Source organism: Bos javanicus, chromosome 5 (genome assembly GCF_032452875.1).
Source record: "Bos javanicus breed banteng chromosome 5, ARS-OSU_banteng_1.0, whole genome shotgun sequence".
NCBI lineage: Eukaryota > Metazoa > Chordata > Mammalia > Artiodactyla > Bovidae > Bos > Bos javanicus.
In genome coordinates, this window is record NC_083872.1 from 44,243,135 (window position 1) to 44,315,223 (window position 72,089).

The following is a 72,089-nucleotide window of genomic DNA, read 5'->3' on the forward strand; positions in this document are numbered from 1 at the left end:
CATGGGATTCTCCAGGCAAGAATACAGAGTGGATAGCCATTCCCTTATTCCAAGGGATCTTCCCGACCCAGGGATCGAGCCTGAGTCTTCCGCATTGCAGGCAGTCTTTACCATCTGGGCTACCAGGGAAGCCCTCACGGAAGGATAACACATGTAGTGAATCAGTGTGTTATCAGTTTCCATTACTGAATGCCATCATGTGTAATAATTGTCTATGCTATTCTAAAATATACAAACACATCACTCTCAAACATACATGCGTTTTGTTTTTAATAGAAGAGTGTCCTCAACATTCCTCAAATGAGTGAAAATCCTGTTTACGTTCTTGTCTGCCCCAGTTTATGGCTTCACGAGAATTTATTCTCCTTTTAAGCACACACAGACTGTACTAATTCCCGTTTTTGGTTGGTGGAGCCTCTTCAGAGCATGTTAGGGGCAAAGGACTTTCTTCCTTGATCCCAGGATAAGGTCAGAATGAAAATAACAGTCTTAAATGACCCCAGCTCCTTCACGCTACCTCCAACTCATTCAAAGGAGTGCTTTGGGTGGCAGGTGGAGTTATAATTAGAGATTAGAAAAAAAAAAAAAGCCACATCAGCAGCTGTTGCTCCTGTTTGTTCCTGGCTGTGGCTGTCACCAGTGGGCAAACTGGCATAAATAGGCCTTCGCAAGTGGAAAGTCATTTAACCCCTGTCCTTGTCACACTCCAAGTCCTCTCAGTGGCCAGAGAACAGAAAGAAAATCTGACTGTGCATGCGCGGAGGGTGAGCCGAGAGTACAGCCCCAACCCGAAGGCACCTCTGCAGGGGGAGCCTGGAGACTGTCTTCCCTGTCGGAGACGCCGGACACTCCAACCCAAACAAATAGGTTAGTGCGCAGAGTAAACCTATGCATTTTAGCTCTGACCTCTTGTCGATGTGATCTGGGTTTTTCTGACAGAGCTGTAATGGAAGGGTGACTGTTAATTGAGAGTTATTTGAGGACTCATTTAAAACTCCGGTGCCCATGATAACAAATTATGAAATTGGGCTTAATTTATTATGTTCCTCTCCCAACTTTGCTGTACTCATATTAAACAAATAGAAGAGATGAAGATGGAACAATGGAACTGCTTTTGTAACCTGAGTCCCACAAAAAAAGTAATGGCACTTAACTTTTGCCAAAAAGTCCTGTTTTCTTTGTTAAAAATCAGTCATGTTGAAGGCTTAGGTTGGTGATTACAAAAACTACAGCTTCAGAATATAGTTTAAAATTTTCACGTTTTTTTTTTGTTTGTTTGTTTTTAGGGAAATTAGGTAAATGGGAATTAGATTGTTTCTTTACATCTGAATAAAGACAGAAGATGTCCTTGTTGATGGTAAAATGTGTGCCATAAGGTACTATGTATATAAGAAATCTGCTATAGGATTTATCAGTTATGTCTAGTACAGTTCTACCTAAAAATGTCATAATTTCAGCCTAAATAGCTCTGTAGAATCCTCCACATAGATCCTTTCCAAAGCAAAAGGTTTCAAAGAAATTTCATTTTCTATGTGCTACATGTCAGAAAGCTGTAGAGCAGGATTTCCAAATAAAGACCAGCTTCAGGGCATCTTCTCAAAGCCTGAATATTTAGTGTCTTGGTGAAAAGCAATGGGATTCCAGAGAACTCACTGAAAGCTAGGATTTGGGGCCCAGTTCTCATCCTACCTACATCCATGGAACAGATCCAGGTGGAAAGAGTCCTAAATAATGGCCTTATTTTTTTCAGTTCCAAAGAGAAAGTGACCTAAGCATTTTACATGAGACTTTTCAGTGGGAAAATGCACCTTTCTTAGAATCACTGGGGCCTGATGTTTTTTCTACCTTTTGAAGTACACAGAGTGCACTCGGAGCTCCACTAAAGAGACAATTAAATTAAAACCACCAAAAGTAACCCATCAATTAAATTCCCAAAAGGGGCTTGCTTCTCCTGATTTCTGAGAGAGCTGTAACTTCCTTCAAGGAAATTCAAAGGCGAAATAAATGCCTATTTACATACTTTAGCAAATAAAGACCCAAACTGATTTGGGTTTGACTACTGATTTTGAAAATGTCAATGACAAACTGAGAGAGTAGTTTCGAAACATATGCATTACCATATGTAGAATTGGATAGCCAGTGGAAATTTACTGTATGGTGCAGGGAGTGCTCAAATCCAGTGCTTTGTGACAACCTAGAGGGGTGGGATGGGGTGGAGGTGGGAGGGAGGTTCAAGATGGAGGGGACATATGTATACCTGTGGCTGATTCATGCTGATACAACACAAATGTTGTAAAGCAACTACCCTCTAATTTAAAATAATTAAACTTTAAAAAACAGCAAAAAAAGAAAATATCAGTAAATGTAACATGTATCAATACCTTAAATCTTCCCATGGATGCAGAAAATATATGATAGATGATATTACAATGTATTTCATATATCTTATTTAGTCATTCAAATATTTATCGAGTGATAGTCATATAATCTCTAAATAATATTTAGACATGAAGGCAAGCTTAAGATGTCTAATATTACTTTTTCCAGAACTACTCTCCTCCCCTTTTCTACTAAAAGATTTAGCACTGAGGTCGTGGTTATCTCCAAATTCCAAATTGTTTCAAGCTAAGAAAGGCAAATTAGTAAAGAAGACTAACTCGTTGCTGACTAGGATTTCTTTGAGATATAGATTTATGCTCTGTCTTAAACATCGCTTTTTACTTGTGTTTTGTCTTCTTGCTCTTCTAGAAAAACAAACAAACAAACAAACTGTCCAAGATGACTGTCACTTACTCCAGTAAAGTAGCAAATGCAACTTTTTTTGGATTTCATAGGTTACTCCTCAAGTGGAGAGGCAGCATCTACAAACTATTGTACAGGGAATTTATTGTTTTTGCTGTACTTTACACGGCAATAAGCTTGATGTACAGGTACTTTCCTTTGCATGTGTTCTTAAATGGCCATCAAATAGCATATATGAATACAGTCTCAAAAATCCAAGTCCTTTGGTTGCCTCTGACTTTTGCATTATGTAATCTCCTCCTTTGCATGATTCTCTGTCACCCTCTTGTCCCTGGGACTAAGTATCTTAATCCACACCTAACCATTTTTGGGATGTTAAATGGACTCTAACCCATCATGTTTAGGTGGTTCCCATTCCAGCCCCACTTGAACTGGTCGTGATGAAGTATTATTTGTGCTTCAGGAATTTTGCTCCAGGCAAAAAATGAAAGATTTATACTTAGATCCTCACTAAGTGATGATTTTTACCATTCAAAATCATTATTTTTGCCTCTCTGAATGATATCGTTCGAAGTTTGAGTTTATGATTTGACTGCTTGCAGCGACTACTTACATAATTAACATTTTCATAAATAGTGTATACCAGGCAACTTTCCTTCCTTTTTCCTGGAATGACAAAATCTTATCTAAGATGGTGCCCCCAAACTTACCAATATCTCAATTAAAGAAAAAGGCTAAAAACGAATTTATTTTCATCATATCTTCAAAGTTGAAGGCACATTATATTCACAAAAGATGTTTATTCTTTATAACATCACAAACTTTGCCTGTCAGATTGACAGGTAATTTGAGCAACAATACTTCCATGAAATACTTTTATGACTAACAATTATAGTCTTAATAAAATTTTATCAGTATTATAAATGGGAAGCTCCATGAGTTCTTTTAATTAATATTGATTGCACAATTTCTTCTCAGGGAGAAGTTAAAACTTAAAATAGAAAAGTTAAAGGTTTTTGAGGCTGTATTTCCACCTTTTCTGTGCTTATCAGTTTGTTCTTTCCCTTCTGCATACCATGAACAAACTTGCATGTCATTGCTCCCACATGTATTCCTCCTTGCAGTGACAGGACCCCATGTGAAGAAGAGGGAAGTTAATTTGACTGGTTGATAATGACCAAAAGTGAACAGTTATTTTGCTATATATCAAAACTACTGTTCCCCAAAAATGTATATATTGGTATACATTTTGGCAAAATATCTTTAAAAGGGAAGTTTTATTAAAAACCTCTGATGATTTTTTGAATAAATCCTCTAAATACAGTATTATTTTGACAATTTATTTGTATGTCATTCAATCCTTCACAATATCAAATGGTGGAAGACACATGACGTTTCAGGATAATTGTCTCATTCGTTTATTTTTACTAGTGTGTATTTATTGCTGCTACTGCTGGTTAGAATAGAACAGCTCTTAGAGCAGTTGCATCGTAGCCAGAGATGCTCCACTGGGCCTTAATTTTGGCTCCAATGTCTTATTTATTTCCCACAAAACTGTATGCACATATTTTTTCTAAAGACCAAAAAGTGCTTGTGTTTTTAACGATCATCATTATTTCAAGCCATTTTTCATTCTTTAAATTTCGAACGTAAAATCTTATTAAAATAGATCCTTTTATCTTGATCACAGCTCTACCAAGAACTAGGCTGAATCTGTTGAGAAAGTCAGACATGCCCGTAGACAAATATAGACAAATAAAAAAAATGAGTTTCATTCTCATATCCACTAACAATGCTAAAGTTTTTTAATCCCATTATAAGCAAATAGTTATGCTTGTCAAAAAATCATAAGATAGAACCCGAATTCACTAGCTTGATTATCTCTCTTTGTATTTTGGGATACATTTGACAAAATACTTGCTGTAGTACCTTCTAGCTAGTAAAATTTCTATGTGTCTATTAGCTTAATATTTTTTCCTTTGGCCAATTATTAATAGTAACAACCACTTTATTATTGACTGACATTATATACTAAGTGGTTTTATATATCATGTATTCTTTAATCCTCCTAACATCCCTGATACACAGGTATTATTATTATTATCCTCATTTACAAATGAGAAAACTGAGACTCAGAGAGAGTTAAAAATATGCTCAAAATCCAAATCTGTAAGTGGCAGATCTGGGACTCAAACATGGCTCTGTAAGGCTCTATGGTCTGTGCTCTTCACATTTAATTCTCTCTGACCAATTCAATTTGAGTCCCAGAAACCAATCTGGCTGTAACTTGTCATCAGCCTCATCTTGAGAGGCCTATCCACCAGGTGACGCCTTGCCTGTCATCTTTTCTTGACTGTAGAATTTCTGACACCCCCTCCAAAGCTAAGGCTGCATTGGGCACTCCAAGCCCACCCTGAATCCCACACACATCCTTAGCGCCAGCTCCCAGGTCTTCACCAGCAGTCTGTGGCTCACTGTCACCTCATTATCCCTTTGCTTCCTTCCTCAAAGCTCTACTGACCCAAATAGGCCTCTGACATATGCCATAGTGGGTGTTTCCAAGGGAGTCCTGATTCTTTTCGAACAGCTGCATTCACTCATTTATTAAAATTCATCTGCCTTCTTTCCGGATTTCGATCATTATTATTAACCTGCCTTGAGATATCTCTTCTGATTCTGAATCTCCCCCTTGAAACATAAATATCAATAATAGCTCTATTAAATGGATTCATGTTTAACAATACCAGAAAGTGGGTTTCTGTCAGATCTATAATATAAATTTTGATATTTTTATACTATAGAAATAAAAACTCACCACATATAATAAAAATTTCACTTCTAACTGTTGAATCTGTGTTGTTGTTTTATATTTTAAATAACTCTAGGCTTTAAAATAAACAGTTATAACATCCCTTGAGGTATAACACACATAACTAAGAATGTACTGAGTAGAATATTCATGAGAAAGTAAGATCAAGATGTCAAATTCAGGGTTATTATTCAATAATTACTTAATAAGCATATTCCAATAATAAACATAATTAAGACATTCTTTTTTAAGTGCATATGTTTAATAATTGGATAATGTACTCCTTTATGAAGTATTTTGCTCTAAATCCCATGCATTAATCATATAAAAATTTAAAAATATAAAACATTCAAAATAAAATGGATTACTATGTCCCACTGTCTAATGACCAATAACATTTATGTTCTAAAAACATTAGTACTTAAAATGTTCATCAGTTAAAAAGCTTTTGAGATACATCAGCTTAGGTATAAAAGGAAGAGCTACTGCTCCTTTTAAAAAAACTGAGATTATTTTTGCTTGTTTGCAGTGAATGTCACTTGCAAAGCAGGTGCAGAAGTATAATATCATAAAGGGCTGTGCATTTTATTTTTGCTCCAGATTGTTACTTACAGGAGCCCAAAAACGTTTCTTTGAAAAATTATCAATTTACTGTGACAGATATGCTGAACAAATTCCAGTAACCTTTGTGCTTGGTAAGTATAGGTCACACGCAGCATGCAGCCACACAGCTGTCTCCGCGATGGTGATACCAGTGACTCTGCATGGGAGTGTTTCCAAGCTGAGAGGCATGCCTGAAAAGCCACTGCTTGCAATAGAACCAGAATCATCCATAAGGTTTACCTTCAAGACTGCTTTTGCTAAATTAACACCCAACAAGTTTGAGGTAATGATGTGCTCTTGGACAATTAAGCTTTCTCTTTACTAACTCTCCATTTTTTGCCATCAATATGTGAGTTCTAATATCCACTTAGTGTTATGCCATTGCCAGGCACAAATTACTTTTTTTTTTTCTGGAGGGAAAAATCATAAGATATGGATAACTAAATGTTTTTACACCCTGATCTCTAAAAAAGGCTAAAATTCTGCTAAAAGCATCAGTGTCAACAATGTGTCTTCAGTAAGAAATTACTTTACAGTTTCCTGTTATTCTGCAGGCTTTTATGTTACTCTAGTAGTGAATCGATGGTGGAACCAGTTTGTGAATCTGCCCTGGCCAGACAGGCTGATGTTTCTCATCTCCAGCAGTGTTCATGGAAGTGACGAGCATGGGCGCCTGCTCAGGAGGACACTGATGCGCTATGTCAATCTCACCTCCCTGCTCATTTTCCGCTCAGTGAGCACAGCTGTGTACAAAAGGTTTCCAACGATGGACCACGTGGTTGAAGCAGGTATTGTGAATTACTCTTCCTTCCATGGGGCTCCTCTCAACCTTCAAATTTCCTCTGAAAATATCTTTTATTCATCCATTCATTCATTCAAGAAACATTTACTAAATACCTATCCTGTGCCAGAAACAGTCCTAAGAGGCAAAAAATGAATAAGCCATCGTTCTTGCCCTCAAGAAGTTTACTTAGGGGGCAGAGCAAAGGAAACAGCAAACAGTCAACCTCATATTAAGTTGCCAACAGTCATAATATAGTAATATTATCTTACAATCTATAATATGATAATTATCCTATTACATTTTCATATTTCATCATATATCATTTTTAAAGAAATATAAACCATCTGTAATATTATCTTACGTTGTCTAGTACTCTACAGCTTATGCACTTTCACAAACATTATTTCATTTGGACCTCAATAAAACCATGAGAGGTTCAGAGAGGATATGACCTTCCCTGGATCACATTGCTCATTAATGGGAGAGTCAAATTTTCAATTAAGACTCAGAACTCCTAACTTAATACTTTTCCCCAAACATAGCAGACTCTGAAAGGAAATAGCAATGTGGGTTTTCATCTACACAGACTCTGATAAGTGGCAGTAAAAGGCTGCTTCAGTGGAGGTCTGTTGTCTCTTCTGTTCCTCAGAGCAGACGTAGTTTTGCACCTGGGCTCCTGGACACAGGATGCTGAGAACAAATCATATTGAAGGATGGTTCTCTTTGCGGTTAATATTTAGCAAAAGTGAAAGTGATAAGCTGTTAATCAGCCTTCAAGGGGATAAGGATTAAATGAGATCATTGTTGGCAAGTACAGAATAAAAATGGGTTGTTGTGCTGAGTTGTCTTTGATCGATCTGAGAGTATGTTGGAATGTATAAATGAATATATAGTAAACATAGGAACCATGAGATGATTTTGCCTTTATGTTGAGTACAGTCTCAAATTAGCTTTCATTATCCAGTCTCTTTTTCTGAAATGTCCTTGAAAATACATAGTGATATGTATATATATTTTAAGAGTAGCATTTTTGCTTGTTTTTGAAGGTTTGGGAAATTTTTGTTTGGTTTTGTCTTCTCAGATGACAATATAGATAGTGACCAAGAACACAGAGTGAGAGTTCAACTCCTCTACCCTTTACCAGCTTCGTGACCTTGTCTAAGTTACTTTACCTTTCTAATGCTTCAGTTTCCTCATCTATAAAATGAGGTTATAGTGATGTTGTACAACCCTCTGCTCTCATATACCTCCTAGCTTGTTGTGAGGATTAAATAAGATAATATTTGCAGTGTCTAGAAGCTTACTTGGCACATGGTATGACATGCATTCTTGCTTTTAATAATGAAATCATCTAGTGCAAAGTCATAACACAGGCCTTTGATCATTTTAGAAGGAAGAATCATTTGATGTGACATCCCAGGTCTTCCTTATCTATGACCAGGAGGCTGTGAAAGTCAAGATGGAAATAAGGAAGGAACGTAGAGGCTGTTGTGAGGGGTACAGAGCAAGTTGTGAGAAAGTAATGAGTCACAGGGAGAAGGCAATGGCACCCCACTCCAGTACTCTTGCCGGCAAATCCCATGGATGGAGGAGCCTGGTGGGCTGCAGTCCATGGGGTCGTGAAGAGTCGGACACGACTGAGCGACTTCACTTTCAATTTTCACTTTTCACTTTCATGCATTGGAGAAGGAAATGGCAACTCATTCCAGTGTTCTTGCCTGGAGAATCCCAGGGACAGGGGAGCCTGGTGGGCTGCCATTGATGGGGTTGCACAGAGTCGGACACGACTGAAGCAACTTAGCAGCAGCAGCAATGAGTCACAAGGAGTCAGTTACAGAGTCAGATGAAGGGTATAAATGGCCTGGCAAACATACAGGTATATTACAATATAAAACCAGTCAGAATTTAAAGAAAAATTAACTGCCACCCGTCCTCCAAATTTAAAAGTGGAACACTGCTTCAGAATGACCAGGTTGAAAATGCCACTTGATAGGTTAATTTTCTTACTCTAATATCTAAAGGATAGAATGAGATAAGAATTTCAACCTCTGGAAAAAGTTCTAAAACAAATGAGAAAGATTTGGCTCATTCCAAAAGGACGAGTGAGAGCTAAAGTTTACTCGGATGGATAAAGGTGTCTCTAGTTCTGACGCATCCTTGGAAAGAAGAGGGCACATTCTGCCAGGAATCGGGACTCCAGGCCCAATTCTCAGAGCAGATCTCCTCCTCTCAACGTCACCTTCATATTAACAGCAAGTGGGGAGGTGGCAGGGCAGCTGGCAAAGGAGCCCCTTTTGGGACCCCAAGTCAGACATGAGCTCAACGAGGCCTGAGTTGTTCTCAGGTCTGAGGGGCAAGTAGAAATTGTGAGATGAGTGGGAGAATGATGTTTAACGATGTGAATTCATTTCTTTTAGGTGCACTGTTCATAACACCAATGCTTACTCATTATCAGACTTACACAAATGCCTGTTTTGGTTACTTGCATCCACCCTCTCCCCCTTTCCAAGACATTCAGAATACTCCAATACTTCTTTCTCTCCAACCGCCAGGACCCCAACCATTCCAAGGGCGTATGAAATCATTTGCTCCTTGATGTGCATTTAAACAAGTATGTCTCAAGGTATGATCTGCAGACCCATGGGCCCTTTGCACCTTGAATAACTTGAGTTGTTTATTTAAAATGCAAACTCCTGGCCCCTGCCTCAGACCTAGTGAATCAGAACCATGGAAGGCCTGGGAAATCTGCATTTAAACATGCTCTGGTGCTGCTTTGTTTATACACTGGAGTTTGAGAAGTTCTGAGTCTTTTCTGAGATGCTTATGTTTTAATCCTTTTTCTCACCCCTGGGGTAAAAAGCTTTGGCATTCACCAACTAATTCATTACTAAAAACAAAGCTGTAACAGTTAATAAAAGGGTGAATTCAAGGTTTCGACCATGCTAGAGGCTTCAGGATTGTAGGGTGGCTTTGGGCAGCAGTTTGCTCAGAGGCCATCATCTAGGGCAGCAGTCCCCAACCTTTTTGGAACCAGGGACTGGTTTCATGGAAGATAATTTTTCTATGGACTGATGGGGTGGGGGGTGCTTCGAGGTGATTCAAGCTCATTACATTTATTGCTCACTTTATTTCTATGATTATTACATTGTGATATATAATGAAATAATTATACAGCTCACCATTTTGCAGAAACTGACAGGAGGCAGAGCTTAGGCATTAACACGAGTGATGGGGGCGCTATACAGATGAAGCTTCACTCACTCCCTTGCTGCTCAGCTCCTGCTGTGCAGTCCGGTTCCTAACAGGCCACAGGCCAGTACCAGTCCATCACTCGGAGGTTGGGGACCCCTGATCTAGGGGACCTGAAATTGACGTGCCTGGACACAGCAAGCATCATTCTCACTTTGGGTTTTTGGTTAGTTTGTGTGAAGAGTCTAAAGGAGGAGGAGAAGTGAGGGAGATAGGAGGGGGGCTAAAGCCTTTGCAATGCACTCTGGGGTCATAACTAATTCTCTCAGTGTAAAGGTCTCTACTACTCTTTTTCACTCACAAGTGTTTTCTCAAAAGGCAGGAAAAGGGGTGGTGGATCAGCATGTGCCCACAGGAACACCAGGTTTACATATTATGTGGTCGGGCAAAGGTTCGAGCCACTGCCTTCCAAGCTGGGGCAGATGCTTCGGAGATAGGGTCCCTCCTGGCTGCCCCACTGCCGCCCACGTGGGGGGCAGCCTCTCTGTCAGTTGGTGGAACAGACTTCCCAGACCTCCTGCTCCTTTCCCTAACAGAGAGGGCTGACTCAGTCTGCGCGTGGAGTTGGCTTCCAGGCTCTCCCAACCGGGCACATGTCTCCTCTTCTCTGTCTGTCCTTGGCCTGTGCCAACATTTCTGGGAAGAACAGGAAGTTCAAGCATGGCAGAAAATGTTTGGCAGACTCCCTGAGCACAGAGCCAGGACACCTGCTCCGCCTGAGGGCAGAGAGGGCTGGTAGTAGAAACAGGGCCCCCTAAGGAGAGGTGACAAAGCAGGGGGGCACAAAAGCCTCAGTGGACTTCCCCACATAAAGCCACCTGTCAGGGAAGTAAATGTTCTCAAACTTAAATCAGTATTGCCAAAACTGCAGATCCTAAGATAATACCCCCAGCAATTCAGTAGGTCTAGGGTGGGGTCTAGGAATGAGCATATTTAACAAGCTTCTGGAGACTTTGAGGCAAGAGGGGGTCTCTGGATCACACTCTGAGAAACAGTGGACTTCAGGGCAATGGCAGTTTCCTTCCATCCTCTTTGTATTGCTTCAGGGAGGGTCCCTGTCACAAAGATTCAGGACTAGCAGGAGAAAAAGAGGGAGAGGGTGGAGAGAATGAAGATCAGCATTTTCTTCTGAAGCATTTGGCTTCACTAGTGCTGATTGTTGAAGCAGTCTGAGCACAGGTTGGAAAAGAATTTCCAGACAGAGTATTTTAGAAGACAGAATTTACTGAGAACAAAGGACTGAGGTAGTAAGGAGCCCTGCAAAGACAGCAGGCTGCCTTCCTGACAGACCAGGAAGAGCTGACACAGGGAGAGCAGAGTGAGACATGCTGTTAGGACAGCGCACCAGCTTGAGGGAGAGCAGACCTCTTACATGGGCTTGTGGCAAGTTTTTATGGCCTCGGGACAAAGAAAATTCCTATGGAAAGGGGTGGTCATTGGTTGAGGGTCTTTTGGGTCTCCACCTTGCCTCATATGGAGCTGGGAGCTGGCCAGTTAGGGACAGAATGGCTCACGACAAACAGGATGGCATAACTCACAACAAACAGGATGGCTCATGCCAGTGGTTGCCGTGGAACTTGACCAATTCTGGAAATATTGCCCTAAGACCCCAGCCAGGGGCTCCACACCTGTGGACTAGGTCATTCACCTGCTGGTCCCTGAATATTCCTTGCCGTTAAGTTGGACACTCAAGTTACATTATTCCAGGAAATTAGAAGAATCATTATTCTGGGAAGTACATAAACTTTGATGTTACATTTCCCAAATCATAAATTAAAAGTTCTTTATGCTCCCATGAAAATAGAAACATAGCAATCGAATGCAAAAAAACTGTTTATTATGCCAAAAGTTCCCTGCACTGGTCCATTTTCAAACATTTATTTGCCAGAGGAGCTGCAACCCAGGAGCCTCTGTTATTTTCCCTCTTGGCTACAAACCTACCCTGGAAAATTCCAGTCATTTCAATCACCTGCCCTGGAAGATGTCATTCATTCCGAGTCAAGTCAGTGGCTCAATTCCAGATCTTTGCCAATTTAAGTGATGGCCTTAATTGGGTTTATGTTACGGTGAGACTGAATCAAAACATTTTATCTGGAGTTTCGCAGTGATCAGGAGAAGAAAACATTTCCCTTCATAATTACTTACCAGAAGTACAAAAATAGGTAAAGGGAAATGGTATACATTCCTCTAAAAGAAACAGTACTAAATCTGTTTGCTAAATCTGTCATGCGTTTGCTCATTTAACAAAGATTTATTGAGTGGATACAGTACACTGGGGCTTCCCAGGTGGCACTATTGGTAAAGAAGCCGCCTGCCAATGCAAGTAGGAGATGCAGATTCAATCCTGGGTCAGGAAGATCCCCTGGCGAAGGGCATGGAAACCCACTCCAGCATTCTTGCCTGGAGAATTCCATGGACTGAGCAGCCTGGCAGGCTACTGTCCAAAGGGTCACAAAGAGTCAGCCACAGCTGAAGCTTCTTAGCACGCACACAGATAGTGTGCCAGGCCTTGTGCTGAGCACTGGAGCACAGCTGAAAGCAAGTGTGGGTATGGCCCCTGTCCTCAACTGTCAGTAAAGATTACTACAAATCTTTTCTTCTATGAATCATTTTCGGAAAGAAGCACAAATACATTTACAGTTGAAATTCACATCACTGCATTGCATTTAGGTTTCTCTGAAAAAGTTTCCTTCTGTGCATGGTAGCCTGTAAGAGTGGTTAAAAGACAATAAAATTTAGGGAAAGGACACTTCTGTTTTCTCAAAGGCCTGGAATCTTAACATGAAGTTCCTTGAGCTTCTGCTCTGATGAGAGAGAGCCCGTGAACATCCCATCAAAATTTTTAGTGACATGTATGGTTAACAGGCATAAATACAATCGAGTAAGCTCTCAATTATCAAATGATTGTTGAGATAAAAATTCTAACTCTAGATGCACTGACTGGAAGCCTAGCCCCACACTTAGGTCATTTAATCTGTGATCTTCTCCCACTAAGTAAAATAGAATAGATTTTGTGTAGTATTGACTTTCTGCCCTGTGGTCTGCTGTTCGCATTTATCTGGATGCATTCTGTGGTGCTGGGGCTCCCTGGTCTCTCTGAAATTTCCCATTGTTCTGTGCTACAGGAGACATGATCAAGGGACAGTGGTATTCACGGCTGTGCCAGTTTTTACTCTGTTGGCTGAACTTTAACAGTCTGAGTCAGTTACGCCTATAGTCTCACATGATGAGCCCAGAACAGACTGAATGTCATCTTGTGAGTGAAACTTGACTCACCTATGCACACTGGATCTACATGAGACAGAAAGAGCACACGTCCTTGAATTAACACCATGGATGGGCAGTCTCGGCTCAGTGTTCGAAGGCTCTCACAGCTCTGTTTGGGCTTCCTTTGTGGCTCAGCTGGTAAAGAACTGGCCTGCAATGTGGGAGACCTGGGTGGGAAGATCCCCTGGAGAAGGGAAAGGCTACCCACTCCAGTTTTCTGGCCTGAAGAGTTCCGTGGACTGTATAGTCCATGGGGTTGCAAACAGTCAGACACGACTGAGCGACTTTCACTTTTCACAGCTCTGTTTTAGGAGTTAAATCAAGGCTCGTCAATCATGTACCTCTCAAAGGATGACCATAGATCACGACATTCAGTGAATTATCAAGGGTGCTTATTTAAATTACAGCTTCTGAGACAGCCTATGAATCTGACTCTCTGGAGTTTGGGAGCCAGAAATCCACTTCTAAACAGGCTCCCCAGAAGCACTGTGTTTGACCCAGACCAAGGAAGCCAAAATGTCCAGCTTGCTGTGTGATTCTGCACTAGATGGAGTTGTTCTCAAACTTTGTTATAAGATAGAATCACTAGGGATCTTTTAAAAATACTGATGCCTGGCTCACATCCCCAGATTTTAACATTCAATAGTTATATGGTGTAACCTGGGCATTGGGAGTTTTTAAAGCTCCCTAGAACATTCTACTGTGCAGCAAAGTCTTGCACCAGAGCACATCTATTAATTCCTCCAACTTTATCTGCAAATTGTCTCAGATCAATTTACCCAACGCAAATGGAATTCTGGGCCACATGGAGAGGCTAGGAGTTGAGAGCACTGATTTTGTGAATGGTATTTCCAGTGAGTCATGTGTAGAAGGCAGTGAGCTACCAAATAGGATACTAATTTAGAGACAGGAATATGGCAGACTAGAGATGTTTTGCTCACATTAGGAAAATAGAGGAGTTTCTGTCTGTGTTCAGCATTGCTACCCCAGAAACTGACTTTACTCAACCATATCCTATCTCAGGCTTTTCAAATTGTGGGTTGTAACTTATTCTTGGGTTCTTAAATCATTTTAATGGCTTGGAGCCAGCATTTTTATGTAATGGAATGGAACAGAGCAGAAAAATCAAGGGGCACCTCATCCAGAAAAGCCAAGAATTGTTTTGGGATATCTTTCTTTCTGTGGTTCATAGAGAAAAAAAATATGTCTGAATACTGCCTTCCACAATGCCTTCACACTGTGATTACATCTCTCTCTCAGTCGCATTTTGCCTTCTTTTGGTTTTCCCAGTTGACAGGGATTTCTGAACTTCTACCATTGAATTTAAAGAACAGCTGCAGCTGAATCTGGCGGCTTCATTCCATTCATTTGGAAAGCACAGAGAGGAAAATGAATCAGGCTCATTGCAATGCTTCCGAAGAAGTCACCTCTCTGAGAACAGCTGAGATGCTGAATGCACAAGTTACTCTTTCAGAAAGAATTGGCAATAAACCCTGCTAAAAGTTTTGAGAAGCAGAGCTCTTAGCTCTTCTCTTAATAGAGCCTGACGGGCATGCTCTGCTTTAAAGGCAAAAGACATCTGCCTCAGCTGCAACCAAATCTGCAACTGCTGGAATACTGTTGATTTATGGACTTAATTGGTCCTTTGGTTTGAAAGCAATAAAATTTTGCCTTAAAGTAGCAGATCCTCAGAAAAGGCAACGGCACCCCACTCCAGTACTCTTGCCTGGAAAATCCCATGGATGGAAGAGCCTGGTAGGCTGTAGTCCATGGGGTTGCGAATAGTCAGACACGACCAAGCGACTTCACTTTCACTTTCATGCATTGAAGGAAATGGCAATCCACTCCAGTGTTCTTGCCTGGAGAATCCCAGGGACGGGGGAGCCTGGTGAGCTGCCGTCTGTGGGGTCGCACAGAGTCGGACACGACTGAAGCAACTTAGCAGCAGCAGCAGCAGCAGATCCTTCTCCATTGAGCCACAATTCAAGTCACAAGAAAATACAAACGTGTGTGTGTGTGTGTGTGTGTGTGCATGCGTGCTAAGTCACTTCAGTTGTGTCCTATGGACTATAGCCCGCCAGGCTCCTCTTTTCAAGGGATTGTTCAAGCAAAAATACTGGAGTGGGTTGCCATGCCCTCCTCCAGGGGATCTTCCCCACCCAGAGATCAAACCCATGTCTCTTATGTCTACCTGCATTGGCAGGCGGGTTCTTTACCACTAGTGCCCCTGGGAAGCCACTGTATGTGTGCATAATTGTATATCTATCTATCTATCTATATATATTTTTTTACTCTGATTTGAAATATTAAAAAGTGTTCTTTGGGATAAGCAATACGAAAATTGCTGAGCAGAGCTGAACTAGCCAAAAAACCAGAAGGAAAAGAGATAGAAAGAGAAATTCAAGCCAGATGCAATAGCAAGATAAAATAGCAATGTTAGGAGTGTGGATAGGGTCTGAGGAGATGTGGCATGAAGATAGATATGTGAAGGAGACAGGGTAACGTGAGGATCACCCAACTGATGGTATTGCCAAACTGCAGCAAATCCGTACCTGTGGTGAACATAGCCTTAGAGACGAGGATAATGACCACATTCTGAAAATATCATTGATCTCTGGTTAAAATGGTCTGAAGCACTGATGAGGATAGCATTCCATTTAATAACAAATGCTCTCTGAATTGATTTCACTAACGATCTAGACTTTTCTTTCAAGGGACCAGTAACTCAATTTCCAAAGATAGGGTTACTTTGTATAAGATGTATAACCCTGCAGGAAATAATAAAAATTATTCTGCCTGTATACTCTTGGAGGACACATTAGTGTCTGGTTCGTTTTTCACAGCACCTAGCAAAGTGCTCAGTACATTTGGACTGAACATTTAAACCCCCTGCTTTCCTAACTCTACATGTCGCTTTTCAACCGATGGGTTTGCTACACGACAGGGATGGGGGGAGGGTGGTACCTAACTCTTGCTTTAGCGTTTGCATTAAATAATTCCTCACTCTGCATATTTTCTTCTGCTAAGAAGCCAGAAAGGACTTGCCAGCACAATTTGATCCGTATTCCTGAATAAAAAATAACCAGAGGTCAAATGACAGAGATTTCAGCCAAGTATACACATGCGGTCATTTTTGAAAACTGCAGTATAAATCCCAAGACTGTAACTGTTAGACAATTGATATGAAATGTCTGAGAATAGGCTTCCAGGGAAAGGGTGAAAGGTTGCGGTAGGTCTTTAAGCACAGAGCCAAGACAGGTCGTCTATTGACTTCTTATCATTAGATTTAATCATACTCTGTAAGTCTTTTAAAACAAAAACCCAAATGGATTATCTAGATCATGCAACAACTTTGAAATGCACTGAGAAACAAGACAAGAATTCTCAGGCTCATTCTTATTTTTGACCACCAGAAAGAGTTCAGTTCCCCTGGCCTGGGCAGACTTTTCAAAGCTAATGTAAATAACCTGAGTATTATCTAAAACTAGTCTTTTGTTGGTAAATACTCGTCTTGTAATTGTTACTCTGTTTATTTCAAACTGAGTTAACAGAATCTTCATTCAGTGAGAAAGTGATTTTTCAAGCATCGCTATCGTTCAGAATTTCCTGCAGAGATTTATAAACATGCAACTGCCTGGACCCAATTCATTAGATCACTCAGGAAGATTTAAAAGTATGCTTACCCCTGGACCTTACTCTAGACCAATTGAATCAACACCTCTGGGGATAAGGCAAAGGCACTGGTATTTTCTAAAAGGCATTTGGGCTAAGACACAGGCACATGAGACTGTAAGGTGCAACACTGGGTCAGGGATCTTGCCCTAAAGGTCTCAGGGACACAGGAAGGAAGGAGAGGGTGGGATGAATTGAGAGGGCAGCACTGACATTTGTATACTGCACATGTATAATAGCTAGGGAGTGGAAAGCTGCTCTGCAGCGCAGGGAGCTCAGCTCGGTGCTTTGTGACAACAACTTGAAACTCTGTTCAGAAGAAGACTAGTTGTGTAAGATATTGTACAATGCTAACTAGAATGCAGCCATTAAAAAGAATGATTCTGCACTCCAGATCTTAACAAAAAAAATCTCCAAGATATAACTTGAAAAAAAGAAGCAAATGGCAGACATGTATGGAGTATAAAGTCATTTGTGTTTTTAAAAATTTGGCCTGTATGAAATCTGTGACACTTCTCCAGAAATATACAAAATAACCTGGTTGTAGTGATTTCCTTCAGGGAGGGAAACTGGTTGGTTGGGAAAATGAGACTTACTTTCCCCATTAATATTTCTTTAGCCTGTTAGGATTTTTGTGCCCACTGAACTATGCAATCGAATTAAAAAAAAAAAAAAAGGTCAAGTGTAAACAGTAAGCTTTTGAAGCACATATTTATATGAACAAACCTTTTTACATAGTAGACATTCCATAAATGTTTGTTAATAAATAAACCTGCTACCTTATTATTCCTCTCTTATTATTCAAGTCTCTTCTTTCGGTGTGCAGGCAGTGGAGGATGAGTAAAGTTTCACATAATATGTTATGTGTTAGCACTTCCTGAGTGTTATTTATGTGCAAAGTGTTATGTTAACCTCTTGGCATATGTTCCCCATCTCAGGTACTTCTACAACATCCTTGTGAAGTAGACATTATTATCTCATTTACACATGAGAAAACAGGCTCAGAGAAGTCACTGAAAGCTGAAGCAAATTGTGTTATGCACACACACACGTACATACACACATACACACATGGAGACACACAAAATCAAAGAAAAGCTTTTAAAGTATATGCAAAATGCTGTAGGGACTGTGAAGATAATATGCCTTTTGCCCTCCCAAAGGGTCTTAGCAGGGGAAACATTTGTGTCTAACACGACCATAACATGAGGCAAGAGAGAGCCCCATGGTGATTTGAAGGGGAAAGGCAGAAGGAATCAAGGAAGGCTTCTCAGAAGAGAACCTGGTTAATTAGGTGTTTGAAAAGAAGCATCAGAAGGAAAAGTCATGCGACTCACCTGTTGGGCAAAACTATAAGTGCTTTGTATACATTATCAACTTTTATTCTTTAAATCTGAACAATTCTAAGTATTCCTGTTCTCAATTTTACCAAACCCTAAAGAAGAGACATTCCCTTGATGTCCTAGTCCACATTTAATGTCACCTTGCTTCCTATTGGCACTACGATCACACACACACACACACACACACACACACACAGAGTTATATATCAGTATATAAGGCAATGTTTGTAAGCAGTCCTTACAGAGGTAAATAGTCCTTTTCTCTAATACAAGTAAAAACTACTTGAGACAGGTACCGCATTATTTTTTATTTCTTGAATATCCCCCATTCTATGCTCACATAGTAGACGCTGAAATATTTAGGGTAAGATATTAATGCTAACGGAGAAGGCAATGGCGCCCCACTCCAGTACTCTTGCCTGGAAAATCCCATGGACGGAGGAGCCTGGTAGGCTGCAGTCCATGGGGTCGCTAAGAGTCGGACACGACTGAGCGACTTCACTTTCACTTTTCACTTTCATGCATTGGAGAAGGAAATAACAACCCACTCCAGTGTTCTTACCTGGAGAATCCCAGGGAAGGCGGAGCCTGGTGGGCTGCCGTCTATGGGGTTGCACAGAGTTGGACAGGACTGAAGCGATTTAGCAGCAGCAGCAGCAGCATTAACGCTATGGGGCTTCCCTGGTAGCTTAGATAGTAAAGAATCCACCTGCGATGCAGGAGACATAAGAGATGCCACTTCAATCCCTGGGTCAGGAGGATCCCCTGGAGAAGGAAACGGCAACCCACTCCAGTATTCTTGCCTGGAGAATCCCATGGACAGAGGAGCCTGGCAGGCTACAATCTATGGGGTCACAAAGAGTAGGACACGACTAAGCAACTAAGATAAACATTAATGTTAAATCAAGTCTGTATAACCTATCTCTTTTTACTTTGTGTAAAGGTTTTATGACAGCAGATGAAAGAAAATTATTCGACCACCTCAAATCTCCTCATCTGAAATACTGGGTTCCATTCATTTGGTTTGGAAATCTCGCAGCTAAAGCCCGGAAGGAAGGTAGAATCAGAGACAGTGTTGATCTTCAATCACTGATGACTGTAAGTATATTGCAAACATCAGTTAAAAGATACGACTCAGACACCAACAGGGACTTGGATGTAAAAGGCTGGACCTGGACGAGTCTGCTTTGTTCAATCCTGGTTCCAAAGGAACCAGAAAGACTGGGCTAGGATTAGAACCTCAAATGCAGGAGGAGAATATAACACAGTTTTAACTGAAGTTGATTGGAGGTGGTTGCTTAGAGGCTGTTTTAAGCAGAAGTAGGCTTTGTAATGAATGTTGAGTTTTAAGCCAACTTTTTCATCATTCATTATAAAGCCTACTTTGAACTATGGTTTTGGAGAAGACTCTTGAGAGTCCCTTGGACTGCAAGGAGATCCAATCAGTCCATCCTAAAGGAAATCAGTCCTGAATATACATTGGAAGGACTGATGCTTAAGCTGAAACTCCAGTACTTTGGGCACCTGATGCAAAGAACTGACTCATTTGAAAAGACCCTGATGCTGGGAAAGATTGAAGATGGGAAGAGAAGGGGACAACAGAGGATGAGATGGTTGGATGGCATCACTGAGTCAATGGACTTGAGTTTGAGTAAATTCTGGGAGTTGGTGATGGACAGGGAGGTCTGGCATGCTGCAGTCCATGGGGTCGCAAAAAGTTGGACTCGACTGAGCAACTGAACTGAACTGAATTGAAGGCTTTATAATAGGCTTTCCTGGTGGCTCAGACAGTAAAGAATCCACCTGCAATGCAGGAGATTCAGGTTCAATCCCTGGGTCAGGATGATCCCCTGGAGTAAGAAAGTGGAAACCACTCGAATATTCTTAGCTGAAGAATTCCATGGATGGAGGAGCCTAGTGGGCTTCAGTCCATGGGGTCAAAAAGAACTGGACAGAACTGAGCCACTAACACACACAGGCTTTGTAATAGGCTCTACAAGAAAATGTTCCTTGATTGATCAGCAATGTCTGCAAAGGGCTCGGAAGGTCCTGGCACCCAAGAGGCATATTTGCCATCCCTAACTCCAGGATTCTGGACCTAAATCCCCAGTCAGTTCCCCCAAATTGTAATATCCCAAAGTTAATCCCCTGGAGGAGGAAATGGCAACCGACTCCAATATTTTTGCCTGGAGAATCCCATGGACAGAGGAGCCTGGCGGGCTACAGTCTGCCAGTTCACTAAGAGTCGGACATGACTGAAGTGACTTAGCAAAGTTAATCAGCTTTCCAGATGACCCAGGAAACAAAGCTGTGTTTTCATTAAATGAAATAATACTGAATGCATTTGAGAAACAAATTTATAGATGGGCTAGATAGATTTGTGCCATGACAGTCTCCTGCCTTCATTAGGCTAAAAGGAGTGAATGATTTTAAAATAGCTCCCAAATTACATATACTCTTTCTCAGTCTTAAATAATAACTTGTGTTCAGTAGAGAAAAAAGAAATCAATGGATCTCAATCCTTTCTGCTTTAACAGAGATAGATTTTCTATCAATAGAAGTATTCTAAAGTGGTCCTTTGTTGGGGGAAAAGGCATAGATGTATTTAGGCTTTTTTCTAAGATCTTCAGTAAGCATGTTTTCAAAAAAGAGGAAACAAAAAATAACCTGCTCTCCACATAATTTAGAAATGATTTTTTTGAAATATTAACTACTGCATTTCCACCACCCCTTTGGGACTATAAATATATAGTGGGAAATTATGAATTCAATAGAGTAGGGGATATTTCTATACCATCCTGATTTATCTTTATATTTTTTTAAACTGTACTTATCCCTTTTGCACATCATTGAATGATGTCATTAGCTTGTCATTTTCAAAATTTTCCTTTTGGAGTGGCCTTCAAAACCAATTTCTAGTCTTTCGAAGTCATGATCATTATTTTATAGGTGTATTTCTAAAAGCCACAGCCATATTCTGAATCCTAGTAAATGTTATTTACCACACCTATCATCTTAGTAAATCGTGCTTTATCTATTTCTGGCTTAGGAAATGAACCGATTTCGCTCCTGGTGCAGCCTCTTATTTGGTTATGACTGGGTTGGGATTCCGCTGGTTTACACCCAGGTATCAAATCCTTGGCATGTGATTTTTTCTTTCCATTGCCCACTTTGGCATGCTGGCTCTCTCGGGGCAGCCAGGACTGTGCTCTCAGTAGGGTTTCTCTCTGTTTCAGGTGGTCACGCTGGCTGTCTACACCTTCTTCTTTGCTTGCCTGATTGGACGCCAGTTTTTGGATCCCACCAAAGGCTATGCGGGACATGACTTAGATCTTTACATTCCAGTCTTCACTCTCCTACAATTCTTCTTCTACGCAGGATGGCTCAAGGTAGCCAACAGTCTCCATGCCTGAGACCCTCCTACAGTCTAGGTCCTGTTCCAAACTCTGCACACTGATCCCTTACTGAATCACTCATTCATGAGTGACTCCAAGGTAGATTTAACATTTAATAGCTGAGATATTACTATTTTTCAACTGGGAGTTCAAGTGGCAGGGATGTGGTGAGTATTGTACTGCAGAGCTCATTTATGCAAAGACGTTACTCTTTTATGGCATTGATTGTGTTAAGTCTTTGTGTGCTCTCACTAGGATTATGACAATGTAATTAAAGTATTAAGTATACCTGCATTGATATTTTATACCACAACAAGTGACTAGGCAGAGTAAAAGAAAGTAAATAAGAAGTCTTGTATCTCAGACTTAAGCATGATTATTATATTTTTATCTTGGTTCTGGGCTTCCCAGGTGGCCCAGTGATAAAGAATCAACCTGCAATGCAGGAGATGTGGGTTCAATCTCTGGGTCAGGAAGATCCCCTGGAGAAGGGAATTGTCACCCCACTCCAGTATTCTTGCCTGGAAAATCCCATGGACAGAGGAGCCTGACGGGCTACAGTCCATGGCTTGAAAAGAATCAGACACAATTGAGCGACTAAACAATCTTGACTCTGCTCAACTCTAAATAGTTAGCTTCTATTCCCTGAAATCCCACTAGCTGCCCCACGACATTAAACGCATTCCATTTTCAAAACCAGAACTGAGACTCGTAGGAATTCATCGGAATCAAAACCAGAAACACCAAGATTAATGGCAACATGTGGTTTGCCAGGAAATTAAAAGCAGGTCAGAGCAATGAAAAGAACTAGTCCAATCATCAGCATTAAATTTTATTTGTTCCCACCACCATCTCTCTTCCACCCCAATGTATGTAACAACATCAGAAACCTGATTCTTCCTTCTCTTTAGTATGTGACAGAAAAAGGTCAAAGATTATGACTTCTTTAAGGTAACTGAAATCTAAGGACAGTTTGAAGATAACTTTAATAAAGTAGAATTTCAAATGTCTGACCTTCCAAACAGCCACATGTCGACATGCACATCCAGGCCTTCCATGCTGTCGCAGCCTTTTCCCTGCAGACGCCTTTACTTTCATTGGTTTGAATCTTAACCAGGAAAAAAATAAATATGTTGGCATTTCAAGTTACCCTCCAAAGAGTAAAGGCATTTCCTTTACAAATGGCAAAAACATTTTTAACCAGATGACAGTGAGTGGATTATTTTTACCCACTTAAGACAAAGAGCAAGAGAGACTAACAGCTCTCATTTCTCATTAGAGAAAAAGTACACTCTATCTTTATAAACAGATGCTAAGTCACTTCAGTCGTGTCCGACTCTGTGCGACCTCATAGACGGCAGCCCACCAGGCTCCCCCGTCCCTGGGATTCTCCAGGCAAGAACACTGGAGTGGGTTGCCATTTCCTTCTCCAGAAAATCGCCACTACTGGCCCAACACTTGATCCTCAATCATTCTGGTCTTCTATTGTCCTTTTGCCTGAGTTGTGCTGAGCTTTTTATTCTTCATTTTGTGCCCATGTGAAGTGTTCAGCCAGGCTGGAAGGAACAGTCAGCAGTTCCTGCCTTCTGAAGTGCTCTCTAATATATTAACCTTCTTGGGACTTCCCTGGTGGTTCAGTGGTTAAGACTCCTGCCTACACTGCAAGGGACATGGGTTTGATCCCTGGCCAGGGAACTAAGATCCTGCATGCTGTGCAGAGTGGCCCCCCAAAAATAAAATATTAACATTCTTTTCCTTTATAAAATATTTTTGAAGGCAAAATATGAAAAGAAAATCTTAGCTCTATTGACAGGCGACTCTAAGAGAAGGGAGTTTTCCCATCCAGTGGATTGTAAGTCAATTTCTAAGCTGTTTTGTCTTGACCATTCTAATAGTTATAAATACTGAAGTGTAGAAAACCCAGCTTAACCTTATGAACAGTCTATTACTCAGTTATTTGCTAGAAACGGAGCCTCAAAGTGAGTAAAGGCTATCGTTGTGACAGGCTATCAAAATCATGGATATCATTTTGGTAGTTAAATGTAGACTGTAATACTATATGTAGGACTGATATCAAAAAAGTGAAATTCTGGATGTAACAAAAGTATTTTCAGGATCCATCCAGTGGCCCATTTTATTTAAAGAAAACCCCAGGCAAAAATAGGCTTCCCAGGTTGGAATCCCTGGGTTGGGAAGATTCCCCTGGAGAAGGGAATGGCAATCTACTCCTGTATTCGTGCCTAGAGAATCCCATGGGCAGAGGAACCTGGAGGGCTAAAGTCCATAGGATCACAAAGTGTCAGACATAACTGAAGCGACTTAGCACGCATGCTCGCACCAGGCAAGAAAGGGTAGATAACCCCTTGGAACTTGCATTCACAGACTCTTTCATGGATATTGCTGTGCAGCTGACTGATCCAGGCACCAGCCCTGCCAGGCTGTCCCTTAGAACAGGGGGCTATCCTTCCCTATCCGTGGTTCTCAATAATGGCCACACAATCAAATCTCTTGGGAGCTCTGCTCACTACTGATGCCTGGCTCAGCTTCACATCCATTAAATCAGAATCTCTGAGGGAAGGACCTAGCCATCAATTTTCTTTAAAAGCTTTTCAGATAATTTTGATGTTCACTCAATGTCGAGAACAGCTGTAAGTGATTAGACCTAAATCCTAAAAAATATATAGATAGATCTTTTTTACCAAGAAGTCTCAGAATCTAGGAACTCAACTAATCAATGGTGCTTTTATTTTATACACTTGTAAGTTTTTCACATTTAAGCCCAATGTAAAACCACACATATGCACACACACACAGATCCAAATAATAAAAAAATCAAAGGGAATGAATCAAAAAGAAGAACAGGTGAGTCTCATTTGGCATAAAAGTCTCTCATCAAGAAGGCTATTCAGGGGCTTCCCTGGCAGTCCAGTAGTTAAGACTCTGCCTTTCCACTGCAGAGCATGGAATGGGATTGATCCCTGGTCGAGAACTAGGATCCCACAGCATGCAGTGTGGTCACAAAAAAAGTTGTTTTTAAAAGAAGGCTGTTCAATTCAGGAGCATGGTAAGAACATCTAATACTGACCGACTATTAGAAGATATATGATAAAAACCTATGTAACTTCTAAGTAACTTGCAGTAAATCCTTTAAGTTAAAACTAAGTAAGAAAAAGTCCAGCTTTATGACTTACTAGCTCTCTGACTCATTCACTTAGTAGTTATGTCCAGTGACTGTGAAATTTCCTTGTAATATTTTCTTTAATTGTGATTTAAGTCTTTCTTTGCTCTTTAACCTTGCGCACAGTTACATTTTCTCTCATTACCTGGGCTTTTGTAAATTCTTTCAGAGCACAGGCTCTGCACCCCTTGAAGTGCCTAGCATATTGTCAGAATTCCTTTGATATTTGCTGGCTGATTTGTACTTGAGAATAAGTCTTTTGGTTCCTAAACATCCCATGGCTTCTCCTGATGGGACCTGCATTGTCACCAGCTGAATAGACAGAGCCTTTGAAGAGCAGACCCATGCAGGTGCACGATTGATGGTCTGAGAGTTCAGTCTTGCTGACTGATAAATACCTGTGTATTTATCAACCCACTCCCACTCCACTCTAGGCTTCCTACTGTGAAAGGTGACAAAATCAGAGAGTGAAACAGGAATCCTCTCCAACCTCCACTCTTAGTCTTCACAAGCATCGTGGCGGACTCATTCTATCTTCTCAATTGCAGGTAGCTGAGCAGCTTATCAATCCTTTTGGAGAAGATGATGATGATTTTGAAACTAACTGGTGCATTGACAGAAATCTGCAGGTTAGAGAAGCTTTTCTTTCCTTTACAAACATTAATCATCTAAACAGACTCTGACCACAGGCCTCTGAAGTTAAGAGCTTTAGCCACAAACAAAAGAGGTTTGGCTGTTCAGTATGTTGCTTACAGGTTCTTTTGGAACTTTATAAACCTCACTGGATCTCAATTCCAGTGAAATTCCATCCTTTTTCAATAGAACTTTAAGCCAGTTTTCTTTGTAGGTTTCTTTATTAGCTTTACATAGCCTCTTCCATCTCAGTGGGCTTCCCTAGTGGTGCAGAGGGTAAAGCGTCTGCCTGTAATGCAGGAGACCCAGGTTCAATCCCTGGGTCAGGAAGATCCCCTGGAGAAGGAAATGGCAACCCACTCCAGTACTCTTGCCTAGAAAATCCCATGGACAGAGAAGCCTGGTAGACTACAGTCCATGGGATCACAGAGTCGGACACGATTGAGCGACTTCACTTTCACTTTCACTTTTCCATCTCAGTACAGACCAATATTTTAATACATTTTTAATCTGTTTCCAATTGCCACCTAAAAAGATTAACAGTGACATAACGTGGCAGCCATAATACAATGTGAGTTCCAAAATGCATATCATTAGATCCTACAGTCAGATGTCCAGCAGCTGGACACTGAAAATGTGGAGCCAGGCCAGCCTGTGTCTCAAAGTCTCCCTTACTGGCACCAGATGGACCCCAGGGCTTTTACGCTGAAGCATTATTCCAGAGAAGTTATTTATGAAGAGGTAGCATGAGAGAACTTTTATTTTAGGCAAGATTCTCCTCCAACCATTCTCTTTCCTGAAAACCTAACTAAGAAAAGGCCTTCAGCTTGTCCATTTGTTTCAAGTCCTTACTTGGTTCTTAAACAGTATCAAACATTTTACTGTTGGTTCACAAGCTAGCCCCCGTACACAGAGGGAAAGGGGAGACCAAAGGAAAAGGCAGACCAAGTTAGGTTGGTATATGACAGTTTTAACAGCTAGGGAACTTACTCAAGAGGCTTGTCTTGGGTAGATACAAGGTGAATAGACCTCCATATCTACCTGCCAGAATCCTAAAATTTGATATAGAAACCTTACTGGGGTTCAGTCATGTAGTCAGTGGCTTTAACACTGTGCAGTGCAGTTCAGTGCAGTCAGATGGCCTTAACAACACATTGATCTCTCAAGACTGTATCCTTGAAACATCTCCCACTACGGGGACAATGGGTGGAATGCATATTCCAAGGACACAGGAGAGAAGCCCATATCCCACTACCCTGGTTCAGCTCACAGATCATGACCTCTGTATGACCCCCAACAATCACATCGTCAGCCTGTTAAGGAGGAATTGTAATGCCTACACCACTCACCGTATATCTGGGATTACGTGGTTGCTGTCAGGATACCCACTAGACAATTAGATAATTTTGAGCAAAGAATAAAAAGGTGTCTCTCCTGCCTCCAGATAAGTGTGCTCCACTGGGGTACATGGCTTGATGAATCTGGTCTGGGTAGCTTTACGGCCCCACTTACCCCCACTGCCAAGTGCTCTCATGAACCACATGTACAACTTTCTGTAGCAGCTTTAGTTGTAGCAAATATAAACTGCGGACCTTTATATATTCACTCATTCACACTGTGTTCTATCCCATTCCAAACTTCATTCACCCACTGGAACTTATTCTTTCTTAATGCAATTCACATCAGAATTATTCTAACACTGTACTGATGATTTTAGGTCTCTCTTTTGGCTGTGGATGAAATGCACATGAGCTTACCCAAGATGAAGAAAGATATTTACTGGGATGATTCTGCTGCTCGTCCACCATACACACTGGCAGCTGCTGACTACTGCATACCCTCATTTCTGGGGTCAACTGTCCAAATGGGGTAAGTGCATTTCTAAAACTCACCAACATTTAGAAAATAAGTAAGTCACTGTTCTGATCTTTTTATACTGTGGTCCTGAAGTTACTTTCATAAGAACTCTCAATTATTAATATCCCATAATGGTAGCCTTTTCAAATTTTCAGACATAATTAATATGTCCAAGAGTGTGAGAAATTAAAATGACTGTAGTTTCTGGTTTAAATATGGAGTGTGTGTGTGTGTGTGTGTGTGTGTATTTGAGGGTAATTTGCATTTCATCTTGCTTTTATACCACAGCAAATTTTTCTAATAGTTGTGAAACTATCTTTTTTTTCTTTTCCTTCTAACTTGGAGTAGTTATTTAATTATATTGTTATTTATTATTTAATTATGACCATCATAATGAAATGCATTTAAAAAGTATTTATTGAGCATATACCATGTGCAGGCACTGTGCTAGACTATTTTGAGACAAATAAGCCTTAAGGTATATTTTATCAAAAAAGTTTCCTCCAAGATTATGCTTTGATCAAACTGACTTGTTTAGTGTACATGCCAGTCTCTGTTCAGTGGTTTGAACATAACAATCTGTCCATACGTACTGTGAGCTTTAAATAAATGGGCTGAGGCCTTCAGTAAATCATGCACAGTTCTTGAATAATTTTATTAAATCTGATCCTGTATTTGATTTTGCAGAGATGTGTGAATGTGGAGGAAGTTTAAGTATATTTGCTGAAGGCAGATGCCACGGTTTCCAAGTAACTTAAAAAGAGGAGTGTGGACAAATTTAGAAAAGTAAAAAGAACCCCTCCAAAAAATTATAGAAAAAGGAAAAACTTTTACAGAATTTTTCTTATAATTTTTGGCAAAACTGTAGTTCATTTTTCCCTGAGGCCCGCTCTAGGCAGATTTATGAAGTGAGATCATGTCTAAAGTTGCCACCTGTGACCCTCTTTCTCTCCCTCTCACACTGTTCAGCCCTTCTCTTTTGCTACTTTAACAGTAGCAAAATTCAACTGGATAAATTTTTTTGAAATTCCCTCCTTAAGCTTTTTTTAAATGTATTTATTTTTAATTGGAGGAAAGTAGCTTTACAATATTGTGTTGGTTTCTGCCGCACACCAACATGAATCAGCCGTAGGTATCATATGTCCGCTCCCTCTTGCATCTCCCTCTCCTCCCCACCCCATCCACCCCTCTGGGTTGCCACAGAGTACTACACTGAGCTCCCTGCGTTTTACAGCAATTTCCCATTAGTGATCTGTCTTACATATGATAATGCATATGTTTCCATGCTATTCTCTCAGTTCATCCCATCCTCTGTGTCCACAAGTCTGTTTTCTATGTTTGCATTCAACTGAGTAAATTTTAAACGTCTTATTGCTTCAGTCACCGATTCTTGAATTGGGCAGCATCCAATCTCGAGAACACAAAGGAGCTCCACAGAACTATACAAATGAAAGCCTTTCATAGGCAGAAAGGAGCAGGAATAAGGAAGTTACACATGGCAAAAAAACTGGGCTGTTTATTGCAAGGTCACTTTCCTATAGGAGATGGCAGGGGTCTAACAGGCAGAATATCTAACCAGTGCTGATCAGGCAATTTCTGATTGACTGGCTTAAGATTCCATTTCTGGGAAAACCGAAACTGTAATTAAGTCTTGGTTTCGTGACATGGTGCTTAGCAAGGTGACTCCATTTGGGGCCTGTTATCTTGTGTTTAATGCTAATATGAGAATATTTAGCTTCAATCCAGTCCATATAATGCTTTACTCTTAGCTGAATGTTTCCTGCCTGCTGCCTGCTGCTGCTGCTAATTCGCTTCAGTCATGTCCAACTCTTTGCAACCCCATGGACTGTAAGCTGCCAGGCTCCTCTGTCCATGGGATTCTCCAGGCAAGAATACTGTTGTTGGTTGCCATGCCCTCCTCCAGGGGATCTTCCTGACCCAGGGATCAAACCCATGTCTCCTGCATCTCCAGCATTGCAAGTGGATTCTTTATCACTGAGCCACCAGGGAAGCCCTGAATGTCTCCTAGGGCTCCTAGAACCTCTGAGGCTGAAATCCCTTGAAGACTCAAAGAAAAACATGACTGAAAGTATAATTTCAGGCGTTGTGGCAAATAACAAGACAATGAAGGAGTCAGGAAACTCGCCTTGCTGCTCTCCAAGCACAGCTTGGTAAAGGTGGCTACTCCAGGCTGGCCTTGTTTCTGCTTCTAGATGCCTGCTAAACCTGGGCCCTCCTGTCTAGGGCCTCCTCCTGACCAAGGTACTCATCCCTACTCCAGCAGATTGCTCAGTCTCTATAAATAGTAATTCCCTGCTGTCTGCACTTCTCAGTCTTTTGTAATATATTCTGCAGTGGTAGTTTCACAGATATCTGGCAACCTTCTCAGTTTTGAAAATTAATAGATGTTTTTCTGTCAGTTTGTTTTTAGATCACTCTATAAGCTTTAACCTTCCCCTCCTCTCCCGTCATTGATTAATGCAAAGTATTTGAAGATCTGACTTGTAAAAGAAAGGACAGCAGCACCACTGGTAGGGCTGGGGAGTCATGAGGACTCTGTCTGGACTGCAAGTGCCACTTGCGTCCATTCCCGGTGGCTCAGTGGTAAAGAATCTGCCTACCAGTGCAGGAGACACAGGTGATGTGGCTTCAATCCTGGGTCGATCCCTGGGTCAGGAAGATCCCTGGCGAAGGAAATGGCAACCCACTCCAATATTCTTGCCTGGAGAATCCCATGGACAGAGGAGCCTAGTGGGCTACATTCCATGGGGTCACAAAGGGTCAGACACAATTGAGTATGACTCCGTAAAATGAAGATTTTTTTTTTTGGTCTCAAGATTTAATCTTGATCTACATATTCATCCTAATCATCATAATTTCACATTCCTATGCAAGTGTCTGTATTCTTTAGAAAGTATTAAGCTATGTATTTGGGAACTCCCTGGTGATCCAGTGGTCAGGACTCCACGATGTCACTGTCATGGGCCCAGGTTCACTCCATGGCCAGGGAACTAAGATCCCACAAGCTGTGTGGCGCAGCCAAAAAAAATTAATAATAAAACAAAAATATGTGTTCCTCGTATTTCTAAATATAGAAACATAGTATTAGGAATTTATAAGGCCTTGGAGAAAATACATAATCCAAATGATTATTGGGACAATTAAACAAAATGGTAAGCATAAAAACACTCTATAAATAATTGAAGAGCATTATAATTGTCAACTAGTACAGATCTCTTTTGTGGATGTCAAACTTTGGCACAGAAAGATTGAACAAGTCTAAACTATTTTTCATGTTTAACTAAGCCTGGATATCTGTCACAGAAAGTAAAATGCTTGAAAGCAAACCAGGAGGTAAAAATGAAGCAAACAGTTACCAGTTGTCAGAGAGATCCTGTGGTTAAGTTGGCATATTCACTACTAGATAAGATGACCTACTTACCTCAGATATGCAGATGACACCACCCTTATGGCAGAAAGTGAAGAGGAACTAAAAAGCCTCTTGATGAAAGTGAAAGAGGAAAGTGAAAAGTTGGCTTAAAGCTCAACATTCAGAAAACGAAGATCATGGCATTTGGTCCCATCACTTCATGAGAAATAGATGGGGAAACAGTGGAAACAGTGTCAGACTTTATCTTTTTGGACTCCAAAATCACTGCAGATGGTGACTGCAGCCATGAAATTAAAAGACGCTTACTCCTTGGAAGGAAAGTTATGACCAACCTAGATAGCATATTAAAAGCAGAGACATTACTTTGCCAACAAAGGTTCGTCTAGTCAAGGCTATGGTTTTTCCTGTGGTCGTGTATGGATGTGAGAATTGGACTGTGAAGAAGGCTGAGCGCCGAAGAATTGATGCTTTTGAACTGTGGTGTTGGAGAAGACTCTTGAGAGTCCCTTGGACTGCATGAGATCCAACCAGTCCATTCTGAAGGAGATCAGCCCTGGGATTTCTTTGGAAGGAATGATGTTAAAGCTGAAACTCCAGTACTTTGGCCACCTCATGCGAAGAGTTGACTCATTGGAAAAGACTCTGATGCTGGGAGGGATTGGGGGCAGGAGGAGAAGGGGACGACAGAGGATGAGATGACTGGATGGCATCACTGACTCGATGGACGTGAGTCTGAGTGAACTCTGGGAGTTGGTGATGGACAGGGAGGCCTGGCGTGCTGCGATTCATGGGGTCGCAGTCAGACACGACTGAGTGACTGAACTGAACTGAACTGAACTACTAGTTATGATGGCCTATTTCAGTTCACTTCAGTTCAGTCGCTCAGTCGTGTCTGACTCTTTGCAACCCCATGAACTTTAGCGCGCCAGATCTCCCTGTCCATAACCAACTCCTGGAGACCACCCAAACTCATGTCCATTGAGTCGGTGATGCCATCCAACCATCTTATCCTCTGTCGTCCCCTTTTCCTCCTGCCCTCAATCTTTCCCACCATCAGGATCGTTTCAGATGAGTCAGCTCTTCGCATCAGGTGGCCAAAGTTTTGGAGTTTCAGCTTCAACATCAGTCCTTCCAATGAACACCCAGGACTAATCTCCTTTAGGATGACTAATTGGATCTCCTTGTAGTCCAAGGGACTCTCAAGAGCCTTCTCCAACACCACAGTTCAAAAGCATCAATTCTTCAGCACTCAGCTTTCTTTATAGTCCAGCTCTCACATCCATACATTACCACTGGAAAACTATAGCCTTGACTAGATGGACCTTTGTTGGCAAAGTAATGTCTCTGCTTTTGAATATGCTATCTAAGTTGGTCATAACTTTCCTTCCAAGGAGTAAGCGTCTTTTAATTTCATGGCTGCAGTCACCATCTGCAGTGATTTTGGAGCCCCCCAAAGATAAAGTCAGCCACTGTTTCCACTGTTTCCCCATCTACTTGCCATAAAGTCATGGGACCCAGTGCCACGATCTTCATTTTCTGAATGTTGAGCTTTAAGCCAACTTTTTCATTCTACGCTTTCACTTTTATCAAGAGGCTCTTTAATTCTTCCTCACTTTCTGCCATAAGGTTGGTGTCATCTGCATATCTGAGGTTATTGATATTTCTCCTGGCAATCTTGATTCCAGCTTGTGCTTCCTCCAGCCCCACGTTTCTCATGGTGTACTCTGCATATAAGTTAAATAAGCAGGGTGACCATATATAGCCTTGACGTACTCCTTTTCCTATTTGGAACCAGTCTGTTGTTCCATGTCCAGTTCTAACTGTTGCTTCCTGACCTGCATACAGGTTTCTCAAGAGGCAGGTCAGGTGGTCTGGTATTCCCATCTTTGTCAGAATTTTCCACAGTTCACTGTGATCCACACAGTCAAAGGCTTTGGCATAGTCAATAAAGCAGAAATAGATGTTTTTCTGGAACTCTCTTGCTTTTTCGATGATCCAGCGGATGTTGGCAATTTGATCTCTGGTTCTTCTGCCTTTTCTAAAACCAGCTTGAACATCTGGAAGTTCACGGTTCACGTATTGTTGAAGCCTGGCTTGGAGAATTTTGAGCATTACTTTACTAGCGTGTGAGATGAGTGTAATTGTGCGGTAGTTTGAGCATTCTTTGGCATTGCCTTTCTTTGGGATTGGAATGAAAACTGACCTTTTCCAGTCCTGTGGCCACTGCTGAGTTTTCCAAATTTGCTGGCATATTGAGTGCAGCACTTTCACAGCATCATATTTCAGGATTTGAAATAGCTCAACTGGGATTCCATCACCTCCACTAGCTTTGTTCGTAGTGATCCTTCTAAGGCCCACTTGACTTCACATTCCAGGATGTCTGGCTCTAGGTGAGTGATCACACCATCATGATTATCTGGGTCTTAAAAGATCTTTTTTGTACAGTTCTTCTGTGTATTCTTGCCACCTCTTCTTAATATCTTCTGCTTCTGTTAGGTCCATACCGTTTCTGTCCTTTATTGTGCCCATCTTTGCATGAAATGTTCCCTTGGTATCTCTAATTTTCTTGATGAGATCTCTAGTCTTTCCCATCCTATTGTTTTCCTTTATTTGCATTGATCGCTGAGGAAGGCTTTCTTATCTCTCCTTGCTATTCTTTGGAACTCTGAATTCAAATGGGTATATCTTTCCTTTTCTCTTTTGCTTTTTGCATCTCTTCTTTTCACAGCTATTTGTAAGGCCTCCTCAGACAGCCATTTTGCTTTTTTGCATTTCCTTTTCTTGGGGATGGTCTTGATCCCTGTCTCCTATACAATGCCACAAACCTCTGTCCATAGTTCATCAGGCACTCTGTCTATCAGATCTAATCTGTTTACTGTTAGTTATAATGGCCTATTTACTAGTAATTAAGATGGCATATTTACTACTAGTTCTATTGCCTATTTACTCGCAGGCACAGGCAAAAGCTAGAGTCTTTTAGGGGAGGTTTTTGTGAGTTTAACTGGACTCCACTAGAACTAACTGTTCAAGAAACAACTAGGCAAAAGTTACTTGGTCTTGACTTTCTGCACGAATGAGAACTCTAAAGTCAGCCTCACAATCCAGGAAAGGTCACTGCAGGAATTCAGGGTTTTGGAAGTCAGCAAGAATGTTTTCTTCAATCCATTAGCGTTGCTTTTTCCCATGAGTATGTTATTAGACAAGATGTTTCTGGTTGCCAGTGACAGAGAACCAACTCAAGATAGCGTAAGCAAAAAGGGATTTCTTGGTTCACATCCAGGAAGTGGCCTAGCTTTGGATGTGGCTGGGTGCAGAGGCTCACGTGTGTCACCAAGACCTGCACTGCCCTCTCTGTCTCTCAGTTCTGCTTTTCTCTCCGTTGGCTCAGCTTCCGGCCAAGCTCTCCCTTCCTGATGGCAGACAGACAAGATGGTAGCCAGCAGCTCCAGGTGTACAACCTGTCTTCTCAATAAATGCTGTGGGAAAACTACATCTCTTTTCCAACTCCGAAAACTAGAGTACCGGATTCATTACGATTGGCTAGGTTTGGCAAACGTGTCTGTTTCTGAACCAATAACTATCAACAAGAAAACATGATATTTTGATTAGCTAATGCTGTTTCATGCATCCATCTTTGGACCAAAGGGTATGGTCAGCTCCAACCAACGATATGGAGCAAGTGATGCTGGCAAGAAAGATGAAGGTGCTATTACAGGAGAAGGGTGAATGGTCTGCTGGGCTGGCGAAGACAATAGGTGTCCTCTAAAATCTTAAAAGATAATTTGCTAAGCATTGAATTATTCACTCACCAAATACAACATCAATACCAAGTAAATCATCTGAGTGAGGTTCAGGGAAAAGGCAGTAAAGGTAAGGATCATTGTAGCACAGGCGGTTGATGATGACTGAGCCAATACGTTTTTCTCTCATTTGGATGAAGACTAGGTGCCGGCATGGTATTGATGCAAACATCTCAATGGGCATTTAAAATCCCTTCCTGAATATTTTTTTAAATTTTCTTATTCTTTTTAAGATATATGTTCCCAGCATATTTAATTCAGAAATCAGATTTCCCTCATCTTTTCCTATCAATGTTTCAGGTTTGTAATCACAATTCCCACAATTCAGAAATTCCAAAATGGAGGCAATGTCTTTCAGTAACTGAATAACAATATGACTATCCAAGGGCAACCTGAGAAATTACTCTGCCTCATACATTTTTTCTCATTTAGCACACTACGCATTTCCACAAAAAAAGGAAACTCCTTGGAGACAATTTCTTTGTTCTCTATATTCAGGAACATGTTCAAAATATTGCTCTATTTTCTACACATTTTTCAAAATATACATTACTGAAATAAAGTAATTCCTCTTCTCATTTTTATCTCAAGTGCAAATTTAAATTATCATTTTCCTTGTACACATGTTCATTTATTCAAGCAAAATTTTCTTTTAGGGTCTAGTATATGGTAGGTTCTATGCCAGATGTTAGGAATAGGCAAAAACAAAGACAAATTAAAAAAAAAAAAACAAACACGTCTTTTAAGCCCTCAAACATAATGAGACTAGTTATAAAACTATGTGGTAAATGCAGTGATAGAGAAATGTTGAGAGTTTTATGGGAACACTGAAGGTACTCTTCATGGGGTCTGATAAAGCAAGCCCCTTTCAGTTGGGGAATATAGTATGCATCTCATTTTTAAAATTTTTATTCTTTAGACTGCAAGATGTGGCATGTGGGATCTTAATTCTCCATCCAGGAATCACACCTGCATCCCCTATATTGGAACACAGAGCTAATCACTGAATACCAGAGAAGTCCCTAATATGCATCTTTAAGAATGAATTTGGACACTACTATATGGGCTTCCTTGGTAGCTCAGATGGTAGAGAATCTGTCTGCAAAGCAGGAGACCCGACTTCAGTCCCTGGGTGAGGAAGATCCCCTGGAGAAGGGAAATGGTTACCCACTCCAGTATTCTTGCCTGGAGTGTTCCATGGACAGAGAAGCCTGGCAGGCTATATGTAGTCCATGGGGCCGCAAAGAGTCAGACATGACTGAGTGACTAACGCTTTCACTATATATAAAATAGAAAACTATTAAGGACCTAGTGCATCGCACAGGGAACTCTACTCAGTGCTCTGTAGTGGCCTATATGGGAAAAGAATCTTAAAAAAAGAGTGGAGATGTATAGATAGGTAGATATAGCTGATTCACTTTGCTGTAGACCTGAAACTAACACAACATTGCAAATCAACTATAGTCTAATTTTAAAAATTAAAATAAGATTTAAAAAAAAATGAATTTGGAAGGATTTCCACGGTGGTCCAGTGGTTAGGACTTGGTGCTTTCACTGTCAGGGCCCAGGTTTGATCCTGGTTGGGAAACTAAGATCTTGCAAGCCACAAAGCACAGTCAAAAAAAAAAAGAAAAGAAAATCAGCCAAAAAAAGGAATGAATTTGCATATAGCATATAGACAGAAGGAGGGGATGCAGCAGAGAGTACATTCTAGGTATAGGCAAAGACAGAAAGGAATGATAGTGTATTCAAAGCAAAATTTTTTAACATTTCAGCTTTATTGCAATGGAGTTGACATATAAAATTATAAGATAAAGTGTACATTGTGGTGATTTGATATATGTATACATTGTGAAAGGATTCCCCCATCTCATTAATTAACAAATCCTTCACCTCACATATTTATCGCTCTTTTTTTTGTTTGTAAGAATATTTTAAGTTCTACTGTCTTCAGTTCAGTTCAGTCGCTCAGTCGTGTCCGACTCTTTGCGACCCCATGAGTGGCAGCACACCAGGCCTCCCTGTCTATCACCAACTCCCAGAGTTCACTCAGACTCACGTCCATCGAGTCAGTGATGCCATCCAGTCATCTCATCTTCTGTCGTCCCCTTCTCCTCCTGCCCCCAATCCCTCCCAGCATCAGAGTCTTTTCCAATGAGTCAACTCTTCGCATGAGGTGGCCAAAGAACTGGAGTTTCAGCTTTAGCATCATTCCATCCGAAGAAATCCCAGGGCTGATCTCCTTCAGAATGGACTGGTTGGATCTCATGCAGTCCAAGGGACTCTCAAGAGTCTTCTCCAACACCACAGTTCAAAAGCATCAATTCTTCAGCACTCAGCCTTCTTCACAGTCCAACTCTCACATCCATACATGACCACAGGAAAAACCATAGCCTTGACTAGACGAACCTTTGTTGGCAAAGTAATGTCTCTGCTTTTGAATATGCTATCTAGGTTGGTCATAACTTTCCTTCCAAGGAGTAAGCGTCTTTTAATTTCATGGCTGCAGTCACCATCTGCAGTGATTTTGGAGCCCCGAAAAATAAAGTCTGACACTGTTTCCACTGTTTCCCCATCTATTTCCCATGAAGTGGTGGGACTGGATGCCATGATCTTTGTTTTCTGAATGTTGAGCTTTAAGCCAAATTTTTCACTCTCCTCTTTCACTTTCATCAAGAGGCTTTTGAGTTCCTCTTCAGTTTCTGCCATAAGGGTGGTGTCATCTGTGTATCTGAGGTTGATATTTCTCCCGGCAATCTTGATTCCAGCTTGTGCTTCTTCCAGTCCAGCGTTTCTCATGATGTATGCTGCATAGAAGTTAAATAAGCAGGGTGACAATATACAGCCTTGATGTACTCCTTTTCCTATTTGGAACCAGTCTGTTGTTCCACATCCAGTTCTAACTGTTGCTTCCTGACCTGCATACAGATTTCTCAAGAGGCAAGTCAGGTGGTCTGGTATTCCCATCTCTTTCAGAATTTTCCACAGTTTATTGTGATCCACACAGTCAAAGGCTTTGGCATAGTCAATAAAGCAGAAACAGATGTTTTTCTGGAACTCTCTTTCTTTGTCCATGATCCAGCAGATGTTGGCAATTTGATCTCTGGTTCTTCTGCCTTTTCTAAAACCAGCTTGAACATCTGGAAGCTCATGGTTCACATATTGCTGAAGCCTGGTTTGGAGAATTTTGAGTATTACTTTACTAGCGTGTGAGATGAGTGTAATTGTGCACTAGTTTGAGCATTCCTTGGCATTGCCTTTCTTTGGGATTGGAATGAAAATTGACCTTTTCCAGTCCTGTGGCCACTGCTGAGTTTTCCAAATTTGCTGGCATATTGAGTGCAGCACTTTCACAGCATCATTTTTCAGGATTTGAAATAGCTCAACTGGAATTCCATCACCTCCACTAGCTTTGTTCGTAGTGATGCTTTCTAAGGCCCACTTGACTTCACATTCCCGGATGTCTGGCTTTAGGTCAGTGATCACACCATCATGATTATCTGGGTCGTGAAGATCTTTTTTGTACAGTTCTTCTGTGTATTCTTGCCATCTCTTCTTAATATCTTCTGCTTCTGTTAGGTCCATACCATTTCTGTCCTTTATGGAGCCCATCTTTGCATGAAATGTTCCCTTGGTATCTCTAATTTTCTTGAAGAGATCTCTAGTCTTTCCCATTCTGTTGTTTTCCTCTATTTCTTTGCATTGATTGCTGAAGAAGGCTTTCTTATCTCTTCTTGCTATTCTTTGGAACTCTGCATTCAGATGCTTATATCTTTCCTTTTCTCCTTTGCTTTTCGCTTCTCTTCTTTTCACATCTATTTGTAAGGCCTCCCCAGATAGCGATTTTGCTTTTTTGCATTTCTTTTCCATGGGGATGGTCTTGATCCCTGTCTCTTGTACAATGTCATGAACCTCATTCCATAGTTCATCAGGCACCCCATCTATCAGATCTAGGCCCTTTAATCTATTTCTCACTTCCACTGTATAATCATAAGGGATTTGATTTAGGTCATACCTGAATGGTCTAGTGGTTTTCCCTACTTTCTTCAATTTAAGTCTGAATTTGGCAATAAGGAGTTCATGGTCTCAGCCACAGTCAGCTCCTGGTCTTGCTTTTGCTGACTGTATAGAGCTTCTCTATCTTTGGCTGCAAAGAATATAATCAATCTGATTTCGGTGTTGACCATCTGGTGATGTCCATGTGTAGAGTCTTCTCTTGTGTTGTTGGAAGAGGGTGTTTGCTATGACCAGTGCATTTTCTTGGCAAAACTCTATTAGTCTTTGCCCTGCTTCATTCTGTATTCCAAGGCCAAATTTGCCTGTTACTCCAGGTGTTTCTTGACTTCCTACTTTTGCATTCCAGTCCCCTATAATGAAAAGAACATCTTGTTTGGGTGTTAGTTCTAAAAGGTCTTGGAGGTCTTCATAGAACCGTTCAACTTCAGCTTCTTCAGCGTTACTGGTTGGGGCATAGACTTGGATTACAGTGATATTGAATGGTTTGCCTTGGCAAATTGCAATAACATGATACAGTGTTATCAACTATATTCACCATGTTTTAATTAGATTCTCAGACCTTATTCATCTTACAGCTGAAACTTTGTACCTTTTTACCTATTTTATCCCTATTTCCCCCAAACTCCTAGCCCCTGGCAGTGATTTTTCTACTCTGTGTCTCTATTGTTGTTGTTGTTTAGTCTTAAGTTGTGTCTGACTCTTTGTGACCCCATGGACTGTAGCCCACCAGGCTTCTTTGTCCATGGGATTTTCCAGGCAAGAATATTGGAGTGGGTTCTCATTTCCTTCTCCAGAGTATCTTCCCAACCCAGGTATCAAATCTGAGTCTTCTGCATTGGCAGAGATTCTTTACTTCAGAGCCACAAGTGAAACATGTTTCTATTAGAATAACAATTTGATATGCAAAGCAGAAGAGCCAAGAAATGAATCTGGAGGGAGAGGTAAGGAAGGATCACAGAGGGTTTTAGAGTCTGAGTAAAGAGTTTCAGCCTTTTTCCAAAGCTATTAAATGACATGGTCACATTCGTGTTTTAAACAAGTTGTCCTTGCAACTGGCTGAAAGATGGATGCCTAGGGATAAGACTAGAGCCAGAGAGACCAGTGAGCAAGCCATTGGTATAGTTTAGACAGAAAAGCATAAGGGCCAAAGTAGCGCAGTGCTTCACGGTATGTTGACAGTGGAGATGGCAAAAGGGACAGATTTGAGAGAGGAGGAGTTTAAAATGATGGAGTGATTGGTAATGAACTAAGGATGACAGAGAGTAGTGAGAAAGAGCTGCTGAAAGGGAAAAATATGAGCCAGCTTCCTTTCGCGTGGGTTGCATTTAAGGCATCTGTGGGCAATTCACATGGAGATGTCCAACAGGCTGGGAGCACAGAGACAAAACTAAGCAGAGGGATGCTTTTAACTGTTATCACTACGTGGGTGTGTTAGAACCGAAAGAGTGGGGGAGAGCACCCAGGAACCGTGTCAAGTGAGTAGGACAGAATACAAAGGGTAGAACACTGTCACTTAAAGGGTGATCAGAATAAAGGGGTCCTTGAAAGAGAGTAGGAATCCTCACTACAGATGCAGGAGAAGATCCCCGAGAATGCCCTGTCCTAGAGACCAAGGGTGGAAGTTTCAACATGAAGCCTGAAAAGCACCATAGGAGTTTGCATTTTAAAGCAACTGGAGACTTAAGTGAGAGTGTGAGGCAGAAGCTAAATTACAGCAGGTTGAGGGGTGATTGGGAGGCAAGGAGATCAAGATTGCCAATGTAACCCATTTTTCCAATAATTTTATAATAGGAAAACTCAAACATATACAGAAGTAGAAAACAAACTATAATAAATCTCAGGTAGCCATCACCCACCTTCAGTTATCAAGTCATGGCCAACCTGGTTTCATACATCTTCCCACTCATCTTTACCCACTGTGAAGCAAATATAACCACAATACCACTTTCATGCCTTAAAAACAAAATACCCAAAACTCAAAATAATTCCTTAACTCATTAACTATACATGAACTCTTTTTTTGAGAAGTCTGGATTGTGGAGAGGAGATACAGTAGATAGTATCCAATGAGACATAAGGTCAAGGACAATGTCATATTTTTAAACTATTTTATAACATTTTAGGATGGGAACACCTTAAGCATGTTTACAGGAAAAGGGGAATCTGCCCTCCCTATGCTACCACCCATCCTTGGAATTACTTTAACCATGCCTGTGGAATTGCACTTCGCTGTTACGCCCTGGTCCTGTCTGGACAGATCCACCAAGACTGCCTATGGTATTCACTGGAGTACTGTCCACTGTATGTCCACTGTATGATTTAGCATCCCTTTCATCAAAGGACCCATGGAGAAAATTTATCTCAGCCATCCATGGGGAGAAAAAAAAAGCTTTGCCTCTTATGGGTAACTCTTACACTATTTCTCTTACAGACTATGGATCTTATCATTGATGATGGTCTTTTCATTTTGGCTACTGAAAACCAAATCCACAGTCCACCTTTAGTCCGTCTGTAACACTTTTTGGCATGGATCTCTAGGCACCCTGTTGGTCTCATCTTGTTAGTGTTCCTTATTCTTTGTTGTGGTTCAGTCACTAAGTCGTATTTGACTCTTCTGTGATTCCATGGACTGCAGACCTCCAGGCTCCTCTGTCCATGGGATTTGCCTGGCAAGAATACTGGAGTGGGTTGCCATTTCCTTTCCCAGAGGATCTTTCCAACCAAGGGATTAAACCGCATCTTCTGCATTGGCAGGCAGACTTTTTACTACTGAGTAACCTGGGAAGACTTTTCCTTATTCTAACCCTGTCTTTAGACATTATTGCATTGTTATTATCTTTATAAGCCACCTTAAAGCCTTTATAAGATGAAGTAAGATATAATAAAGAAACAAATCAATGTCTCTTCTAGCTCTGAAAAAGGACAGGTAGAGTGAAGGGAGAGGGGAGAGAAGACATGGGAGCCAGGGGAATTGACAGAGAAGGGCCTAGAGAAAACCTGGGGGGCAGCAGGGGCTGGGGCTGCTCACAAGGAGAGAGGCCTCAGAGCCTGAGTTGGAGGGAAGGGCTGAGGATGGATGTTGCAAAGGGCAAGGGGAAGTGGTACCTGTGCAGCCAGTGAAGCAGAAATGCGTTCCCACCACATCCAACCATCATCATGTCTTTTTTTAATGTTTATTTTTATTTATTTGGTTGCCCCAGTCTTGGTTGTGGCATGGGAACTCTTAGCTGTAGCATTTGGAATCTAGTTACCTAACCAGGGATCAAACTAGGCCCCCTGCATTGGGATGGCAGAGTCTTAGCCTTGGGACCACCAGGGAAGTCCCTTATCATATCTTAATTCAAAGAAAGATGTAACTGACAAAGCTCTTCCTTCTTTGCTGAATCTGATTTGAACATTTTTAAAGATTTGTTAAAGGCTTCTGTTTTAAAACAGCATTTTTAAATTTCTAACACCAAAGCAATGCTGAAGCTCCATCTCCCAATCCTTGTACATAGCACCTAGAATAGAAATGCTTTCATAGATATATTTGTCTTGAGCTTTTAATAAACCACATTATTCATTGCACACCTTCTAATCTCCACTTAGTAAACCATTCTATGAAATAACTGAACAATGAAAAAGAATCTTTCCTATTTGAACTCCATTCCCATTACCATACCTAAGATGATTTCAACTGAAGCTCTTTGTTCTTTGTCATAATATAGAATGCTTTCTGATCTGCTATTTCGATTGAGGCATCGTTTCATTAGCTTAACCATGGAAACACTAGTAACCAAGATTAATAAAGCACCCACAAGCAGCCAAAAGAAGAGTTGTCCATAAGATGCACATCAAGAAAACATACCCAATATCTACCTAAAGAAACTAAAGACCTATATATAGAAAACTATAAAACACTGGTGAAAGAAATCAAAGAGGACACTAATAGATGGAGAAATATACCATGTTCATGGATTGGAAGAATCAATATAGTGAAAATGAGTATACTACCCAAAGCAATTTATAGATTCAATGCAATCCCTATCAAGCTACCAACGGTATTCTTCACAGAGCTAGAACAAATAATTTCACAATTTGTATGGAAATACAAAAAACCTCGAATAGCCAAAGCTAACTTGAGAAAGAAGAATGGAACTGGAGGAATCAACCTACCTGACTTCAGGCTCTATTACAAAGCCACAGTTATCAAGATAGTATGGTACTGGCACAAAGACAGAAATATTGATCAATGGAACAAAATAGAAAGCCCAGAGATAAATCCACGCACATATGGACACCTTACCTTTGACAAAGGAGGCAAGAATATACAATGGATTAAAGACAATCTCTTTAACAAGCGGTGCTGGGAAAACTGGTCAACCATTTGTAAAAGAATGAAACTAGAACACTTTCTAACACCATACACAAAAATAAACTCAAAATGGATTAAAGATCTAAATGTAAGACCAGAAACTATAAAACTCCTAGAGGAGAACATAGGCAAAACACTCTCTGACATACATCACAGCAGGATCCTCTATGACCCACCTCCCAGAATATTGGAAATAAAAGCAAAAATAAACAAATGGGACCTAATTAAACTTAAAAGCTTCTGCACAACAAAGGAAACTATTAGCAAGGTGAAAAGGCAGCCTTCAGAATGGGAGAAAATAATAGCAAATGAAGCAACTGACAAACAACTAATCTCAAAAATATGCAAGCAACTCCTACAGCTCAACTCCAGAAAAATAAATGACCCAATCAAAAAATGGGCCAAAGAACTAAATAGACATTTCTCCAAAGAAGACATACAGATGGCTAACAAACACATGAAAAGATGCTCAACATCACTCATTATCAGAGAAATGCAAATCAAAACCACTATAAGGTACCATTTCACGCCAGTCAGAATGGCTGCCATCCAAAAGTCTACAAGCAATAAATGCTGGAGAGGGTGTGGAGAAAAGGGAACTCTCTTACACTGTTGGTGGGAATGCAAACTAGTACAGCCACTATGGAGAACAGTGTGGAGATTCCTTAAAAAACTGGAAATAGAACTGCCTTATGATCCTGCAATCCCACTGCTGGGCATACACACTGAGGAAACCAGAAGGGAAAGAGACACGTGTACCCCAATGTTCATCGCAGCACTGTTTATAATAGCCAGGTCATGGAAGCAACCTAGATGTCCCTCAGCAGATGAATGGATAAGAAAGCTTTGGTACATATACACAATGGAGTATTACTCAGCCATTAAAAAGAATACATTTGAATCAGTTCTAATGAGATGGATGAAACTGGAACCTATTATACAGAGTGAAGTAAGCCAGAAAGAAAAACACTAATACAGTATACTAACGCATATATATGGAATTTAGAAAGATGGTAACAATAACCCTGTGTACGAGACAGCAAAAGAGACACTGATGTATAGATCAGTCTTATGGACTCTGTGGGAGAGGGAGAGGGTGGGGAGATTTGGGAGAATGGCATTGAAACATGTATAATATCATGTATGAAACGAGTTGCCAGTCCAGGTTCGATGCACGATACTGGATGCTTGGGGCTGGTGCACTGGGACGACCCAGAGGGATGGTATGGGGAGGGAGGAGGGAGGAGGGTTCAGGATGGGGAACAAAGGTATACCTGTGGCAGATTCATTTCGATATTTGGCAAAACTAATACAATATTGTAAAGTTTAAAAATAAAATAAAATTAAAAAAAAAAAGAAAACATACCCAAACCCTTAAATGAAAACATTATTAGATCTTCTTCAGGCAGTAGCAGACACTTAATGCTTGATAAACCTCACCTAACCAAATCAAAAAACCTCCATCTAGTCAAGGCTATGGTTTTTCCAGTAGTTATGTTTGGATGTGAGAGTTGGACTATAAAGAAAGCTGAGCACCAAAGAATTGACGCTTTTGAACTGTGGTTGGAGAAGACTCTTGAGAGTCCCTTGGACTGCCAGGAGATCCAACCAGTCCATCCTAAAGGAGATCAGTCCTGGGTGTTCATTGGAAGGACTGATATAGAAGGTGAAACTCCAAAACTTCGGCCACCTGATGGGAAGAGCTCACTCATTTGAAAAGACCCTGATTCTGGGAAAGATTGAGGGTGGGAGGAGAAGGGGACAACAGAGGATGAGATGATTGGATGGCATCACTGAGTCAATGGACATGAGTTCAGGTAAACTCCAGGAGTTGGTGATGGACAGGGAGGCCTGGTATGCTGCGGTTCATGGGGTCACAAAGAGTTGGACATAGTTGAGTGACTGAACTGACCAAATGAAACCTAGAATATTCAAACTCAAGTCAAATTTGCTGAAAATAAATTTCTCTTTTAAGCAAATGAAAAATAAGATTCAGGCCCAGGCCACCGAAGCTAGCTTTAGGGAGAATGCTTTCTGCACATTTTACCATCACGAGTTCATTCCAAAATTCTTATTATTTTTTAGATACTTGGATTTATCTGTTAGCACATACTTTTAAGGCTCTGAGGAATGGAATACATAGAAATTAAAGACCTGAAGTCTCATAACTCCCTTTAATCCTGTGTTGGAAATCAAAGCAGCCAAGAGTAAAGCAGCAAAGACCCCTTTAAGGCATTGGAAAAAACCCTAACAAAATATTCATCCATAACAGCTAAAGGACCTGAAATTCTGGAGAAGAGAGGTTGTGCTGCTTAAGAAGTGAATCACTCAAGTGTGTTGTGAGGGGCGTCCACGTGGGGCTGTGCTCACAGTGTGCGGCTCATCTAAGAGCAGCTCTCAGTCTGGCAACCTTAAACCTGCTGACTGAAGTCCTTTTCAAAAATCACTGCTGTATTGGGCTTTCTGCCATGATTCAAATATGTCAAAACTTCCTCACATTGGTAGTGTTCTCAAGGAATAGGTCTGTGAAGTCAATTAAGGATCCTTAACAAAGAGGTTGTTGTTCAGTCTCTAAGTCATGTCCAACTCTTTGTGACCCCATGGATTGCAGCATGCCAGGCTTCCCTGTCCTTCACTATCTCCTGGAGCTTGTTCAGCCTCATGTCCATTGAGTCAGTGATGCCATCCAACCATCTCATTCTCTGTCATCCCCTCAATCATCCTGCCCTCAGTCTTTCCCAGCATCAGGGTCTTTTCCAATGAGTCGTCTCTTCGCATCAGGTGGCCAAAGTATTGGAACTTCAGCTTCAGCATCAGTCCTTCTAATGAGTAGTCAGAGGTGATTTCCTCTAGGATTGACTGGTTTGATATCCTTGGTGTCCAAGGGTCTCTCAAGAGTCTTCTCCAGCACCACAGTTTGAAAGCATCAGTTCTTTGGCACTCAGCCTTCTTTATGGTCCAAATCTCACATCCAGTAGACAACTACTGGAAAAACCACAGCCTTGACTATATGGACCTTTTTAGCAAAGTGATGTCTCTGCTTTTTAATACGTTGTCTAACTCCAGTCTGTTATGTCCCCTGCATTGGCAAGTGGGTTCTTTACCCCTAGCATCACCTGGGAAGCCCTAAGGAAGAGGGCTTCTTTCCACCTGGGAAGAGGAGAGGTATTCAAATTTCCATTAGAGTTCCTTCCGGGTAGGAACTGAGGACTTTAAGATTTATTCAGCTCTGTCAAATTACAACCATTTACCCAGAAATCATTCCAAAAGTTCTAAAAATGTTAGAAATAATACAATTACTTTTTTGCAATTATACATATATGTATCTAATGTGCACAAAGCATTTAGGATAGTACAGTACATTTGGAAGTATTCTTAGTAATATTAGTTCAAATTTTCAAAATATGTATTCAGGCAAGCAGACTGTGTCAAAATGTGGTTAAATATACTTCTAGATGGATGTTTTATTCAGTAATCCCTTCTTAGCCAACTATATTCAAATATTTTAACTTAATAAGAAAATACATAGTCTGATATATATATATATATATATAATATATATATACATATATACTATTACATGCGTGTGCCATAAACAACCAAAAGTATCTCAAAATCTGAATCACTAACTTCAACAAAAATATATTCTTGGAACATTGATTTTCACTTACTGTACAAAAAAAGGAGAGATGGAAATTCCCAAGGACGTGAATGTGCATTAAGTTTGTAATTGTAGAACTTGCTCAGGGATTTTTTCATATACTGACACAGGGTTACCGCTGATGCTTAGTTTTCACTGTCTAAGTGGTATGAGAGGTACAGACAGCTTCATGTCCTTTTCTAACAAAATTCACATCAGATACAACAGTATTGAAAGGTGGGGACTGTAACTTTGGGCCACAATTTCTTTTTGCGACAGCCAGTGTAGACTGGGTCAGCAGAACCAAAGTGATAACATGAGGCTGGATATGCCTGTTATTTAACCAGAATTGCCATAATCCTTGGTCCAAACTAGTAGAGAGGCAACAGAAAGGCCTCCGGAGGATGGCTAGCTCTCTGGGCTCAGCAACCTCCCATGATGCTTCACTGCTTAAATCTCTCTCTCATCAGGGAAGGAGCAGGCAGGCAGGTTGCTGGGTGACTACAACCTCCGTCAGCCTGCCTCTGTCAACTTAGCATGAGGGTTTTTACTCATTTGATAAATCCCTAGTTAGCTTTGACAGTGATTCTGCAGTGCAGAAGGTTAAAAATAACAGTGTGCACCTCTAATGGGTCTGAAGAGTACATTTGCTTTGCCCATGAATAAACACTCCTGCACACGTGTCTCTACCCTGATAGATTCTCAGGCAAATTCCTGGCTCCCTCCAAGGCAGCTGCTTGACTTTGAGGACACTCACAATTTGAAACAATAAATCTGACATGAGACGTAGAGCCCATTGTATTAAATATAATTTTCCTAAATTTCTCATTTCAGCTCTGTTCAAATGACCTCTTATTATTTTGATTTAAATGTCAAAATACCACTTCAAAAGTGGCCACAAAGAAAAAAGAGAAACATCATCTTGTTTTATTGTTTGAAGTTCTATATTTACCTGATCACACTAAAGAGAAGGGGTTTGTTTTGCAAAAGGCTTGCTTTGAAAAACTACATTAAATCTTTCAAGTCGTGGGGGCCGTTTTGGTCTTTCCATGTTAGACACACCCCAAGAAGTCTGGATGTTAGCTGCCATCTTCTGCAATCCTGTGCCCAGCCTCTTATTTTTTGTAGCAACAGGAAGTGACAAGTATTCTCCTGTACCCCTGAGCAACCCAAGCACCTTTTCAAGAGGTCTTAATTATATCAGAGCCCTCAGATATTAGTTATTGGCCAGGGAGACTGTGGAGTTGGTGGTTTTGTAGGTATCCAAAAGATACTCTTTAAACCTTTATCACTTTATTTTTAATTTATTTATTATTATTTTTTTTTTGGCTGCACGAGGTCTTCGTTGCCTTGCAGGCTTTCTCTAGTTGCAGCAAGTGGAGGCTACTCTTCATTGCATTCTCATTGCAGTGGCTTCTCTTGTGGAGCACAGGCTCTAGAGCGTGGGCTTCAGTAGTTGTGGAGCACGGGCTTTAGTTTTCTGCAGCATGTGGATCTTCCTGGAGCAGGGATTGAACCCATCTCCCCTGCTTTGGCAGGCAGATTCTTAACCATTGGACCACCAGGGAAGTCCTCAATAGGTATTTTAAAAACTGTTTCTTTTTAGCCCTTGAGATTAAATTAAGAATACATCTCAATTCTGACATGTAGATGTGACTTGTAGAAATAATGCGTGCTCTCCCTCCTTTCAGAACCAACTAGCCTGCTGAGCTTAATACAAACTCTTCTCTCTCCCCCACGTATACTCCTCCTCCCTTTCAAAAATAGCCTAATACTTGCCACAACCTTTCTCATTCTCTCTTTTTCTACACTGATAATTTATATTGTGCCATAAATGGTTTGTTTTTTGTTTTTTGTGGGATTTGACAATGTCTGCAAATGGCACCCAAAACAATATTGGGAGGCAAGTGAGGGCAGTCCTACCATCTGATTGGTTTTATCAACTTTCTCTCAAAAAACCCAGTTCCCCCTATCCTTTCATTTGCCCTCCATCTACTCAACATCCTCATCTCATCATTAAATGACTATAGTAGTCATCCCTTCCAACATGTTAATTGTTAGGTGGCAGCTTGGAGGTGTAGTAACATTTTAAAGGACACTCTTAAAGGAGAGAAGGGAGTAACCTTCAGACAGACTCTATTATTTCTTCCAACCATATTAGTCAGTGGTGCTTTAGAAATCATCTCTAAAAGTTTGCCAGTCATTGACAGAGTCCTTTTTATATTGTCTACTCTTCAAAGCTTTTCCACATATATTATTCCTTTTGAACTTCCAAACACCCTTGTAAAACAAGTTGAGTATTGTTGTCACGCTTAGTTTCTCATACATCATACTTAGTTTCTCAAGTATGATGCTAAGCCACAGGGAGGTTAACTGACTCTCCAAAGTTCACACAGCTAATTAGCATTAGCCTGGGCAGCAGTCATCCTGGTTCTGCAAGCTCCTGAAATAAATTATCCGCCTTACCACAGAGGTAATTCTCAAATTCCATCCTCTGGACACTAATGGCTGCATGGCACTTTTCATGAATGTCCTCCGGTCTCTAATTACCTGCCTATCTCAGTCCGAGTGAATTCCAGAACATAAGACTTAGATTTTCAGCTGACCTTCTCTAACATATAGCAATATAATGAGGGTGCTTACATTCTATGACATAATGTTTCTGCTATAATTGTTTTGGGGCATTTTAAGTGGTTTTATATCTGGGCCTCAGGACTGTACTTATCCTGTACTAAAGGTACATTTTAAAAATCAAATGAGGAGAATAAAGTCTAAAAGGACTTAAAAGGTGCTTGGGAATAAAGAATCTTTAATATATTAAATTCTGCATTTGTTTTTACGTGATTGGCTGCCCTGGGTTTTAGTTACAGCATGCAGACTCTCAGTTGTGGGATCTAGTTTCCTGACCAGGGATTGAAGCCAGGCCCCCTGCACTGGAAGCACAGAGTCTTTGCCACAGGCAAGTCCCTCTTCTGCACATTTTAATCATTAAACCATTTTGTTCTCAAACCACAGTTTCCGTTGTCATACTGGGAACCATGACTGTCAGAGAAAGGAGATGGGCCTTGGGGGTTGGTAATGAAATCTTCCATCACAAAAACATTTGGAAGAAAGGTCATTAAGCCCATTATGCAGGGGAGTTTCACTTTGGCTCTTTGATAACATGGAAAGCAGGAGGGCTTCCTTCGTCACTCCAGCATGAGGTTCGTAAAACTGCCCCCGGATCACAGACCACCAAGTGTTCTTCCAAAGACCCACTAAAGAGGTCTTTCTGACTAATGGTATGGGAAATTCCCACCTCAGGTTTCTTATCCAAAGCATTTTTGGGTGAGAACACTCAACAGTGCTGCTCTCCATGTAGCTTTTCCCACTGGGACATGACCACCAAATGACACGACTCTAGATAGGCCCTCCACTCGCAGAGACAACCCTCAGCGGCCCACTGCCCCTGGGGTAAAGTCCTAATCCTTCTACTTGGTATATATGACTCTTTATAATACAGTCCAGGGCTACCAGTTTTATGCCTGACACTATTCTGTGTTTGACACAAATCCAAGTATTTCCTATTCACAAACACCTAAAGTTCCCTGCTGTCTCATTTGCTCAAGTCACATTTTCCACCTGGAATATTCTTTCCCTTCTCTGTTTATCTGATTCCAGTGCAGTGTCAAAGACCAACTCAACTTACTCTAGGAACTTCCTTGGCAGTACAGTGGTTTAAAATCTGCCTTGCAATGCAGCAGATGCAGATTCGATCCCTGGTCAGGGAACTAAAATCCCACATGCATTGGGGAAACTAAGCCTGTGCGCCACTACTGAGCCTGTGTGCGGCAGCAAAGAAGCCAAGTGATGCAACTAAGACCCAACACAACCAAATAAATATTTTTTTAATGTGATTTGTCCCCAATTTAGCTATTTATAAGCATGTCTTCTTCCTCCTTTTAGATTATGTGATATAGAGTTTAAGGCAACAAATGTGTTTGTGGTAGATGCTCAATGCATTCAGTTAGGGATGTGGATAAATCTCATGTGTCCATACCACAGTCTCAGAGGCAGGAAGGTGCAATAGGACCTCATGGGTAATCCTGCCCAATGTCAGTGGGATAATCAGTAGAACAGCAGCAAGAACACAGACCTTTCTGGCATTTACTCTTTGCAACTGATTTGGTTTTCTCCAGTGTATGACCCAAGGCCTTAATCCTTTACCTCAGTTGAGTATATACATCCACTACATCAGTGCATAATTAGAAAGGTTTTTCTATAGGGTTCATGAAGTTTTGAAGTAATAATATTAACATTTTTTCCTAGAAAATTTTGTCATTCTTACAAGGTTGTGTGGCTTGGAAATAGTTAAGGGGAAAAAAAGAAGTAGTTAAAGAAGATAGGCTTCCCTGGTGGCTCAGATGGTAAAGAATCTGCCAGCAATGCAGGAGGCCTGAGTTCAATCCTTTGCTCAGGAAGATCCCCTGGAGAAGGGAATGGAAACCCACTCCAGAATTCTTGCCTGGGAAATCCCACGGACAGTGGAGCCTGGGGGGCTACAGTCCATGGGGTGGCAAACAGTCAGATATGACTGCGTGACTAACATTTTCACTTTAAGGAAAACAAATCCCAAATAAAAAGTCAAGCTCCCACATGGAGGACAGAGGCCTGTCTTATAAAGAGACGTTGTCAGGCACACCTCGGTTCCCAGAGCACGTCCAGCATGGCAATCTTAGGGATCCACTGCTCCCATGTCCTCTGTAACTAAATGGGTTCCTGGAGTATGACTGGAGATCTGACCTAATGAAATGCACCAAGTAGTGTCACCAAGGCTGCTGAAGCATGAACCTGGCGTTTCTCAAGTCAGTGTAACAGAATCTGAGCTGTGCAGGCTGGAGGCTGGGCCAGAAGGCTATCTGGTAGCCAAGCGCACTGCCACGGCTTTAGAATAACAGTACAAGGTGGTAATCGGATGCCATCCCACCACATTTAGCCAGTTAATCATCTCAATCGTCCATCTTTTATTCATTAACACGGAGGAATGACGTCTTTGTCCACTCACTTTGCCCTTTCAGGTTACCAATATTATGCTGTTCCAATTTTTTCCTCCATGTCTCATAAAATGCACCCAGTTTTAGCATCTTGTCACTCAGCAGACGTCAGTGCAACACTGGAATGGGATGGCCAGGTCACTGTTGCTCCCAGCGTCAGCAGGAGCATCTGTATAAGGGCAAGTCTTTAAGCCGTTCTTCTTGGAGCTTTCTTAAAACTGCATGTTCACAGTGATGTGAGACAAATAACCGCATGATCCAAGACAGGAGCCTACCTTACTAAAGAGTATCCCTTACTGTTATCTCAATCATCCATTTATTTCAGCCTTGAAGGAGAAGGTTAAAAATGGTAGGATTATTTGTGCATACATGTGTGCGTGATCAGTCGTTTACGCACTCAGTCATGTCTGACTCTTTGTGAGCCCATGGACTGTAGCCCTCCAGCCTCCTCTATCCATGGAATTCTTCAGGCCAGAATACTGGAGTGGGATGCCATTTTTTCTTCCAGGGGATCTTACAGACCCAGGGATTTGAACCTGCATCTCTTGTGCCTCCTGCATTCTGCATTGGCAGGCTGATTCTTGATCACTAGCGCCTCCAGGGAAGCCCAGGATTATTTATTTTATGTCTCAAGGTTAAAAATTCAACAGAGTATTCTTCAAAATACCAAATCAATCAGACTTAATCACCAGTGGAGCCCAACCACGTTGCAAGTCCATACCACCTCCAGGGATGCACTCCTTCCACAAACACAGAAACACAAAGAATGGGCAGCAGTCATATCAAAGACCTCTGTGCAAGGAATATATTGTACATATTATTTTATCCCTGGGCTCTACCTCAACATTTGACACCTACGTAGCAGACTTCATATAAAAGGGATTAAGAACAAAGGCTTTGGCGCTTACAGTATTTACAACTTTTTTAAGGGGACACATGTTTGAGAGAGAGGACCATTTTAACAATTATTTGTTGCTGTCATGTTGCAAATGTCTTTTTCCTTAACTTTATTTCAAATTCCATAGTTGAAGTTTTTGATGGAAAACAAGACGCAAGGGGTTCTGTTTGTGGAAATAGAAAGGAGTGCACTTGAGGGGCAGAGTGTGTTTTCTTTGGCAGTTCCTGTGCTACCATTTTGTCTTTGTTTTTAGTGCTGGAGGGCAGCACATTGGCAAGTAAGGCTCTAGTTAGCTTCATACTGTATTTACAGCCGGTTCAGTTCAGTTCAGTTCAGTCACTCAGTCGTGTCCGACTCTCTGCGACCCCATGAATCGCAGCACGCCAGGCCTCCCCGTCCATCACCAACTCCCAGAGTTCACTCAGACTCACGTCCATCGAGTCAGTGATGCCATCCAGCCATCAACTATGGGTTAAAATGTCTGTGATGCATACAGAATTAGCACTCAACTTCTCTTAAGAATGAAAGCTTAATGTCTAATTTCAAACATTCCCTGAATATACTTCCTCTGTCTAATCATACATTAACTGCCAGCAACTTTTATAAAGTATACACAAATGGATTATTAGGAGAAAAAACAAAGGTTTTGGAATCAGATATTCTGGGTTCAGCCCTCACTAGCTGTATATAGCCTTAACGAATCTCTAGGGCCTCAGTTTCCTTACCTGCAGAACGTGAATAATAACGGCACAAGCATACTGTGATAATTGCTTGAATTAGTACATGGGAGGTGCATGGTCAGTAAATGTTAGCTGTTGTTTGGATTGTCTTGAATTTAGCTAGGATCCATTGTTTTGGGGGTTTATATATACCCTGGGAAAACATGGCTTTAGTTCACCTGTAACAAAAGAGAAAGAACACATATTATATCTTTTTTTTTTAATGTCCAAGTCTCTAGATCCTTGATTCTCCAAGTCTGGGCGGGGACCTCTGGAAAATTCCCAAGAATCAAGACCCCGAGATCCAAGCCCTTAAGGTCAAAACTATTTTCATAATAACAATAAACTGTTATGTGCCCTTTTCACTCTTGTTTTTTTTGTGAGTATACAATGGAATTTTCCAGAGGCTACATGCTATGTGATGATGTCATCACTGAGTTCATGAAATGTGCGCTTGGACATTCTTGTGCTTTTTTATAGTCCTCAGTCATCGTTTCCAACACTGTAAATAGCAGTAGCCATAACCACATAAACCAATCTCTCCAGGGTACTCAGTAACTTTTAAAAAATTTGTAGAAGACCCAAAAGTTTGAGAACCTCTGCTAGATTATCTCACGTTAAAGTACCCTACTCCCTCCTCCATTTCAAAATCTATACTGTGCAAATATCACACTTGGTCCTTAATTTTGAGACTCTGCTTGGCCTTTGACCCCCAAGGTCAACCCCCTGAAGCTGCTCTGCCTGCCTTTTGTCCTCATGTGTTTCAGGTTGTCTGGGTCCGATCTGCCGGGTGACGAGTGGCTGTGGGATTTTGAGAAGCACGGTCATCGCCGTTCGGTGATTAGAAGAGTCAAGAGGTTCCTGAGCGCTCACGAACACGCCGCCTCAAGCCCCAGGAGGAGAAGCTACGGGAGGCAGGCCAGCGACAGCTCCATGTTCTTCCCCCCGCGCGACCTCAGCCCAACCAGGGATCTGCTGGATGTGCCTCCTACAAGCCCTCACCGTGCCTCGGCCGCTCGGAAGCACCCCCAGTCTCCAAAGGGGAGCCCCAAGCTGCACTCCAGCCTGGGAGAGCTGTCCACCATCCAAGAGACCAGCCTGAGTCCACAGTCCAGTGTGAGGGGCTCCCCCACCAAAATGCCGCAGGTCGCCGAGGTGTTGGTCACAGCCACCAAAGCACTAGCGCCTGCGGCAGAGCACGACCGCCGTGACTCCACGGCCTCCATCCAGAGCTCCGACTTTACAGGGCTTCAGCCCAGCAGGCCTGGGCAGCAGGAGGACCCTGTGGGGTCAGTCCCGTTCTCCTTCGAGAAAGGCATGCCTCCTAGGGACCCTCGTTCCCAGACTGTTCCAGCCAAAGCTGAGAAAAACAGCCTCAAGTCTGCCTCTGAGGAGGACCCTCATGAGAAGGACAAGTCCCCCCAAAAGTGGAGGCTCCCGGACTCCAGCCACACCTCCCTGGCAGGCCTAAGTCTGGATCCCATGAACCCTGAGCCACTTCCTTTACTGGACCCAGAAACATCCTCAGAGACCAGTGGAATCACGTTTGCCGCGGGTTCTCGAGTCTCTCCCGATGTGCTGTATTTAATAGAAAACCTGGACACCAAAGAAACAGATATTGTAGAGTTCAACAATGAGCAGACGGAGGAGTCTCCCAAGGGAAGGCCAGAACGTTCTAGGACCTGGTTCTAGCCTATATTCTTACTTCCCCAAAAGTTCAAGCAGTAGTTCCAGAACATACCTGGGGGCTGGTCAATTTTTTTTGAAATGATCATACTGTGTAAGCTACTTAAAACTTTGAAGGGCATTACAATACTGACATTACGGGAAGATCAAACACATTCATGCTATCTACCACAAAGTGACTTTCATGGAAGTTACACAGACCACAGTGATGTACCTTAAACAAATAAGGAATCATACAAATTCATAGACTGTTGTAAATTATAAACTCATAGATTGTTATAAATTATAAATTCATAGATTGTTAAGCTGTGAAAAAGGCTTTATAGATCACAGTCCGATCCCCTAGTTTTGCCAAAAGGGAGACGAATGATTCTCTCTTCCCTTCTTTTCCCTCCTTTCTTCTTTTCTTCAGTTATAAAGACTGGGAGATGGATCATATGATGCTTCAAAAGCCCCTTCCTAATGCTGATTTCCCTGTGTAAGGCTTTCTAACCATCTCACTCCGCTTTCTATAACTATCTTAATTTCCTAATTCTTAAGTTTCATCAGCATCAGAAAGCTCCATCTCCCTTCAATTTTCTTTTCAATTTTCAGGACTTTTATTTTCCTCTCATCTGCCTTTATTTCCTCATCCTTTTATCCTCTCTTCCCCCTAGTCTTTCTCCCTCTCCAGTTGACTCTATTCCCTCCCCTGCTTTCAGGTTGTAACCTTTTCTCAGCCGACTCTGTTGCTTACTTCCTGCCATGATTTTCAAGGAGGTTTTGGCAAAGTTTCCAATGGAGCAATTAATAAGTGTCAGTAAATCCAGCCTGACTTCACCCAGCCTCGCAGGAAGGGGCGTGGGAACTTGCTGTGTCTCCGCTGTGGCCATCTCCTTCCACAAGCACTCTTAGGTCCTGAACACTGGAGGAGCAATGAGGCCATGAAAGCTGCATGACCAAATGCTTCAGAAGCAAATAACAAGGTTTGAAACTGTTCCACTCAGACTCTTTAAGTAAAAATCCCCATTACGTCACAACACGGGACCAGCTACTGTGTCTGGCAGGTTGTCTGGGATGAAGTAGGGTATTGGAGCTGGGAGGTTAAGGGAGTCCAGGATCACAATGGGAGGGGATGCTGACTAACTTCCTCCAAGGAGTTCTTGGTCTTATCTGATGGGGGCTCCCAACTTTGCCCAGAAGGCCATGTCTAAAGAATGCTGCTCTATTTCTGTCATATGATGAAGCTCGACTGCAAGCTTAAGAAACAAAATAATCCTAATTGCTACCACTTATTGAGTGTTCACAACAGCATGTAAAGTTCACAGATAATCCTACTAATCCTCACAGGAATCCCATGAATTGATATACTATTATCTCTATTTTTTTTTTTTTTTGACCTTGGCTATGGCAGTCACATTTATTTTTTAGTTTCTTAACTTATTTATTTTTCAATTGAATGATAATTGCTTTACAAAATGTTTTTGTTTTCTGTCAAACATCAACATGAAACAGCCATAGGTTCTATTTTTTACCTATTTTAATCTACTTTTTAAAGGAGTCTTTCATTTCTTAATGTTAGTTGTTATTGTTATTCTCTTATTGAAATAATATACCTTAGACCAATGCTTATTTGCTTTCTGTTTTGTTTTGTTTTGTTTTTGACTGCATGTCATGTGGGATCTTAGTTCCTGGACCAGGGATTGACCCCCAAACCCCTGCAGTTAAAACCATGGAGTCTTAACCACTGGAACACCAGGGAAGTCCCTATCTCCATTTTAAAGATGAAAAAAACAGAGGCTTTAGAGAAATAATTTGACTAAAATTACCAAACCAGGAAATGGCAGGGCTCAGATTCAAACCCAGGTTTCTCTGACTCAGAGCTCACCTTCTGGTCCAGCATGCTTCATCCCTGTGCTACGTTGTCTGCAGGGCCCTGAATCTGCCAGGACTTTGTCCAGAATTCTGGAGGATGCCCCACGGGAGCCGGGCATAAGACTCTCCAGGCTTGGAGGCCTGTCCCGGTCCTCTCCATTGAAGTCTACCTTGACTTTTTATGTATGCACACAGGAGGGCAGTGTTCCAGCATGAAGCCTAGCCATGGTCCTCTTCATTTCTGAGGACACAAGAAAATTAACAGAACCCTCGCCTCCCTTCCCCAGCTTCTCCCAACAAGCAATGTTATATATAGCACGTTTTGACAAGACATGGCCACCCAATGGGCCACCCCAGCTGCATGACAGCAATGACATTTACTTGAACTAACTTTTTGCGAAGGGCTAAAAGGTCATAAGAAGACTCTTGAGAGTCCCTTGGACTGCAAGGAGATCCAACCAGTCCATTCTGAAGGAGATCAGCCCTGGGATTTCTTTGGAAGGAATGATGCTAAAGCTGAAACTCCAGTACTTTGGCCACCTCATGCAAAGAGTTGACTCATTGGAAAAGACTCTGATGCTGAGAGGGGTTGGGGGCAGGAGGAGAAGGGGACGACAGAGGATGAGATGGCTGGATGGCATCACTGACTCGATGGACGTGAGTCTGAGTGAACTCCAGGAGTTGGTGATGGACAGGGAGGCCTGGCGTGCTGCCATTCATGGGGTTGCAAAGAGTTGGACACAACTGAGCGACTGAACTGAACTGAAAAGGTCATAATATTGGAACAAATGGTATCCATTGATGGTTCTCTATATTGGTCAACAGTGTTACACCTAGGAAAAGTACCCACATTCCTGAAGCATTATCTACAGACTATGAAGTCAGACCCCAATGCAACACGGGTATAACACAGGAACCCTAACCTTTCCCACACTCTTTTCTTTAAAATACTTACTTATTTGGCTGTGTCCAGTCTTAGGTGCAGCATACGGGCTTCTCTAGTTGCAGAGCATAGGCTTCTCTCTAGTTGTGGCACGTGGGCTTAGATGCCCCATGGCACATGCAATTTTAGTTCTCCAACCACGGATGGAACCCAAGTACCTTGCTTTGAAAGACAGGTTCTTGCCACGGGACCACAAGGGATGTCCCTCTTCCAATCTCTAAATGCTATTTTCTTGGACGTTTCTATTTAAATCTTCTATTCTCTTCTCTTTGGCTTTATCTATTGCTCAAATTCAAATAAGCTTCTACTTAGCTGCTTTTGAAATATAATCAATTTCTGTCCCTAAATCCAAGGTGATAAATTATACACAACTAGAATCATACATTTTGTGGAGGACTAGGAGGGTTCGTTTATCTCTGCCTCCCTCCAACCTTTATACACCTTTATCCAAAGAATTATTTAACTTTCTCAGTATTTCATCAAAATTTGAGGTGGCTTCTATTTCCTCCTTGCACTGAAAACTGAATAATGGCTCGTTCAATGAGTCCATGTGGTTGAATTCAGCTATAAATTCCAGCCAACAGTTGCCTAGACCAGATGAAGAAATTCTCTATAAACTATAAGGTGAGTTTATAGAGACAGACTGAAGTGGTAAAAACAAAATAATTTCTTCTCCTGTGCCTGATTTTATTGTCCGCCTAGCCCATTTTCACCTAAATTCTGGAAACTTCCACTTGCTGGATGAATGCTCACAACAACCAGCAGCTTAGTCATTTGGGCTTATCGTTTCCAAGAACAGGCTCAGCTCTGTTCTGCATTAAATGTAATCCGCAAGCCAGTGGTGCAATCAGGCCAAGCCCTACTTACTGCATTCTCCTTCTGTTCTCTAGAAATGACAACTCTGCCCTGGTCCTGGGGTCCACAGGTCAGTAAAGATAAAGGCCCAGGAGCTTTTTCTCTGTCATCTAAGAATTTAGGGATAACTGCCCACTCTAAAACAAAGAAGGCTGTTCTCTCCCCTCTGTAATGGTCCTATTTCTTGGGTCACGCCTCCACTCCTCCAGGCATCCACTGCAGTCCAGTTCAGCTAAACTCCGGAAAATATATTTTAAACAGAAGGGGGAAATATATAATTTATCATTAGTCTAAAGAAAAAATTCACTTAACCTTCATACACCGCTCTTTTTTAGTGTTTCCCCCTCTACCTTCCTGCTTCTCCGGAGAAACTGATTCAGTCCTCAGTCATCATTCTGAGACCTTCCTATCACAAACTCTGCTCTCTGAGCATCTGCTGAGGCCAGGCAGCCATGTGGTGTGAGTGACTGAGAACCAGAGGCCCAGTGTGTGACTCCCCTCCCAGGGGCTTTGTGAACTCAGTGAGCCCCCTCCTTCTGTCTCTCATATTCCCATCTGTGGAATGGGTTCTTCTCTGCCCCACCTCACTGGCCATCATGAGGAATTGAGGGAGTTTATGTGAAAGGCAGGGAGCCCCAGGCAGCACTGTGTGGGTGAGGAGCCTGACTGGGAATTGATGTCTCCATGGATCCGGCACCAACTGCAGAATAAAAGACCTCAGTCATTTGCTCGTCAGGATCCCCTATTCTCCAGGATTCTAATCTCTTTCATCCAGAAAGCTTGCAGTTTCTCTTTGGGCTTCATTTTCTCCCCCCAAATGCTTCTTGATGTCCCATACATCCTTCTTTTCTCCAGTTTTTCTCATTTCTTCAATCCCCACAATAGACCAGCCTCATCACCATGGTGACAAACTCTGCCCCTAACCCATTTTATGCATCAATTCTCTCAATCAAAATGTGGAACTAGAAAATTTCCTGGCTGTCCAGTGGTTAAGACTCTGAGTTTCCACTGCAGGTGCTGTGGGTTTGATCTCTGGTTAGGGAACTAAGATCCCACAAGCCATATAGTGCAGCCAGGAAAAAAAAAAGAATTAGAACATGAAGATGTTCTAATCCAAAAAAAAAAACCAAAAATGTGGAACTAGAGAATGATCAATTGCCTTTGTCCTTTTCACTATAATTCTAGAGGATTTAACACTTTTTTGTTTTGCTTTCTTTGATTTTTTTATTCTCTAGTTTGGGGGAGTGGCAGTTTCTCTCTAGTTGCTTCTCATTGCAGTGGTTTCTACTGTTGCAGAGACCCGGCTGTAGAGCGCACAGCTCAGTCGTTGTGGCATGCAAGCTTAGTTGTCCCTTTGCATGTGGAGTCTTCCTGAACCAGGGATCAGACCCATCCCTGCATTGGCAGACAGATTCTTAACCACTGGACCACCAGGGAGGTCCGAGGATTTAACATCTCTGGTTTGCAGTTAGAGGACCCTCTTAGGGCATCAATCTTCCTAAACCTGGCCCTGTATCAGTTAAGAGTGAATAATAACTACAACTGTAAAACAAATTTCTAAATGAGAGCAAAATTAAAATCTAATTCCCTTCCCTCTTCACAACCATCATCTACACAATCAACCTCAGTCATTTTCTGATGTGCTGTGCCGTGGTATCAGTAGGAATACCCACAGATTTTCCTCATTTTGTCTTTCAAACAATCTCAGGTAGATCGTCAATCCTTTCACATGCTTTCCATTTTTCTTGGTTCTATGAACCCTAATTTTTAGGACAGTATTTTCATGGCAATGATTATTGAGTCAAAAGAAGCCATTCAAGAATACCAAGATTGTTCTTATATTGCAAATCTTAGAAAACCCCAGCTGTGGCAAAAAGAAAACTGAAGCAATTACCCTGGAAAACAGGGGCACAAAAAACACATTGGCCTTAATTACTCTATTAGTTCTGTGTGGAGATTTAGTTTTTGTGTTTTGTTTTGTTTTTTTTCTGAATTAGTTCAGAAAATGGGCCCCAGTTATCCTTTCACCACGAGTAGATTTGGCCAGATGATTACCTAGAACCGTCTTTTCTGTTTGTTTCACTTTGTTTTTGGCTGTGTGGCATGCAGGATCTTAGTTCCCCAACTAGGGATCAAACCTGTGCCCCAGCACTGGAACCATGGAGTCCTAAGCGCTGGACCACCAGGAAAGTCTCTGGAACCATTTTTTGGAACATCTTGTGGTCCCTGGTGGCTCAATGGTAAAGAATCTGTCTGCAATACAGCAGACACTGGTTCAATCCCCAGATTGGGAATATCCCCTGAAGAAGGAAATGGCAACCCACTCCAATATTTTTTCCTGGGAAATCCTATGGACAGAGGAGCCTGGTGGGTTACAAAAGAGTCAGACACGACTTAGTGACTGACACACAAGTTCAAATATTTACCTAACAGAAGCAGCAAAAGGCATGTTGTATCTTGAATCCTGAAGACAGATAAGAACATTTCTAAAATAGCTTCTGAACAGAAACACTGATGTGTCCCAAGTTCTTTGTCTAGCTAATGGTTATTGACCTGAGGTGATTTTGTGCCCAGGAAATATTTGGCAATGTTTGGAGACATGTTGTGTTGTCACACTGGGGAGTGTTACTGGCATCTAGTGGGTAGAGGCCAGGGATATTGCTAAACATCCTGCAATACACGAGACAAATGGTCACAACAACCATGGAGCCCAAAACACTCAGGTTAGGAAAGTTAATTTAGGCCAATAGAAAGATGGGCTTCCCTGGTGGCTCAGTGATAAAGAACCCGCCTACCAATAGGAGACACAGGTTTGTTCTAGGAACTGGAAAGATCCTCTGGAGAAGGAAATGGCAACCCACTCCAGTATTTTTGCCTGAGAAATCCCATAGACAGAGGAGTCTGGTGGACGACAGTCCATGGGGTCACAAAAGAGTTGTACCCAACTTAGTGACTAAACAACAACAGAAAGATAAAAATGAGACAGCCACCAAGCAGATGCATGAAGAGAGATGTGCTAAAGGAAGAAATAGAACTACAAGAGAACAGATGAGCCCAGCAACAGGCTAAATTACTTTTCTGTGTATAAACTATGAATGAATGACCATTTCTCCCAGGATGCTAAACAATATGATATGTCAAATCCAGAAAAACTGGATGGAAACCCTGAGGTTCACCCTTAAAGAATTCCATGGATGGCTCTTACCAGTAAGAGTTATTTAACACCATTGCTAGTGTGACTATAATTTTCTCAGAATATATATTATATAAAGGGCGACAACAGTATATTATGCCAAATATTATTCAGGAGTTTGTGCCAATAAACTGCTAGACCATGGATTGACACCTGATCCAGCTTTGGTCTCTATATATGTCTTGCTGCTGCTGCTAAGTCACTTCAGTCGTGTCCAACTCTGTGCGACCCCATAGACGGCAGCCCACCAGGCTCCCCCATCCCTGGGATTCTCCAGGCAAGAACACTGGAGTGGGTTGCCATTTCCTTCTCCAATGCAGGAAAGTGAAAAGTGAAAGTGAAGTCGCTCAGTCGTGTCTGACTCTTAGCAACCCCATGGACTGCAGCCTACCAGGCTCCTCCACCATGGGATTTTCCAGGCAAGAGTACTGGAGTGGGCTGCCATTGCCTTCTCCGTATATATGTCTTACTTAGGATCAAACAAATAAACCATACAGATAATCTGGCACTTTATTTTTCAGTAGAGAATAGTTACAGTGGGTAGGATCAGTCTACCTCCTGCCATTGGGCCAAGCAAACTCACAGGTCTCTCTACCTTATACGTTCTCCAGCACTTCCAGGAGAATAACATCAGAGGATTAGTGAAGTTCTGAATAATGGCACCAGCTGGACGTTTATTCAAATCATTCATGAAACATTAGTGACTGCAGACTGTCAGGCATTTAGCTAAAGCTGGGAGGTAGGAAACTGGCCTTTCCATCCTCTCCCACCCATCTGTCACTCTTTTCTGCAGGTCTAGGTAAAAATCAAAATGGTCTCTGAAGTTCAACCAGCTTACTTCTTTGTATGTCTCTTGGTTTGCTTCCTTTCCCCCGATCTTGATCCCCTTCCCAACCATTTTAATTTATTTATGTAAAGCCCTTTGTTTGCATTTGTTTTTGTTTAGTCACTAAGTCATGCCTGACTCTCTTGTGACCCTATGGACTGTAGCCCACCAGACTCCTCTGTCCATGGGATTTCCCAGGCAGAATACTGGAGTGGATTGCCATTTCCTTCTCCAGGGGATTTTCCCAAAGCCAGGAATAGAACCCGCATCTCCTACATTACCCCTGAGCCACCTGGGAGATTAGTTACCACTGAGCCATCTGGGAAGCCCTTTACATTCTAACAAAAGATATGTTACTGTTTTGTGTGCAAGGTTTCTTAACCTCTGTACGTACTTATACTATAGGCCTCATCCATCTCTTTGTTGATTTTGTTTTTTAACTTTCTCTTTTGTATTGGACTTCAGCTAATTAACAATGCTGTGATGGTTTCAGGTGAATGGCAAAGGGACTCAGCCATACATACACATGTATCCATTCTTCCCCAAATTCCCCTTCCATTCAGGCTACAAAAGAATATTGAGCAGTTTCCTGTGCTATACAGTTGGTCCTTGTTGCTTATCCATTTTAAATACAGCAGTGTGTACATGTTGATCTCAAACTTCCTAACTATCCCTTTACTTACTAAACATTTATTCCACACAATGCTTTAAGATCCTCCCAGGTTCCCTGTATAGGCTTCCCAGGTGGAACAGTGGTAAAGATTCCCCCTGCCAAGGCAGGAGACGCAAGAGATGCAGGTTCAACCCCTACACGAGGAAGATCCCCTGGAGCAGGAAATGGCAACCCACTCAGTATTCTTGCCTGGAAAATTCCATGGACATCTGGCTGGCTACAGTACATGGGGTTTCAAAGAGTCGGACGCCACACACACACACACACACACACACATTCCCTGTAACATCTAATTCATTGTTTCTAACTCCCATATGGTCTAAGATGTCTTGGAACCTACTTATCTACTCCCCAGGTTGCCTCCACTCCTCTCCACAGTAAGGACCTCAGATGTGTTCCCTTATGGCCCCGTAGAAGAGTTTCTTTGAGGTGCAAGCCCATGAACAGAGTCTCTGGGTCGCAGGGCCAGGATACATTTAACCTGACTACTCTCACCAAATAGTGCTCCAGAATAGCAGCGCCAGTTGGCATCCCCCTGCCCCCGAGCTACACAGTGTATCTCCACTACCCCTTCCCTGCCACACGCTTGGCATCACCTACATTTCTAATTTTTCCAGTCTAACAAGTGTAACATGGCACCTACTTGCTGTTTAACCAGGGTTTACCTGCCAATTAAACATTATTGATTACTACATGACATTTTTCTGATTTATTAATGACATCAAGTATCTCATCATATGCTTGTTAATTCTTTGGCAAACTCCTCTTCTGAAAAATTGCCTTTTCAAATGCTTTACCCTTTCATCTAATGGGGATTCCATATTTTTCTTGTTGGCTCCAAAGAGTCCCTTTTATATTCTAGAATAATAGCAGACCCTTGTTAGTTTGGGATATTAAAATAATCTCTTCCAGTTTCTTGTGTGTCCAGTAAAAGTGCCCATGGTGTTGTTTGTTGAATAGATATCCTTAACTTTGATATGATCAAGTTCATTAATTTTTTTGTTTGTTTTATATTTTTGAAAGTTTTTCCACATCTGTGTCACAATACTCTCCCACCATTTTCTTCTGTCATCTTTATAATATTAGGTAGTGACCTGGTTTTATTTTTCTTCACAGGATGAGCCAATTTTTCCCCCAACGCCCTCTACTAAATAACCACATATTACAAGCTCCATGTATTTCTTATAAATCAGATACACTAGTATGGAACAAAATAGCATCTGAGAGAACTGAACGATAGGGTGTTATAAATAGAAAAAAAGAAGGGTGAGCCTTAATTCATAGAACTCAGGCTCCTCCCCACTAAATACAAGCTTTCTTCAAAATGCATTCTCCTCCTGTTATCTTTCAACTGGTGATCTTCCCTGTTTTGTGTGTGGAGTGTTTAAACTCTTCCTATTATACCCAGCTCTGCACAAAAACTCACTAAAATCGGCCATCTCTTTGATCAGACTGAGACTAAGCTGCACAGGTATAGCTTGATACATAAGGAGCCTTTGGTAAAGCAGCAGCAACGATGGTGTCACAGGGAGAGTCTGGGGTCCTTCAACACTCAAAAGGAGTCAGGACTGAAGCCAGAGGGGTGGAGTCCATGATCAAACTATATTTAGGGCCCAGAATTAGCAGAGGAGGAGGCACTGTGCCAGGAGGCCAGTGTCACTTGCTCACTGCCTGAGATCTGCGCTGAGCCTTCAGGCTTCCGCACAGTCTCTCTCCCACGAGTCTCAACTCTCTGTAACAGGCTGTGCTCAGAGACTGCAGGTGTCAGTGCGCTGCCACCCGGCCCTGGCCTTAGGAATCAGCTGCCGTGCTTGAGACAGTTGCAGATGACTTCAGAAGAGAACTGATCCCACCTTCTCATCATGCCTCATGAAACAATGGGCAGCATCCTTGATACTAATGATAGGCTTGCTATTCATACACATGGTCAGGGACCCTACAAACTCCAAAGCGGAAAGCACTTTTCAAGGTTAGAAAACACCTTCAAACCAAAGATTAGTCACACTCTTCCCAGTACAACTGGAACTTGATTACTTTCACCACAAAAGATTGTGAGGATGCAGGCAAGTTCCTGAATGACACATTCACCTCTTTTCAACCTAAGTTTGCTCCTCCTGATTCCCATTTAGAGGCTGTGCCCCTTGCTACTCTACCAAGGAAGAATGTTCAGGTTTAGCTGTGAGAAGTTAGTCTCACAGGTACAGTGGAAATGGGGAGAATGCTGACCAGTCCTCGGAGGCAGCCATGCCTTTTCCACTGGGCTGTAACCTCCATTCGCTGTCTTATTCAATCAGTGTACCCCCGTGCTTAGAACAGTGTCTGCAACAATTCAAAAAAAGTTAGATGAATGAATGATTGAAATAAAGAAAAAACTGAATGAATGAATAAACCAAGTTAGTTCTAGAGCTAAAGTTAGGAAACTTGAAAATCTCAATCAAAGGTGACCACGACCTTAGCTGTGTGAAGTCAGTCAAGTTACTGGAACCTCAGAACTTCACCTTGCTCAGCTGTGAAATAAGTGCTTAGAGTAAATGATTTAAGGTCTCTCTCAAAGGCTTGTTTCAATTGCAGTTCTGGAGATTCTATACACGGGGACGAAGGAAGAGACAGTGATGATGAATATTGAGAAAACTGACCCAAATGGCAGAAAGAAAACAAAAAGAGAAGGGGGGCAGTGGCGGGGGTGGGGGGATTAACATCTACTGGGTGCTTGGGGTGTGCCTGGTGTTTCACATACGTCATTTAAATCAACCTTCCCCAGGTACTATCACCTGTTATGTTGGGAGAAGTAGAAAAGTTAAATAACTTGTCAGGGGGTTCACAACAGTTAAAATTTCAATCTAGGGTTTCAACCCAGGTCTCTTAGGCTCGTTGCTGATTCTGCTACTCTATGTACGTGCTGTATGTGCTTAGTTGCTCAGTAGTGTCCCACTCTTTTGCGACCCCATGGGTTGTAGCCCACCAGCCTCCTCCTTGCTCTGGGGATTCTCCAGGCAAGAATGTTGAAGTGTGTTGCCATGCCCTCCTACAGGGAATCTTCCCAACCTGGGAATCGAACCCTGGTCTCCTGCATTGCAGGCAGATTCTTTACCATTTGAGCCACCACCCTATACTACATACAAAAAAAAAACAACAATGAAATAGGTTAGGATAGAAATGTCTGTATGCAGATGAGCAATCAATTGCCATAACCACTGGAGCAGCTCCACGATAGCTCCAGAATTTGGTGGGGAACCTTGGGAGCCACCTTTTCAGAACACCTATTACGCATCAAATGCTATGGCTGAAATGCTGTTACACATATTATCATGTGTAGTTCTTTTAATGAACTGTGAGGTATCACTATATTCATCTTACAGATAAGGAAACGGAGGGAAGTGAGATAGTGTACTCATGTCATAGAGCTAATAACGGGCAGAGGAGGGACACAAAATCAGTTTTGCACACAATCTATGAGGAAATGCATTGTGTCCGTGAAGAACAGCCCAACCCCAGAGCCTATGTCTCTGTAAACACCTTCCCTGCAGTTAAACCTGTTCTGCTCATGATCCCTGTCTTCACTAAAACAAACTTCAACTCTTGGCTGTAACCTAGGATGGTACTTTGCCACTAGTCAAAGCTTGAAACAAGTGTATGGATTCAGCACAAGACCACTCATTCCTTCTCTGCACACATATGAAGTGTGTAGGTGTATCCTTCCAAATGCTGGAATCGCATTGAATGTATTCATCTAAGTGAGCTCGGCAAAGGAAAGAGAAGCCCTGTGCACTTAGAGGACGATCTTGTGGTTTCTGGGAAGGACAGGTGGGGGGAAGTTTCGGTTAGGAGTTTGGGGATGGATATGTGAACACTGCTATATTTAAAATGGAACTCTGCTCAATGTTATGTGGCAGCCTGGATGGGAGGGGAGTTTGAGGGAGAAGAGATACATGTACATGTATGGCTGAGTCCCTTTGCTGTTCACCCTAAACTATCACAACACTGTTAATCAGCTAAACTCCAATACAGAACAAAAAGAGCTTTTTAAAAAAAGGAGAGAGAAGCATTGCGTATGTACATAAAAGAAAGGTCCCCTCCCCCTCACTTCCACCCTCCCTACAGGGAACACAGACCCCCGCGTGACTAGGAGATGCCAGATGCAAAGCCCACTCAATTAGTCCCAATTCCAATGTGCTGAGAGTGATTCTGGTGCTTAAAGACACAGCACTAGAATTTCCCAAACAACTTGGCTCCTAAACACTAGCCAACCATTTCATCTGCTGTTCAAATGAAAGACTTCCAACAATTTTTAACATCCAGACCATATGGACTTCCTGAAAAAGGTAATTAATAATATGCCTGACAGGGAACCTCCCTAAGAGATTTGCAGTAGCAGTTTTCACTCTACCAGTGTTCTCACTCTGTGCTGACTTTAGGGCCTAAACTCGGTATAAGGTCATTGTGACTTGTTCATCACCCAAAGGTTTATACTGGGGCATCCCAGAACCATTTCCATGAAGAGAAAGTGCAACAGTAGAAGCACTTAAAAACAATTTTACTGAATCTGATTTTGTCCCTTTTTTTTACATTAAGTGGAACGTGTGTGTGTGCGTGTGCATTCATCCCTCAGTCGTGTCCACTCTTTGTGCCTGCATGGACTGTAGCCTGACAGGTTCCTCTGTCCATAGGATTCACCAGGCAAGAATAATGAAGTGAGTAGCCATTCCCTTCTCCAGAGGCTCTTCCCAACTCAGGGATCGAACCCTGGCCTCCTGCATTACAGACAGATTCTTCACCATCTGAGCCACCAGGGAAGCCTCTTAATTGAAAAATGTTAACTAATAAGTTCCTTTACTTAGCAGTCTAAGACAAAGTTAGACACACAACTTTAGTCTGCAGTGGGAAAGTGGTGGTTGGTGGTCTGAATCTGATTTTCTCATATCTCGCTTAGCCAGGATTATTCAGTTTTACAGTCCTACTATGCCCTCTGCTAGACCTGCTTCAATCAGGTGTTGCCTGTTTGGCCCCAGTGGGTATCAGGAGTTCAGATTCTTTTACTTAAGCATCACCAGCTCCATGGAGACCTCAACCACTATGAGTTCCCAAACTGTGCAAAGAGGGAAAGAATAAGAAGATGTAAAGCTAATGATCTCAGAGCACGTTTCTACTTACTGCTGGAGACTCCAGCAGCCCTATGTTGCCAATTCATTTCTTTTCTGACCTGCATCTCTGGTTGAACTGTACAGTCTCCATTTTCTCCTGGGCTCAACAACAGTGCAGATCATTCGAGACACGGAGACTCGTGACATTAACTTTGACAGGTCCCGCTGGCAGCAGGCCGTGCAGGGCTGTCACATCCCAGATGACACAAGAACAGCATGTCATTTCTGTGTCATTCCCACCAGAGAAACCCGAGCCTCTCCACTTGGGTTCACCTCGCGACAGCTGCTGGTCACAGTCCCTGGCAGGCTGCCTGCCTGCCTATGGAGGGAGGCAGCCCAGAGCCCTCCCGTTATTTCCAGCCATTGGCCTCCAGACCCATCAGTCAGTCTGAGGTCAGTGCTCTTTGTCACCTTGCACTGGAGCACTGAATAACAGGGGCAGCTCCACACAGAGGGAAGATAAGGGAGGTGTAAATTTTAAAAGCCGACTTCACTCTCCTAAGGGAAAGGGCAAGTCAGTAAGTGGGGGAAGAAGAAACAGCTAAGCCATAGTTGGTAAATCCTATTGCAGTGGCGGCAAGTGATGGCTGGGAAGAAGATCAAACCCACTCATTACCTAGGAAATAAAACCCCTAAAAGCTTGGAGGGACAAGAAACTGGTGAAAGACCGGAAGTCAGAAGCACCGAACACAAGAGAGCCGAACACTCCTGTGTGTAGTGCTTTCCCAGAAGGGTACTTTCCTCAGAAAATCCTTCTCAGGGGTACTCAGAGAGCCTGTGAGAAGGGCCCTGGGAGTTTGAGAACAAAGAGTAGGAAGCCCAACATCAGATTAGAAGTTGACTTCTAGGGGCTTCCCTGGTGGCTCAGTGATAAAGAATCCACCTGCCAATGCAGGAGACATGGATTCGATGCCTGGCCTGGGAAGATTCCACATGCCACAGAGCAACAAAGCCCGTGCACTACACCGGCTGAGCCTGTGCTCTAGAGCCAGGGAGCAGCGGTTACCGAGCCCATGTGCCCTGGAGCCCGTGTGCCGCAAAGAAGCCACCACAGGGAGAAGCCCGTGCACCACTCCTAGAGAGTAACTCTCACTCCCCACAGGTAGAGAAAAGCCCGCACAGCAGCAAAGACCAGGCACAGCCCAAATAAAGAAATACAATGTTAAAAACAGAAATGAACTCTCCCACTGTCCCATCACTTCCAGAAGGCCTCTCCCCACAGCCACCAGGACTACCCCATCCATTACCCAAGGCCACCACCCACGCACAGCTTTTGCAAACTCCACCCTGTTGTTACCCCATCAGATGTGTAGTACAGTTCTAACACAAACACAGCTCCTGAGATCCAGAGCTGTCCAGAGTTGGTAGTGACATCTAGAACTTTAAAGCTGCTGACACACACAATCCCATGCCGCAGGGCCTCTGGAATAAAAAAGATCTGACATGGATCATGTGGGCATCACAGCCACCGTGCATCCATGGCCTGGTGCTGGCTGAGTACCAGGCTCACACTTCTCTGATGTAGTTTTCAGCAGACAGGGTACACTTCTGTTGGTCAGTGGTAAAATGCTATGTAAGGCAAATCCATGGTCTTTTGTGGTCCACACGATACCAAGGACACAGAAAACAGAGCAAGAACTTGCTTTTACTTTATGTTCTACCCATAAAACCAAATTTCAAATGTGGTCTAATCAACCCGCATTAAGAAGAGAACATTAAGGGCAAAAAGGTTAGCTTTTGGACTCAGTTTACATGGGTTCAAGTCCCACATCCATCACTGCTTGTGAAGTTACTTAACCATTTTGTGACTTGCTTTCCTCACAGATAAAATAGGGATAATAGTAATACTATTATTGTGAGTATTAAATGAGTTAGTACCTACAAAAGTCATAGTACATTACCTGTCACATAGTAAGCACTTAATGAATGTTTGCTCTCATTATTATATCATCATGTTATTAAATAGTATTGTGATTAAAAGCCAAGGCACCCAATTCTATTCAGGCTCAGACACTTAGTAGCTGCACAACCTGGTCAAGTTACCTGATGTGTCTTAGCCTCAATTTCATCAACTGTGAAATGACATTAATGCCAGTACCTTCTTCACTGGGTTATTTTAACAATTAAATGAAATAGTGGATTTAAAGCAATTAATGTAGGGTCTGTGCAAGGTTATGGCCCAGTACTTGTGAACTATTTTTATTATTATTTAATGAAATAGGCTTGACTTCATAACAAAAGTAAGATTTGAGAGTGTTTCAACTTCTTTGGTGGTTCAGTGTTTAAGACTCCATGCTTCCAATGCAGAGGCCACAGGTTCAATCCCTGGTCAGGGAACTAAGATCCTTCACATACCTTGAAGCAAGGCTAAAAAAAATTTTTAAATAAATGAAAGATATGAGAATGTTTAATGTTTCTCCCCTGAAGTATAAAACTGACTCCTTCGCAGAGTCAAAGATCTAGGTACATGATTTCTTAAATTCCCTGCTTTAAGCCCATCTGATAAAACAGCATTTAGCAAACTCCACTTGGAAAGTCCAAGACCAAAGAGAGGCCTCGGCCTGCCTCCAGATGGCAGCATTTGACACGTTGAGCTTGGGAAAGCCCCTGATCATGTCTCCAGTTCATCCCTCTAAAGCCGAGGGTCACAGTGATGTTGAATCCTGCCGGAGGATCCGAGATACACTTGAAATTGCCTCCAGCGGAGAAGGTTTGGGACATAATCAGGACTGTGGTTTCAGGGCTCCAGTCTCTTCAAACTATCTGTGTGTGTGTTGGGATGCTCAGTCATGCCCTTCGACTCTTTGTGATCCCATGGCCTGTAGCTCACCCCCACCGGGCTACTCTGTTTATGGAATTCTCCAGGCTAGAATCCTGGAGCAGATAGCCATTTCCTTCTCCACTGGATTTGCCTCACCCAGGGATCAAATCCGAGTCTCTAGCATCCCCTGCATTGGCAGGTGTATTCTTTACCACTAGTGCCACCTGGGAAGCCCTTTAAACTACTTGAGTCACCTCAAATCAGCGTGTGTTTTCGGAAGGCCCAATTCATGCAAAAATAAGGGAAACAACAACAACAGCAATACCTATCCCAAGCACAATCCCCTGGCACCACGACCTGAGGACACCCCTCTAAGCTTTAGGCTGCCCTGCCTGGAGGGCATTGCTGGCCCTGTCAGTCCCAGCCCCCGGGATGGATTTGAACATGTGAAACCTTAGAGGGCAGTAATCCAGGGAAGCAAAGTTTGCTAGGGGCAAAGGTCCCTGAGTCTAATGTGATAAGAAGGAAAATAAAAGAAGGAAGCACAGGGCAGGATGAGAGGTAAGGGGGAAAGGCAGAAATGTGAAGGGGTGCTCCACACAGCCTCCCAGGGCCCGCTCAGTACCCCCACTGCCCTGGCTGGCCTGGCTCTCCTTCCATTCTGGGCAGAGGCCCGCTTGTTGTTGGTGTTCAGTCACTGAGTTCTATCCCACTCTGTGAACCCCATGAACTGCAGCATGCCAGGCTCCTCTGTCCTTCACTACCTCCCAGAG

At 42.0% G+C, this 72,089-nt stretch overlaps 1 protein-coding gene across 6 annotated transcripts; it reads left to right on the forward strand.

Annotated features, from left to right (window-relative positions):
- The first annotated feature begins 681 nt into the window (after positions 1-681).
- On the forward strand, positions 682-56,585 carry BEST3 (bestrophin 3). 6 transcript variants are annotated; one of them, XM_061416496.1, is made up of 10 exons: positions 682-871; positions 2,749-2,930; positions 6,152-6,246; positions 6,709-6,942; positions 19,413-19,567; positions 21,519-21,596; positions 21,706-21,858; positions 25,591-25,671; positions 27,393-27,544; positions 54,152-56,585. In XM_061416496.1, the coding sequence occupies exons 2-10, from the start codon at positions 2,779-2,781 to the stop codon at positions 55,074-55,076; spliced, it is 2,025 nt and encodes a 674-aa protein (XP_061272480.1). In that variant the 5' UTR covers positions 682-871; positions 2,749-2,778; the 3' UTR covers positions 55,077-56,585. The 6 variants fall into 6 exon arrangements, with proteins under 6 accessions (XP_061272480.1, XP_061272481.1, XP_061272485.1 ...); XM_061416497.1 differs by having other exon boundaries at positions 682-867; positions 2,835-2,930; XM_061416501.1 differs by lacking the exon at positions 54,152-56,585 and adding an exon at positions 42,448-43,250.
- The last annotated feature ends 15,504 nt before the right edge of the window (positions 56,586-72,089 follow it).

What these genes read in the sequence shown, in the direction of transcription:
- BEST3 (XM_061416496.1), top strand. Translation starts at nt 2,779, where the DNA reads ATGACTGTCACTTACTCCAGTAAAGTAGCAAATGCAACTTTTTTTGGA. An exon ending in GGACCACGTGGTTGAAGCAG is followed by an intron (nt 6,943 to 19,412) that starts GTATTGTGAATT and finishes CTTTGTGTAAAG; the next exon opens with GTTTTATGACAGCAGATGAA. An exon ending in TCTACGCAGGATGGCTCAAG is followed by an intron (nt 21,859 to 25,590) that starts GTAGCCAACAGT and finishes TCTCAATTGCAG; the next exon opens with GTAGCTGAGCAGCTTATCAA.